The 50,668-nt window shown below is 34.0% G+C and overlaps 8 protein-coding genes and 1 non-coding gene across 12 annotated transcripts; 7 read left to right on the top strand and 2 right to left on the bottom strand.

Moving 5' to 3' along the window:
• Window positions 1-283: 283 nt before the first annotated feature.
• Window positions 284-9,126, bottom strand: LOC100242918 (proline-rich receptor-like protein kinase PERK1). Its single transcript, XM_002279161.4, has 8 exons — window positions 8,484-9,126; window positions 5,219-5,743; window positions 4,489-4,575; window positions 4,327-4,397; window positions 3,664-3,740; window positions 3,344-3,482; window positions 1,267-1,428; window positions 284-1,008 (listed from the first exon to the last, which is right to left on the bottom strand). The coding sequence occupies exons 1-8, from the start codon at window positions 8,767-8,769 to the stop codon at window positions 700-702; spliced, it is 1,656 nt and encodes a 551-aa protein (XP_002279197.1). The 5' UTR covers window positions 8,770-9,126; the 3' UTR covers window positions 284-699.
• Window positions 9,127-18,435: 9,309 nt separating this feature from the next.
• Window positions 18,436-18,507, bottom strand: TRNAW-CCA (transfer RNA tryptophan (anticodon CCA)). Its single transcript has one exon. It is a non-coding gene; the product is annotated as a tRNA-Trp (tRNA).
• LOC100254866 (cytochrome c-type biogenesis CcmH-like mitochondrial protein) lies at window positions 18,500-22,364 on the top strand. The gene is made up of 4 exons (XM_002284354.4): window positions 18,500-18,698; window positions 18,900-19,059; window positions 21,592-21,723; window positions 21,821-22,364. Exons 2-4 carry the CDS (start codon window positions 18,916-18,918, stop codon window positions 22,022-22,024), a joined length of 480 nt encoding a protein of 159 aa, XP_002284390.1. The 5' UTR covers window positions 18,500-18,698; window positions 18,900-18,915; the 3' UTR covers window positions 22,025-22,364.
• A 101-nt stretch (window positions 22,365-22,465) lies between these two features.
• Window positions 22,466-25,448, top strand: LOC100253175 (protein PLANT CADMIUM RESISTANCE 8). Of its 2 annotated transcripts, none has more exons than XM_010656351.3 (4): window positions 22,466-23,085; window positions 24,284-24,355; window positions 24,597-24,809; window positions 25,140-25,448. In XM_010656351.3, exons 1-4 carry the CDS (start codon window positions 22,941-22,943, stop codon window positions 25,226-25,228), a joined length of 519 nt encoding a protein of 172 aa, XP_010654653.1. In that variant the 5' UTR covers window positions 22,466-22,940; the 3' UTR covers window positions 25,229-25,448. The 2 variants fall into 2 exon arrangements, with proteins under 2 accessions (XP_010654653.1, XP_002279160.3); XM_002279124.5 differs by lacking the exon at window positions 22,466-23,085 and adding an exon at window positions 23,109-23,548.
• Window positions 25,449-26,219: 771 nt separating this feature from the next.
• Window positions 26,220-35,912, top strand: LOC100258310 (probable CoA ligase CCL8). Of its 3 annotated transcripts, none has more exons than XM_059739496.1 (17): window positions 26,220-26,558; window positions 27,750-27,916; window positions 28,250-28,438; window positions 28,956-29,157; window positions 29,244-29,332; window positions 29,721-29,792; window positions 29,963-30,013; window positions 30,259-30,366; window positions 30,828-30,926; window positions 31,159-31,251; window positions 31,370-31,447; window positions 31,830-31,931; window positions 33,396-33,486; window positions 33,969-34,042; window positions 34,184-34,363; window positions 35,376-35,429; window positions 35,552-35,912. In XM_059739496.1, the coding sequence occupies exons 1-17, from the start codon at window positions 26,429-26,431 to the stop codon at window positions 35,597-35,599; spliced, it is 1,827 nt and encodes a 608-aa protein (XP_059595479.1). In that variant the 5' UTR covers window positions 26,220-26,428; the 3' UTR covers window positions 35,600-35,912. The 3 variants fall into 3 exon arrangements, with proteins under 3 accessions (XP_059595479.1, XP_059595480.1, XP_059595478.1); XM_059739497.1 differs by having other exon boundaries at window positions 26,221-26,558; window positions 27,747-27,916; window positions 28,956-29,136; XM_059739495.1 differs by having other exon boundaries at window positions 26,222-26,558; window positions 27,747-27,916.
• A 57-nt stretch (window positions 35,913-35,969) lies between these two features.
• Window positions 35,970-37,343, top strand: LOC109121406 (uncharacterized). Its single transcript, XM_002279082.4, has 3 exons — window positions 35,970-36,446; window positions 36,544-36,684; window positions 37,041-37,343. Exons 1-3 carry the CDS (start codon window positions 36,276-36,278, stop codon window positions 37,197-37,199), a joined length of 471 nt encoding a protein of 156 aa, XP_002279118.1. The 5' UTR covers window positions 35,970-36,275; the 3' UTR covers window positions 37,200-37,343.
• Window positions 37,344-37,458: 115 nt separating this feature from the next.
• On the top strand, window positions 37,459-38,992 carry LOC100259970 (acyl-coenzyme A thioesterase 13-like). The gene is made up of 3 exons (XM_002284333.4): window positions 37,459-37,735; window positions 37,826-37,966; window positions 38,698-38,992. Exons 1-3 carry the CDS (start codon window positions 37,574-37,576, stop codon window positions 38,854-38,856), a joined length of 462 nt encoding a protein of 153 aa, XP_002284369.1. The 5' UTR covers window positions 37,459-37,573; the 3' UTR covers window positions 38,857-38,992.
• Window positions 38,993-40,700: 1,708 nt separating this feature from the next.
• On the top strand, window positions 40,701-43,306 carry LOC100242883 (probable inactive nicotinamidase At3g16190). The gene is made up of 5 exons (XM_002284312.4): window positions 40,701-40,884; window positions 40,968-41,081; window positions 41,773-42,007; window positions 42,137-42,253; window positions 43,024-43,306. Exons 1-5 carry the CDS (start codon window positions 40,732-40,734, stop codon window positions 43,095-43,097), a joined length of 693 nt encoding a protein of 230 aa, XP_002284348.2. The 5' UTR covers window positions 40,701-40,731; the 3' UTR covers window positions 43,098-43,306.
• Window positions 43,307-46,407: 3,101 nt separating this feature from the next.
• Window positions 46,408-49,148, top strand: LOC100265171 (probable inactive nicotinamidase At3g16190). Its single transcript, XM_002284316.5, has 5 exons — window positions 46,408-46,656; window positions 46,730-46,843; window positions 48,295-48,529; window positions 48,653-48,769; window positions 48,937-49,148. The coding sequence occupies exons 1-5, from the start codon at window positions 46,609-46,611 to the stop codon at window positions 49,008-49,010; spliced, it is 588 nt and encodes a 195-aa protein (XP_002284352.1). The 5' UTR covers window positions 46,408-46,608; the 3' UTR covers window positions 49,011-49,148.
• The last annotated feature ends 1,520 nt before the right edge of the window (window positions 49,149-50,668 follow it).

Raw genomic sequence — 50,668 nt, 5'->3', positions numbered from 1 at the left:
CATCCCAAATTAGTAAAGTACATTACAATCTCAATCTCCTGTTGATGAATGGAGACTGAGGGTGCAACGATGTTACTCTTAAACTTTGGATAGGTCAACCGAGTAGTTTGAGATGAGATGATCAAAGCTCCATTCAAGAGAAATTTCTTGGAAAAATCTTTACAATGCCTTCTTTAAATATCTTGAGAAACTGGAACAACTTTATGAGAAATATGTATTCAGAAGGCTCTGAATAAATAAAACAAAATACCACTAATAAAAAAACCGACTGCATTTCTACTGATTCGTTCCATAACTACTGCATAATATATATAGAACAAACATCAATACATACAAGATACTAGCTCCACCCTCACCTAAACTTGGATTTTTTTTTTTCTTCTCTACTGAATTATATCTAATCTAGTATATATTATTACAACAAGACAATCTAGTATTCCATTTTATGACCACTGTTTAGAGGGGTGTAAGCTCGCATGAATGTTTTGAAGAAAGAATATGAAAAATCAGATAAACAAATCACTCATCTATCAAGCTGACTTCTCTGTACATGTGATCTACTGAGTTCAAGAAACATGATTTTTTTATGCTCACCAACACTCCTAGGGAGCACCCTTTTTTTTTGCTTTTCAGGTTCTACGTGGAAGGGATAAGATCTGAAAACTGGGGTTGGTTCTCTTCGAAAATGAGCATCAGTTGTTAAGAGCTTTCACCTGAGTTTTGAATGTTTTCCTTGTGTTTCTCCATCTCCACCTCTTTGCAAGTTTGTTGGCCCTCAAAACTCGAGTTAGATGTGTGAGGATCAGATGCGCTGATGGGCACAGTGCACTCTATACTACCTTGCTCATGGCTTTCCAATGCCATCTTCCTGAATTTCTTCAGATCCTCACTGCCATGGATAGTGTCATCATCTGAGCTACCATAGCGACAGTGAAAACTGCTGTGCCCAGGTATGATTCCTTCATTTAGATCATCCAGCGGTAGGTTTCCTTCCAAGGCTCGGACTACCTGCTTTATATACAGTGATTGTAAAAGGGTCAAATGCAAGCATGCAGATCAAGGTCTTTTGTGTTTTAGAGTCCATAATGAATTTCAACAATGGTGAGGTTGTATGATAAGAATAATTAGTGCATGAGGATCCTACAGTTCATAACATATAGAAGTTGGTCCATTCAACTATATAATCTGGGTTAAACTGACCCAATGGAGAGAGCTGGGAAGCAAAATAAGCCTTAAAGAGTCAAAACTTGATTTTAGAACTATTACCTGGCTCATTCGCGGGCGTAGACGTGCCAAATAACGCACACAAACAGCAGCACAAGCAACCATTCGAGCCATTTCATTGTAATTGTAGTCCTTCTGCAAGTTTGGATCAACAAGAGCACCGTACTTGCTTTCTTCCAGAGCTTGTGTGAGCAAAGGCCTTGCCTAGAATTTTATCACGATGACTATCATTTCTTCCAATGTCAATTCAACTTTACACAAGCATCTGCCCTCACTTGAGACAATTTTGGAAGAAAGAGAGGGAGTTTTGTGTTGGTTGTTGTATAAGGAGTTTTGTGTTGGTCATTGTATAACCAAGTAAAGTTCAGACAAGGCTTGGATCCCTGTCCTCTATTTTGTATTTTCATATGAAGAAGAAACTTTTTCATACTTCTATTGATAAACAAAGAATGTAACAATAAAATCATTGGAACAATTTGAACTGATTGGTTCTATTTGAGAAAATGCAAAACTTTAGTGCAATGCAATGATCAAGCTGTTTGATTTCTTTTACATAAATTATATTGTTTGAATGGCAGCACCATGAAGGCTCAAATTCAGGACCCCTGGTTCATTGCTAGATGGCACTACCATTGAGCTACACCCTAAAAGACATCAGTTTTTCAAAACTCATTGTGCTATACTAATATTTGACAGAAAATACTATTCTTCTTACCTCTTTTACCAACTTTTTTACCTCCTTGCTAGGTGGCAACTAATGATTGAATAAAAAATTATTATTTTTTTATGATTTTCACTTTTTTTCCTCTAATCATTATTTACCGCTTGAGCAAGGTGGTAACAATATGGTAAAGGAGGTGAAAAGAATAGTAATAATCTATTTTTTATATTTATTCCACCAGTGATAGAATCGTAATGGCAATATTGAAGAAATGCTTCAATGATACTTGACCACATGGACCATGACTAGAGCAAATTACCATAAAAGGAAATAAAGAAACTGTTTGGATACTGCTCTCGAAAACAATTTTCTATTCTTAATAAAACAACAAAAACACATGTGACAAATTTTTTATTGAAGATGGTTTTCTGAGAATTTGTTCTGAAAGTAAGTTGTTTTCTAAAACAAGTTTGAAGTGTTTTCAAGAATTTTTCTGTACAGTGTTATTAGAAAATTTTGAAATTATAAAGGATATTTTTGAAACTTTTGCATTGTACATGAGTGCACATTACCTTCATAGAGGATAAGTCAAGAAAACTACTTTTTATACTTGAATTTCCAAACAAAATTTTGATCTCAAAAACAAATGAGAACTGCTCTAAAAAACAGTTTTTTGAAAACTATTTTAAAAAACATAACAAACAGGCCAATAAAACCTTATGCATAGTAATTGGTACCGGCTTGACTAAATTAGTTTTCTTTCTTCTCTTTTTTTTTCATTTTCTGTTTTCAGTCATCTATAATCTGTTGAGTCATAGGCACTCATGCCTTTTCTAACAGCTTAACCACAAGTAAAATGAGGTAAATATCAGCTTTGGACAATAGACAGACACAATAATCATGACATTGACTGGATCTACTTATGGACAGCATGAAATTTTATTAAATTGTTTATAGATAATTGCACATAGTAATTACATATATTTTGTATATGTTACGGCAACTTTTATACATAGAATTACATTTATTATATATGATTACATGTGATTGAACTAAGTTAGCTTTCCCAAATTGGTAATCCAGGATTCATGAAATGGAATTTCTGACAAGAAACTTCATCCTAGCATGGTTCTAAGTCGGTTAACGAGTCAGGAAAACAATTTTTCATCCCTGGTTCTAATCCATAATTCATGAGTAAATATTAACCAAAAATCAGTTTCAAGCAACTTAAATACCCACAATTTCCTTAGCACAAAACACCAGAATAAGAAAGACTAATGATACAAATTCCACTTAAGCCATAAGCAATTGTCAGTTATTGTAAGATATGGCTGTTTCTCTTCTTCCAAACTGTTGGAAAGATTGCTAAATGACATGTAACATGAACTATTTACCAACAATTGCATGTATGATTGACTGTTAGAAACAATTTCACTGGCAAAGAAGGCTAAAACTCACCCAGTCAACGATGCTCTCATTCTCAGTTTTATCAATAGGCCGGCGTCCAGTGATCAACTCCAGAAGCACAACCCCAAAGGAAAAGACATCTGACTTATCAGTGAGTTTCCCACTTGATGCATACTCAGGAGCCAAGTAACTGCAGCAGATAATGTGCGTATGAATAAAAGAAATTTACTGATTCAAAAAATTCACAAAAAAAGAAAAAAAAAACAACAACAAAAAATTGAAAGCAAATACATCCAGAACCATATGCTTTTCGAAACACAATCCATAGCAGCAATTGAGCTGTTTGCAGAACAACAAGAAATAGATCTTACCCAAAAGTTCCCATTACCCGGGTGGAGACATGAGTATCAGTATCAGAAGCAAACTTAGCAAGTCCAAAATCTGCAACCTGAACGGAGGATTCAAGAACAAACATATCATGACACAAGGTTACAGGAGATTTGAATATGAAAAGAAAGTAGTCCATGTAGCTTAAGATGGCATCTGGAATGTGTTTATTGCTTTCTAGTGAAACTTGAGTAGAGCCAATTCTTATGTACGTGAATCACTTTGGACATTTAAAGAAATTGAAATTACTTTCATGCATGGTATCATTTTTTGGTTGTATAGCATATTCTTTTTAGAATGACTCCATCTTGATTTAATGAGTACATAAGAACAATGTGTTTGTACCTTCAAATGCTATGTAAAACTAAATGAAATGATTCATCTAAAGACCCCACAGGTATTTGAAAATGATGCATATGCACAAATTTAAAACATACCCTTAAAGGTAAGGATGATATATTCTTTCATTTTGATAAACCTAAGCAAAAACTAAGATTGCATTTGTAAACTACCGACTTATTTATGAAATGGATTTCTATATTCAATTTTTTTGGAATACAGATTGTGAATAGGAACTGTTAATAAATATGATGTATTTGAAAACCAACCCAGAATCATACTAAATGAATCTATTTTCTGAATCCCACCTTGGCCTCAAAATTATGATCAAGAAGAATATTAGCTGCCTTGATATCACGATGTATGATCTTGGGATGACCTGCAGATGGTATTATTTTGAAAAGAAGTTATTCTCCAACACCTATATCTCAAGCCAACTTATGGTTTAGAAGGACAGGAAGAAAACGCACAGTCCTCATGTAAGTATGCCAATCCTTTTGCAGAGCCTAGGGCAATCTTAATTCTAGTTGCCCAGTTCATAGTTGGTCTCCCCGTACCTGCAATATTAACATTCTCAGGTAAGATCACAGTTCAAAAAAGAGCACATATGAGTAACAACTTAGGATGTGAAGCACGCAGGAATCACATTCCAACATGCATATGGCACCTACAGAGTTGAAACATAGAAGTGAAAACATGACGCAGATATACAAAAGATGGAAGGTGAGCATCTTGGCAGCAGCGTTTGTTCCAGTAAAACAGTAACCCAGTATAGAAGCATCCAAGTGCATTATTCAGCTGCACTTGGATTAATTGGGGGAAAGTAAATGATGCAGTTACAATCATGATGTCATTGATGATAAGGCTATTCCAATCAAAATAAATGGTTTATATAAGATGAATTTAGGCCTGTACTACGGGGAAAATTTCCAGAATATATGGAAAAAAGAAAAGAAAAGAAACTTGTGGTTATTTTCATTTTGGAGCATAAAACAACTGAATTCAAGGACGTATCTATTTTCTTGTGCTCCAAACACGAGAGTACTGAGAACTTATTCACTTCATATTAGGCTTTCCATTGTTCTAAGTGTCGCAAGAGTCAAAATCCATTCTTTCCTTTTTTTTTTTTTTAACCTACAATGTTTCAGAACAAGGAGATGACTGTTAAAGCAATCAAGTTTAATCAATGCAAGGGCCCACCATGCAAATGGTGTTGCAAGGTGCCATTGGGAACAAACTCATAAACAAGCATTCTCTGAGCCCCAGTGGTGCAGTATCCAACCAGTGAAACAAGATGCTTGTGGTGGACGCGGCTAATGATCTCAACCTCTGCCTGAAATTCTCGTTCACCCTGCCCACTTCCAGCTTTTAAATGCTTAATAGCAACCTCTCTCCCATTTGGAAGCACTCCTTTATGGACATACCCAAAGCCACCTTGACCAAGGAGGTTGATATTGGAGAAGCCATCTGTTGCAATTGCTAATTCTTCATATGTGAATGCGCTCTTTGAGAAACCCAAGGAGATGCCTGGGGATGGTGGTGCGAGTGGCTTCTCAGTCCCCAAAATGCCCATTGGTGGTGGCGAAGCAGGAATATGCACTGGTGACAATTGGGGTTTTGACCCAATGCTCAGTAGAGGAGCATGCTTTGGTAGCATTGGATCTGTATTATTTGTTGGCTGATGTGCATTCTGTTGCCAGTGCTGAAGTGGGGCAGAAGGGTCATCTGTAGAACACAAACAGCAGGAAATTGAACTTGCAAGTTGGGTCTATGATTATGATAAATGGAAATTTTACAGGAGAAGAAAGATAAATAATGGAAGGAACCAATGCTAAGAAAACAATTCAAATCATCCTAGAAGATTGCACTGATGATTTTGTGTGTTCGAAAGATATTAATCAGATAGGGATACATATGAAAATCAGAAAATGCAAGTGTGCTTATGCATATATTCCTTCATGAAATAATTTTAACTTGAACATGAAAGTAAATACTAAAATAGTAACTATAGAAGAAGATATGTGTGTTTGTGTGAGTGTGTGTGTGTGTGAGAGAGAGAGAGAGAGAGAAAGAGAGAGAACTCCTTTATGATAGGTGCAGGAAACTTCTAATTATAGAAGACTGACTACAACTCACACACTTCTCTACTGTGCTTTCCAGAGTAGAACTAGTTGCATTTCTTTATCTTATGAAAACAAGAATATATATATGTGTGTGTGTGTGTGTGCGCGCGCAAAAATGAGACTCTTAACTACTACATATACAAAAATCAGTTTTAGATTAAGTTTGATCTAGGTTAATATCAAACAACAGAATCTAGTTGGGATGCATCCAAAAAGCAACCCAAATCTAATAAAGATAAACAACTTGACACAATCTTAATTAATTTATGACAATTAATTCAAAATAGCCAAATCTAATCAAGGTTAGACCTTCAAGTATGCAATGCTTATATATATTTGGAAAAGGTAAGGAAAAATTAGAAAATGCCAGAATAATTTTACATCCTGTCATAAGCACACCCTCTAGCATCATTTATTACATTCCTCTAAGAATAGAAGGATTCATTAGGTAACAAGAATATATCCTTGGCATTTTGTGCATTTTTGACAAAGCAAAGTTAACTCCCCTTATAAACAAAGGCAAAATAAATGCCAAGCAACAATCTTACGAGAGAGATAATCTCATAAAGGTGCCATGAACAGCTCTACAGTCTTTTTTTTTTTTTTTTTTGATAGGCGGCTCCACAGCCAATTTGTTGTCCATTTAAACACTTGTAACAACATGAGAATGTAAACATACAGTAAATGAGCTATCTTCTAGCTTGAATTGGAGCCTAGTCTAATAGCTTCAAGTTCTTGAATCATAACTGAGTCAACTATGTTAGGCCCCGTAATAACAACTTTGTGTTTGGTCCATCTTTCTTGTGGTAACCTCAAGTTTAAATGAGAGAAAATATCTTATACCTTTCATCATTGATTAATGGATTTGTTTGATAGTGCCCCTGGATTCTCTTCCTTATAAGGGTTTTCCACATAATTCATGAGGAGTTGTGTTTGATCATTTTGTTTTGCTTATTTTAATTGGCATCTTTTATGGTTTTTTGTTGGGAAACCATTACAAGATAAGAAAGACATTGCTTTCCAACATGCAAGAGAATGCCTGTAGTACTCCCAGATTGCTTTCCAAATGCTGAAAAAAAGTGGACACATCAAAGTTCACAAACCACTCATGTCATGATCAAACAAGCTATTGAACCCACAGATTGAAATAACGTCTGAAAGATAAGGAAGGATATTACCACAGAAATGGATAACTAAGGAAATCTCTGAATAAGGAGAAGTAAGTGACAATTGAAATGGCTTGTCCACATTATAAAAGATGAATGATTTTGTGATACGAACTAAGAAGCAATTTGGCACAAGCTGAAGGATATACAAAGGGAATAGAAAATGCTGGAGAGGGCATGGATGGAAGAAATAGTTGTATATTTTGGAAGAATTTCTCATCCTTCTCATAGCTATTAGTACATATCAATGAATTCATTGTTTCTGATTGAGAAAAAAACAGAATTAGGACAAAGAGAAATAACACACCATCCTGTAACTTTGTGTATGACCTTTGACATGCGCATGGGGAAAGAGATTTTTTCATGGGTTAAAGGAATTGATAATTGAACATGACTATTTATAAAGATGATAATAAGTCAGGTTAGGGTGAAAAACAAAATATATATATAAACTCAGGGCACTATAATTATTCCACCTCAATGGGATACAAATGGGTTTGCGTCTTGCTGCACTAAGATAGTGCGGAAACATTCCCATCACTGCTTACATCATCAGAAAATGGCATTTCTAAGATCATACTAGGTGCCAAATCTGACGTTCAACACAAAAAAAAATAAAGAAATAAAACTAAAACTAATGATGCAGTTGTTATTCGGTGATATCACATAGTATTGGATTCCCCATTCTCTTTCACATATTGTGTCAAAGCATGTTTATGCATAACATGGGAAGTTTCTAAAACGCCTATATTTTGAACAATTATGGAGAAAAACAATTTTGAATTCTACCAAAATAAAACAACACAAATGACCGACTTAACGTCCATGAGGAAGTCCAATTCACACCTATCTTCTAAGAAAACATAAAATTGAGCCACTGCACCAAACAATCATACCCAGAAACCACCATGGCTATTAGGATATGAATTTGAATTTCCCGACTCAATTTCCAGCACTGAACACCAAATACGTAGACCTCACAGAAGATCCATTAAACCCTAAAAGAAGAACGGAGCTTTTATGGCCATCACTTCTCAACGACTGAACATTGTGAAGCAATTTTTTTTAAAAAAAAATTCTTTGCTTCTCAGAGTCGAAATCAAATCAATTCTGTGCGTAAAAGGTAAGGAAATTACTTCAAAAACGCCTGCGATGATTGTAATAAAAAGATCTCACCTTTGGATCCAGAGACATTGGTCAACCCATACTGTTCCCTCCTCTTCTTCTGCCTACAGAAAATTACCAGAACTCCCACACCAATCAGCACAAACAGTCCACCGATCACAATTCCAACAATCAGCGTAATCAGTGTCGCCGTCGTCAATCCACTCGGCGGACGTGGACCCCCCGGAGGCGGAGGAGAAGCGACAGGAGCTTGAATGGTTCCGTTTGTAGTCGGAGGCGGAGGTGGTGGACTGGTCCTGTTGGTGGTCGCCGATGAAGCCGGAGCAGGTGACGACATCTGCGGAAACAATCGATTTCTAGCCTCTTATCCGGAGAGCTTACTCTACAACACTTTCGGCCAGCTCCGGCATTGCCAAGATCTTGCTCCGGCTGTTGTTTTTGAACTAGACTAAAGCAAAGAGGCCAAAACCCCCAATCTCAAGCTCAGAAAAACAGCAACGACGTCGTTTGGAATGGATAGAGCGACGTCGTTTCGTTTCCTTCTCATTGGCTGGAGAGAATTTGGAGACGGAGGCGGGCGAATCCCAGACGTGTCAGAATCAAGAGCATGTGAAAACAAGAAAACAAAAGTGTTTTGCGGTTTCAAAGTACGTAGTAACGTATAGGCATTTGGTGTATGCTGGTAACCTAAAAAATTTTAATATTGTAGATATCAAAATTCTTTTATAAAGTATTTTTTTATATTTATTAATTATTAGAAATAGTAAATGAATATATTTTGAAAAAGATAGGTCTTGAAACTATATAATAAAACCTATGTCGATGAGGTATAACATTATAGTATAAAGCTACGAGATCAAACTAACTTGATGAAAAACAACTAAAATACATATATGGTGCTATTATCGTATCATGTTTATCGATGAGTGTAAATATAAGGTATTTTATGGATTCTTGTAAACATATTTTGTCTATAAAATTTATTTATTTTTAAATAAAATGTACTTTTAAAGAATTATTAGACATGTATCCTTAAGATTTTTTAAAAACTAAACTTTAAGAATGAAGATGAAATTTAAATTAATGGTGATTAAGTAAATTTACACCAAATTTCAATAGATTTAATGAGTGTTTGATAAACTAACTTAATAACTTAATTTAAACCATTAAGTATATTTGGTAAAATAGTATAATAATATCATTTAAAGTAAAAAACAATTTTAAGTAATAAGTTTGTATCTTTATTTTATCATATTATCCGTATTTGTCATAATTACTTTCACGTGATCATTTTACGATATTCATTGTTACTTAACTTGTAATAATTAAGTAATAAATTTTAAGTTAATAATTTAAATTAATGTTAACTTAAGTTATTAAGTAATAAGTATTAAGTTTTATCAAATAGTCATTTAGGTAATGTTTATTTATTTTTACTTGATTTTAATTAGAACTTAAGTTTGAATAGTGTTTTATAGCATTAAATATTAAATTATTTATTTTTTAAATATTATATTTCTATCAAGTATTAAAAATGAATAAAAAAATTAATTGATTCGATTATGATAGTCCACTTTTAATATTAAGAAAAAAAATCAAATATTTTAATTTAAAAAAGACAAAACTATGGAAAAAATTAAAAAAGACAAACGCGCCTTAGAGTCAAATAAATCTAAATCTTTTACGTTGAGATTGTTGTGACGGCAAGAGCAAAAAAACAAAAACCCTACTTCTTGATTTCCATGGCACATGACTAGCCCATCACCCATGTATGAAACCCTTAAACTCTGGAAATGAAACTTCCTCTATCAGTAGTGGCCCCGTGTCCGCCAGCGAATCCAATAGAAGAGAGGTTTATAGACCGCCCTCAGAGAACCTTCATGGCCATGAACAGGTTGTCCCCATTTCACCATATGATACACGTACACCACACAAGATAGAGGTCAACGACGTCATCCAGGGTATTTGTTTTGGTAGCAAACCCACATCGATTACGAATACGATCGTGACATTAACCTTTCATGACTACCGATAAGTTCATGGCTGGTGGGGAGTGATCCTAATAAATTTTTTTTTTTTTTTTAAGCTTGTTTTGGTTAATAATTCAAATTAATTAGAAAAAAAACGAAAATAAAAAATAACAATATTTTAATATTTTTAAATTGTACGATGTCTGATGCTTAAAACAAGTCAAACAAATACATGTATTCAAGGAAACAGTATTCCCCAATTCAATGGCCCTGACAGCTTGCGTGAGAATTCCACTTACAGAGTAGAAATTTGGGGAGGAGATTTGGATTATTGAACCAACCATGAAGAAGTTCACATTGAAGAGGGATACCAGAGTCAAAACTACTAATAGAAAGCATCCTATGTGTGTTTCTTTTTTCAAGCACTGAAGTCAACAATCCAACAACTGGTGTTCCCACTGCACATAATGACAAACTCCCCCCTACTTTTTACGTCAAGGCCAAATCTGTCCCACTTTCAAGGATGACGCATATACGAAGGTATGCAAATCATACTCATCACGTATGATAATGAAGCGTTTTTAATATTTTTAATATTTGAAAATTTTTATATTTTAAGTATTAAAAATATTAGAAGCACTTTTTATAATTACTTTTAAACACACTCTAAAATAATATCAATTTAAAATACATTTTCGAGTGATTTAAGAAAATAATTTTAGCTTAAAAAGTATCTTTTTTTTAAATTAGACATTTGACAAAATTTAGGAATAGTATTTGATGATAATTATAGGAAGTGTTTTTAGTATTTTTAATACTTGAATGATGAAAAATTTCAAGTGTTTCATTATTTAAATATTAAAAATGTTATAAACACTTTTTAGAATTACTATCAAACACGCTCGAAATATTTTAAATTTTTTTTTAAATTATGAATAGCGTTTTAAAAAAAAAAAAAACTTGATAGGTGATTCTTATAAAAAACACTTTATGAGAAAATACTTTCACTAAAAGTGCGTCCGGTAGTGATTTCGAAAGTGTTTTTAGAAACCTTTTTAGTAGTTATTTTAAAAAGTGTTTCTAATATTTTTAATACTTAAATTTTTTTATCGTTAAAGTTTTAAAAATGATAGAAATATTTTTTAAAATCACTTCTAAACACACTTGAAAATTTTTATTTTTTAAGTATTAAAAAATATTGAAAAAACATTTTTCAACATCACTAATAAACGCATTTTATAAATACTTTGAGTGAAAACATTCTTAAATGCACACTTATCGATGACGTACACAAGTCGCAATGAAAAAAATTATTGTATATTTTTTATATTGTAACAAGGGTAATCTTGTAATTTTCAAAGAAATAACTTAACTACTAAAGTTGAATATCTGGTATTGACTTTGATGTATCATGTATGCACAAATTTCATGAAATTCTTCGATGCAAGCAAAATAATAAAAAAAAATATAAAATAAAAATTTATATTAAAATTATTCATTGTGTGAATCACAGGTAATAAAAAAAATTGTTGTATATTTTTTAAATTGTAACAAGGGTATTTTTATAATTTTTAAAGAAATAATAAAAAATTAAAAATATTTCAAGTATTAAAAATATTAAAAACACTTCTTAAAATCACTACCAAATACACTTTTAAAATACTTTGAATAAAAACATTCTTAAATGCACTATGGACCCCGCATTTTGGCTCAATGCGTTTCCCACTCGATGGCGAGCTCGATTTTATTTAGAAAAAATGATTTTTATTGATTATTTGAAAATGACTTGGAGTCGCCACTTATTTTTGTTTTATTTTTTAAAGGGTAAACAAAATAAGAAAGAAAAACCCTAAGCGTGACTCCTTATTTTGGAAAAGGTGATCTACGAAAACCGGATCGGGTTCGGGGGTCAGGTTACTTATCGGGAAGGTACGGTAAAGACCGTAGCACCCCTCTAAGTCCCTAAGGTCGGGTCTCTACTAATAGAATGAAGCTAACATGACGATGATGAGGAAATCAATAAATACTCAAATCAATCATGCACATATGAATATCAAAACATGTATAAAGAATGAGCAAAACATGAATAGATGCGTACCTGGGCGGCAATCACGAATGCGCTATCATGAAACAGGGTTAGTGAACAATAAACATATATAATTAAGCGCATATCAAGGAATAGAGTAAATCAATCATGCATGACAAATAAATCAATCAATTAATCATGGAATCTCATATGTAGGGCCCCCACCAAGACCCAATTCATTTTTGCATGAATTAATTCCATAAATTCCATTATTCGGAATTACAGAATTTTATTCTTGCTTATTTTAAATCATTTTTTTTTTAAAATGTGAAAATTGCTCGCCCGAAAAGAAGTGGGCGGCAGATTTTATTAGAAGAAGGATTTTTAGGACCTAAGAAAAATGCTAAGGATGGAGAAATGGGAGAGTTGGGATTATTTGAAAACCAAGAATTGAATAGTTATTTTACAAAATGGGATTTAGGAAATTTATTTTTAAAAATAAAAAGAGGATGGAGAGGTGGCACGTGGCATAAGGGTAGCCATGCAAACCATGCAAGGGGGAAGTCTCAAGCTTGGGGCATATTGAACATTGGTTGCATGCCACTTCTGAAACCCAATGGAGCACAAATGATGGAGACTGCAAGGTGATGAGTGTACTGAAACTGGAGGTTGAGTGGGAGTCGATCAAAAGTACCCCCAGGTGGTCATGCAAATGAAGAACCTTATGAACCAAGCATCCATTCATCTTAGGAGATACAATACCCAGGTCATGAACAGATGGATTGCCTTTCTTGGACAGTTAATCAGATTAGGCCCACGCGGTGTCAGGCCCTATTAGGGCATGTATTAGCCACAATGATCTTTCAGGAATCATGAATGATTTGGACAATCTCAGTTTCTTCATTGTTCTCATGTTATTTGGGCATTAATAGGTGGAGGCATACTTGAGTACCTTGCAATTCTGAACAAGAACATCAATGGCAGCTAGGTAGAAGGTCACTTGTCAACGTTTTATTTAACCGCTGAACGATTCAGACACCAGATTCATTCACTGCAACTTTTCCTTGAGAATTTGAATCTCATTATCAAAGGAACGGGAAGCTCTAGTGATGTCGTCAATGGGCATCAAAGCGAGTAGGTCATCTTCGAAGCCACAATCTTCAACCAAGGTAGAAACCTTTGAAACCCACCGTTATGCACTTGAAGAGTCTGCATCCCTTCACTCACGACTGGTGGAGAGTGTTAACAAAATCTGTCATCAGAAATCAGTGAATGACTAGCTGAATCAGGATCATCCACCATCCAGAACTGCGTGTCAACTAAAATCCTCTGGTCATTTGCATTTTCCACGGCGGCAGGGACGTGATTACAAGTGATGATGATACTGATGCTGGAGAGCGCATGCTACACAAAAACTGGGATGCGATTTGTATCGCTATAGGCACAGATGGAAATTGGACTGTTGTAGTGCAACTTGACCAACACGGAATGGATATTCTGCAGCCTTTAGGTGTTCAGAACTTGGTAAGATCATGGATCAAAGGGACGGGCTGCCTATGAATGGAAATACGAAGGGAAAGCCCGGGAGTAAGCGCCTCAGAGATATAGAAAGAGGTTCCTTGCTCGGCACGAGCAATAAACAAAGTAAGAACATCAACTGCATCCAGTACATCCACTGCAAGGTCATCAGCAGACTCGAGAAGTATGAAAAATCCTTGGCCAATCTGGGTAAAGCTGATGACATCAGCATATAGAGCTAAAAACACAACTGAAGCCATTTCCTTCTCCTTATCACGTCTGTTCATGGCCATGGAAACAAGTCTCTTAATGAAACAGGGATGATATTCATTTGATCCAAGTTCCCTGAGGTCAGATGCAGCCAATTCCACGTCACCAGTGTTGATATATTTCTTCTATGATGGAAAACACTGCTTTCTTATGAAATCGTGGACCCAATAAGCTGATACAGTTCCTCGCCGCTATCATAGTTAGGATCATTTCGAGCAATATGTGACTCACCATCAGTGCCAAGCAGTTTTCCCCATGTTCCCTTACCACCAGCACCACCCTTCTTAACCCTAACAGACTTCCTGGAGTGTGAATGACGCACATGCCTCACAGTGATTCCAGCTGTTGGCGCCTTGCCACTGACAGGAACTTTTATATGATGCTTAGAAAGCAAAGACGTCGGAGACCTTGGCGATGAGGACAAACCTTGTTATTAGAACACTCCATGATGCATCAGATACCGCCCTCTCCATCTGTTTAAACTGTTTCTCTATTTCATCCCATTTTCCCAAGTCCTGAATATACCCCAATCCAAATGCACAATCGCTTAAAAATCAGCCACCAAATAGCCAAATCCTTCAATCTATGGACGTAGAGACTGGTGAATGCGAGACTAATTGTGGATAGTGGATATGGTCTGTACGCGGTGCAAAGGAAATGGGTGTGTCATGCGGGAAGTGTGATAGCTGATGCAGGGTGACAGGTGTGATGGTGAGCATGGAACGGGTTTGAATGTGGTCATGCATGGTCATGTGACGTACAAAGGTGGGAAAAGATGGATTTAGAGGTATTAAAAAAAATGGGTGTGGTGTAGAGAGAGAAAGGTGAGGACGGGTATGTGAGGGTGATGATAGAGGATAATGGGATGAAAGTAGCTATATGTGGGATTCCATGTACTTAGGAAGGAGATGAAATGAACCGAAAATGAGTTATATGGGGTGATGGAGATATGGATTTGTGGGTGTTAGAAGAAATGATTAAGGGTGCAGTAGACAGGGGTGGGTATGGTGATGATACGCATGGGTCCAGTGTAACGTGAATTTTTATCACATTCATGATAAATCTGAGTTGGCTTGTGTTGGACTTGACACACATCTTGTGAGCAATATGATTTGCTCCATTTTTCATCAGTACTTTCCATCAAGCCCCCTATTTGTACCTCTGAAACTGCAGACCAAGATAATGCCAAACTTTCCAATTTCTTCAAATGAAGCTTCTGCTTGGCAGGCGAAGATGAGACTTCAACCTCCTTCTCAAAATTCATGGCGAAAACACAAACCCTGATGATTCAAGTGTTCTTTGAAGCCACAACACCTGACACACGTGAAGCTGGGAATCACTAAGAATGCATCATCATGTCTCTCAGAATTCTTCAAGTCATCACAGTGCAGGTGATGAATGTCTGAAATGTCAAGAAGTATGTGAACATTTGACATCTAGACCAAACCTCTCAATCATATCAAACCGCTTCATTCCATCATATCATCCATATCCATAACTTGTATGTCCATGCCCAACAACTCAATTAAGAGAGTCCATACTCATGCAGTCTTATTTTCTGAACCAGTTATTGTCTCATGGCTGGAGTTATGAGCAATGACATAATACAAACAGTCTAAATATCCCTTAAAGACGATTTTCACTTCATCGATCACAGAAAACACAAGATCTACAGAAAAGGCATGAAGAACATGCTCCCCAGCACCAGCTTCACCTCAACTCCTTCAAACGGCGGGAACAAATGACATAGAAACCACAGTTGCTCACCCTGGCTCAAATCCTTTTACTCACCACCTGTTGAAGACCGTTAACACCTTCTCAATACCTTGAGCTTGTTGGCTTTCAGCTTGTTCCACAGGAAACATGACAGTATCCCGAAGATTTTGATGTTGAGACCCCTCAAAAACACCCCAATTCAGACAGCCAAACTCAAACAAGATGCCCAACACTCCAAAAGAAAGATAACAGAAACAGGGGAAAAAGAATGAAGAAAAAGAAGACAGAGCATGCATGAGAGAGAATGATGCCTTGAAATCCAAACTCCATTTTAATGAAGATTAAGAAGCTTTCAAAAGAAACTGGTGGGAGGATCTTAACACACAAATAAGTAGCGTAACCATCTACAATACGTACAGAAGAAAACAGGGGCACAGCAAGTAACAATGAAAAGCGAGTTTAACATATTAGATGATCAGAGCAAATATCCAGATATCAGCAAGATGCATAGCAAGACAGTAAAAATGGAGAACTTAGAGTATGAGAATGTTAAACCTGCGCGACTCCTTTCAAGCATAAGCTGCTTGGTTTATAACCAGCTACAGCCTCTCTCCTCTGTTCCTAGCTTCTTCTGTGAACGCTCTATTCTTTCTCTGCAACAGCAACCCCTGATCCCCACTTCAAACGTCTGCCCTCTCCCAAACCCCAGAACATTCTCAGAAATCTCTCACTACCTCTCTCTAGTTTTCCGGTCCTCTCAGCAACTCTATGCCCCTCTGTTCTTCTCAGTTGCTCATTTTTCCTTCTTTCTTCTTTTCCTCCTCCGTCTCTTCTCTCTCTCTCTAACTCTCTCCCCCAAGAGCCCCTGCTACTACTCACAATCCTCTATTTTCTCTCCAGAAACTTCCTCAAAAAGCCACCTTACCTCTCTCTCTGTTTTTCCTCTAGTGTTTTTCCCTTCCCCTGTTTTCCTCACCTTTCTCATCTCGGATTTTCCCTTCTTTTAAAGCAGCCAAGCCTCTAAAAATATCTCTCCAACGACAGCCTCCCCCCCGACCACCACTACCCTGCAGCAGCTTCTGAAAAGCACCCTACCTCTGGCCAGCCGACCCCCCCTGCAAAAATCCCCTCTAACAGAAAATATACGCTCCTCCTAACGGCCAGAATATCTCCATGCCACGTGTCAAACTCTCACTCGCTCCTCAATTCCACCATCTGCTTCTATGACCACCAACCACAAGGCGACACGTGGCCCTATGGGACTGCGACACTTGGCAAAAATGGTTGTAGAAAATGACACCCAAATGGGGGTCTACAGCACTCTTAGTGATAACTTACACAAGTCGCAATGAAAAAAATTGTTGTATATTTTTTATATTGTAACAAGGGTACTCTTGTAATTTTTAAAGAATAGAATAAATTGTAATATTCTTAACTACTAAAGTTGAATTTCTGTTATTGACTTGTATGCACAAATTTCATGAAATTCTGCCATGCAAGCGAAATAATAGAAAAATATATGGAATAAAAATTTATATTAAAATTAATCATTGTGTGAATCATAAGCAATAAAAAAAAATTGTTGTATATTTTTAAAATTGTAACAAGGGTATTGTTGTAATTTTTAAAGAAATAATAAAAATATTAAAAATATTTATCAAAATCGCTATCAAATACACTCTAAAAATACTTTGAGTAAAAACATTTTTAAACACACTCATAACTATGACTTACATAAGTGACAATGACAATGAAAATAATTGTTGTATATTTTTTATATTGTAACAAGGGTACTGTTATAATTTTCAAAGAAATAATGAGTTGTAATATTCTTAACTACTAAAGTTGAATATTTGTTATTGACTTTGATGTATGCACAAATTTCATGAAATTCTGTGATGCAAGCAAAATAATAGAAAAATATATATAAAGAATTTATATTAAAATTAATCATTGTGTGAATCACAAGCAATAAAAAAAATTGTTGTATATTTTTAAAATTTTAACAAGGGTATTCTTGTAATTTTTAAAGAAATAATAAGTTGTAATATTCTTAACTACAAAAGTTGAATGTCGGGTATTGACTTGGATATGTGCACAAATCTCATGAAATTCTGCAACGAAGAAAAATATGTGAAATAAAAATTTATATTAAAATTAATAATTGTGGGATACAATATTTATAGTAATATTTTTTTTTATAAAAGAATATTTTCCTTTGTTTCTTCCAAATTGTTCATAATTTGAAAGATGATAAAAATGTGTTTTTGATTTTGAAGAACAATGAACATTACAAGTGGTTTGTTCTCAGATGACTTTATTGAAAAACAAAAAATATATGTAGTTCTTATATGATTTTTAATTAATTGTAAGAAGATTTTGTAAAATTTTATTTTTGTTCGTTGTACTAAGTTTAAAAAAAGAATAATAAAATCAAATATAGTTTTAATAAAAATTATTGAAAATACTTATAAAAAACCAAAAAATGTAGTGGAATGGGAATTGAACCCGACGTGAATCGAACACGCAACCTTCTGATCTGGAGTCAGACGCGCTACCATTGCGCCACGGATCCACTTGTCTGTTTCTTGTTCGGGATTCTATTTATAGTAATTAGTTTTTCAGATAAACCCTTTTGTCCTTTCCTTTCTTGAACAAGACAAAATTACCTCCTCTGTTGCTCCGCTGAAGATCAGAGGGAGGGAGAGAGAGAGAGAGGGACGTTGGATCACCCCACGAACCCTAACTCACTTGGCGCCAAATCTGGTACAATACAATTAACTCCTTGTCTTCCTTACTGTTTTCATTTCACTTTAAGGTTTCGATTGGAGTTGTTCTATATTTTTGGTGGATACTTTGTTTTGTTGTTTGGTGCGCAATTGTTTGATGAAATGCCTCACTGAGATGGATGTGTTACTGTAATTGTACAGAGGGTCTTTTGTTTCTTAATTTTATTTGATGTATTAGGTGGAGTGTTTTCGCAATGGAGAGTGAAGAGGATGCACGGAAAAGAGCTCAGGTGGTGGAAGAGCGGGCCAGAAACATCAGTCACAATGTTCGGTGCACGGAGTGCGGGAGTCAGTCCATTGAAGATTCGCAAGCCGATGTTGCTATTCTCCTCAGAAAGGTATTTCTTTTGCTTTTTTTGTGCAAATGATTAATGGGTTTTTTATGGGCCTAATGCTGTGGAGTTGGGGTCTAAAAGACTTTTGACTTCGGAGTTGGGGTCTAAGTGAGTTTGATTTCGTGAGGTAAAGGAGCCCGAAACTTCTGATGGGTATTAAGGGTTCATTTATTTATCATGGAAAAGTTTGAAAATCAAGTTACAGACTGCATAAGTTTGACTGTCATAGAACATTCATATGGGCATATGCTGCAAAGTTTTGAGTTGCAGTTGGGTTTATTACGTTTAGGGTGCATTTAGAGGAGGCAATTTGTGCTGATGGGCTTGCTTACCAAAGCCATTCCTTTCAATCCGAAAAAGTGTGCTGTCTGTAGCAATTATTTGGAACCAAAGGAGAAAAAAATATTGAAAATGAAATGAACTTCTTAAACATAAAAAAGCTTACATTTAAGTGCCTTCTTTGATATCAAACTTGTAATCAAGTAGCTTTTATGCCCTGGTGTATTCAGTGGTAATGTTAACATTTGTGTTTACAATGCATAAGTTTTAATTTGATTTCTGCTGCTTTCACCATTTTTTGGAGCCAAGTAAATGCTGAATCAACAGGAATATCAAGCTAATATGATATTTATTAGGCAATCCCAATGATTTGTATTAATTCTTTTATCAGGGGTCAATAAATTGATTTACAAGTAAAGTAAACCATAGCCAACAACAATTTGGATTTTCTTGTGCATACTTTTTAGGTGCTGCAAAATTAGTATAGGAAATTATTATTATTATTTTTTTGATAAGTAAGATGATGTATTAAAGTGCAAAAAACACACAAGGATACAGAGGAAGTATACAAAGAGTGAAGTAAGCAAAACAAAAGGAAGGGGACACCAAAAACCACTTCTTCCCTCAACAAGAATCCAACCAATCTACAATATCAATCAAAGACAAAGTACTTCCATCTATGTAAACCCAACTCTTCCTATAGACCTGTCCTCTCCTTATCTGCAAAAGGACCCTAAACCCCTGGGAAAACCCAGACAAAATCATCTTCAATGTTTTTAAATTTGCAAGAAACAGAGAATTCATCCACCTCCAGCCCTAACAATTCTACCACTCTATTGTACCGGAACACTAGAACCCCTCCAGCCGTACTCCTAGCATTTGCATAACCCCATTCTAAGAACCTGCCCACACCTATACTCTGAACAATCTCCATCATCATGGACAGAATTGGTTTCTTGCACACAGACCATGTTCTCTTTCTGCATCCTTATTATGGACTTGAGTAATTTTTTTTTTCCTTGTCATTAACCCCTATAACATTCCAAGACAATATTTTTGGGACCATTGGCAAACCAAAACAAGCTCCCACTCAACCTTGTCTCTACGTACTCTCCTCAACGCTCCTCTTCCATAATTTATGGAGGTCTCTGACCTTTTGAGCTCTCTATCAAACTTTGAAAAGGTCACCAATTTCTTCCCTTTTCTAAACTCTCGGTGTTTCACCTCCCTTCTGCATCTCATTTTAATCAGAAGTGCCAAGTCTCCTCGTTGAAACCCACAGTAGGCATTCCCAAAAACTTGCTGAAAGCAGCTGAAGAACTGTTGGTCCAATCATCCTGCAGGACCATCCCTTCACAAATATCACCCTATGAGTCCCCCGTCCCCTTATCTCTCCCATCCTCTGACATCACAGCACCAAAAATATCAAGCCTAGCCAAATCCACTGCTCTTCCATCTGCTAGAACCATTCTGAGAGGGTTGCACTCTGGAGAACCAGAAAAACTGCCTCCCTCTTTGCAAGATCTTTTTTTTTTTTTTTTTGAGGATCCATGAGCTAATTCTGAGACCATTTTAATTGCTGGAGGTAGTAGCTAAAAATTTAACTTGAGCAATAATTTTTGTCCCCTTTGAGTAAACTAGATACACCAGTTGGTAGAATGTGCTGAAGGAAATGCCTCTTGCTTAACCCTGCTCAGCATATAATGGTTAATTGACAAACGAGGATATGGATTGTGTTGGAAAGAGAAAGCTTCCAAAAATAATTAGGTGACTTGTCTCTGAAACGAAGCTTGCAACTGGGAAGAAAGAGTTTTTGATTTTTGGTGAGTTTGTTACAGAAATTAAGTTTGTGACTTTCCATTTTGGAGCTAGGGGGCTTGTTAGCTTTCTGGATCATTTCCTGTCTGAAGCTGGGTTTGCACCAGATATGCCCATAAACAAAGCTGAAAGAAATATGATTGTGCCGACTGCAGCCTATAAGGCTTTTCTGTCTGGCTACTTTGGTTGCTTAAAAGGAGTTTTAAAATTCACATCTACGCTAAGTGGTAAGAATTAATTTATTATGGGCTAGAAACTTCATTGAGTAGTATTTTTTTATGTCTTTGCTTACTATTATATGTCCATGGACAAGATTTATCTGATTCTGTCATTCTCTAGCTACATTGCTACATTTGGTTTCTTTGTTCTTTCCATCAACAATTGAGCAGGTGAGATTTTCAAGCTTGCTTTACTGATAATGATCACACCATGTTGCAGTTAATTCGTGATGAAGTTCGGTCTGGTAAAAATGACAAAGAGATCTATAAAAAGCTTCAGGAGGATTTTGGGGAGTCGGTGCTTTATACTCCAAAGTTTGATATGCAAACTGCAGCATTGTGGCTATCACCGGTCAGTTTAAGCGCCCATATACATGCATATATATATATATATATATATTCATTAATTTTTTTTTTCCTAATTTTGAAATATTGGTTTTTGAGAACAGATCATATTTGGTGGTGTCGCTGTAGGAATATGGGCTTACAATAGGCACAGGCAAAAGACTGATGTTCACATCATGGCTTTGAACCTTGTCAGAGGTGTTCCATTGACCCCAAAAGAGAGAGAAACCATACTAGATCTCGTTACACCTCCTCCTCCGGAAGGAGCTACTCCTTTCTCCTGGTGGAGGAAATGGCGGGGCCAATAATGAATTTCCTTCCAACTGCTCTTTCCTGCCTTCTGGGTTTGGATTTCTAGTGGGAAAACCCGAGCGACGAGAGGAGAATCAACTTGCTGAAGGGCTTCATTTCAGTGGCATGCAGTTAATGTTTGATGATAAAAGAAGTTGAATCGTAAAGCAATTTTGCACTAGCCCATTGGTCAACTTTATGACTTTGTATATCATAGATAGGGATGCCTTTTTTATTTGAAAAATATGTTTCATAACATGTTTGGAGGTTACTGCCTTATAATAAGCTAATGTCTCATTCAACTTGCATAAGTTGAACTGCCTTCCTCATGACATTTTGCCATTCGAGTTTTCTTTTTATCCATTCTTGTAGCCTAAAAAATAATATTTACTAGATAATTTCAAAAGAAGGAAACTATCTTCTTTGCCTGGTATGCGTGGCAAGCCTAGGTTCATTATGCCAGGGGCCCATCTTGTTCGTATCCTCATCTGATCTCATCTAAGCAAATAACTGTGGCTTTGCATGTCATGGCACAATCACAATGCTGAATTCAGATACTCTTAAGACCAATATCTTTGGCAAACCAACATTAGGGTCTTCATGTCTACGATTCTGTGGGCTATTTTCAAGTCATATTTTTGCTCACGATTCTTCCTCCCATCATATCCTAGTCATATGTTGAAAACGTCACCAAAGCAGTGGGCTAAATATGGACACATTGAAAACATGGTATTGGTTTTAGGAAAGCTTATGTTAGTTTCATTGGTTTAATATTTGAAATTGTATTAGTAGGGCATTTCTATGAAAGTTTCATGCCTTAGATTCTTCAACATGAAGGAGATATGCTATGGAGATAGGAGCATAGTATTATAAATCCACTTGATTCATCTGTCTGCAAAGCTGCAAAGGTGAAGCACAACTACTGATCATCAAATGGGTGTGAACAAAACTGCTGATGATGTAGAAACTCTTGGCATACCTGTTGGTTCAGCTCCTCCAGATTCTACAGCAGAAACTCAAGCAATAGGAAAACCCTGGAGCACTGGATTATACGACTGCCATGAAAACCAGACAAATGGTATTATTATTTTATTATTTTATTATTTTATTATTTTTTATTTTATTCTTCTTGACCTTGTCTCCATAGCTTGGTATATTGTAGAAAGCTGTTAATTAGGACAAAACTGTCTAGCTTTTTGTAGTACCTTGTATACAGATGATGATGTTTACAACCTTTGACCCATCACATAGTTGATAAGAACTATGTTTTCCTGAAAATAAATCTGTAGTCTGGACTCAAAGATCAAGTTGAATTACTGCTTAGATAGCTGAAATGGGTAGGATTGAAGCCAGTGAGCTTAGTGGAGGGCAGCCAATGGCTCAACCTGTTGGCATGTCCCCAGTAATTCAGCAGCCACAGCTTCCAAGCATTCAAGGTGGTTTTTATCAAGACCATGCCACTAGCGGGATGGTTGAGAATTTTGTGAACGGACGTCCCTGGACCACAGGCTTGTTCGACTGCCATGAACATAAAACAAATGGTAACTACTGCATGATTTGTGAGGCTTGATTTCTGCTTTTAACTATCAAGAAAGGGTTTTCTCCAAAGTCTTATCCTCTCACTACTGCAAAACTTGTGTTCTTTAGAACTGGTGAGGAACTGAGGTGGAGAAATCCATGGAAACATTCTATTGTAGATGAATACGTCTCAAAAATTTTATGATCATGATTTTGTCATTTAATTGCCAAAAGTAGATATATTTCATAGTTTCCCAGTCAAAACCCCATAACCTAGTTCCAACTTAGTTATGCCTTATGCCAATCATATGGTATGGTTCCATGAATCCTGTCCTGAAACTTTTTCATGTAAATCTGGATTTTTCCTCTAGATCTTCATTGACCTAATGCATCCCTCTCTCTTTTAACTTCATTTAAAGCAAGGCAATGAGAGAGTACTGATAGAGTTTGTCATGACTGCCACAAAGCTTGATAATAATGATACTTGATGCACAATTTGATTGGTTCAAGGCCTAACTAGCTGAAAGTTGGGGATTGAATGAAGCTCTCTATCTGTAAGAAAAGAACTAAAGAAGACAGTGAAGAGTGATGGATAACCTCTGTAACTTGTGTGCTATTGAGGCCATCAGTGTCCCACTAATCCAAAGTTAAATTACTGGAAAACCAACCACATCTTGTATGGTAGTATAACACAAAAAATGTGGCAGAACCTAACTGATTTGCTACTGATATTTCTTTAAATTGTCATGTCTTTGCAGCTGTTATGACAACATTTTTCCCCTGTGTTACGTTCGGGCAGATAGCAGAGGTAGTGGATGAAGGAGAAATGAGTAAGCCCTCCTCACCATACCTGCTTCCACTTCATGCTCTTCCCCCATTGTAGTAGTTGTTATAATCATCTTACCATGGTTGTCTGCAGAAGGCAGGGAAGGTTGTAGCATATCCATAATGGTGTCTGCAACTACAATTTTTTTTGTTCTCTGTTATTTTACTTTGTATGGTCTAAGCTCCCATGGATATCATCAAATACGAGAACCTTGCTAACAACTGTCAATAATTGTGTGATTGCAGCTTGTCCTTTGGGGAGCTTTATTTACCTGTTGATGATGCCTGCTTTGTGCTCTCACTGGATTATGGGCTCCAAGTATAGAGCAAAGCTGAGAAGGAAATACGACCTGGTAGAAGCTCCGCATCAAGATATTGTCTCTCACATCTTTTGCCCATGTTGCTCCCTCTGTCAGGAATTCAGAGAGCTAAAAATCAGAGGACTTGATCCTGCTCTTGGTAAGTTCCTTTCATCCTATTCCTCTCTACATTCACTACAATGCTCAATAACCTTCCTTGATAATTTGTATTTGAAGTAATCCCTGGAAGAAACAGATATCACATATGATTGCAGGGTACATATGCTAAGGACTTAGGGGTAAAAAGGGTTGTTCAATTCTACCTGATGCCATAATGCTTCTTTTTTTAACACATTTGCCTGTAACCCTCTGAACAAAGCGTTCCAACATAGTCTAATAAATATCCTTTAGGCCTTATTAGAGATGACTCCGTACTGAAGTTTCTGTACATGAATAAGTTAAAAGACATTTGTGAATGTTTTACTTGCAGGATGGAAAGGAATCCTTGCTCAACGACAGAGAGGACAGAATCAAGACCAAGAATTAAAGGTTCCTCCAAATCAAGCCATGTTCAAGTAAAAAATGATGGTTCAAGTTTCCTAAAGTGCACTGGGTTTCTATTTTCTATTTCAAATTCTGAAGTTTTGAGTGTCTGTTTCTTCAAGAGGAAAAGGGTCTTGTAAATAAACAAGGCTTATATCTCCAAATGTTACAAATAATGTGTATTGATTCCTTGTATCTCATCTTTATGACTTTGGATTAGGGATAATGGTTTGTTGATTCCTTACATCTCACTTTTATGATTTTTGGCCTCTCTCTCTCTCTCTCTCTCTCTCTCTGGATGCCCATGAAGATGAAAACCCTGAAATTAGTAGTAGCATACCGACCACGTACAGTGGGGTTTTTGGGTTGCTCTTCTTTAAAAGTGGTTCAAAAATTAACGCCCAACTACCTTTTGTACACAACAACCTACCTTCATCAATTCAGGCCGAGGTTTAAATGCTATCTTTAATGACCGTTCCTTTTGTGTATATATTGTTCGCTCTTTGAACTCTAATAAAATTTCACAATTTAACAATAAGTTGATGCAATTAACAGAATTTCATTATCGAGGAACTTCTTCCTTTAAATCAAATTACATGACCTTAGTTGTGATATTATTATATTAATTAAAAACAATAAAATAAAAACATGGATATAAACAACTAAAATAAAAATACAAAAAATAATATTTATATATAAAAGGTAATAATCCGATCTAAAATATATGAAATAAGACATAAGTCGAAATAAATGAAATCGGATCTATGAAAATGATATTTATATACAAGGAATAATTTACTTATTTTCAACACATAACCTCTTTTATCATAGAGAAGATTGTCAAATTGCATGTACAGAATATTGCAAATTATAATCTTGAAGGTGCTATTGAAAGGAAAAATACTTTTTCATTTTTCATATATAAATTTATAAAGATATTGGAATTTGCATGATGACAACGATAGGCTCCAAGTCATTTGTTGTCAACCTCTAATCTGGTTTGCCTTTGTAGGAGAGTACAAATTTGGCTTTGCATTGTGCTCAGTAAAGACAAAGGAGCAAGAGGAAGGAGCAAGGAAATCCACCTCCCGAACCTAACTGTCATGGCTCATCAATGACTGAATTCAAGAGGGAAGTCAAGAGGAAGAGCAGAAGAGAAGCTCAACCACATGCACTGATTCTAAGCCGCAGACCCCATTAATTCTTACATATTTTGGCAATACCACCTACCCCAGGATGCCACCATTTAATAAGGTTTTCAACCACTTCATCCCTATCTACCTACGTCACCCTTGCCTTCATTCCCCTTCACTCCCTTTGCGTTTCTCTGCGCTCCGTTTTCTCTCTGTGGACGCTGGTCTTCTGGGTATGTTCCCTTTTCTTTTTTCTTTTTCTGTTTGGGTGCTGGGAAAGCTTGGGAAAAGGAAGGGAAATGGTGGGTTTTGTGTATTGGGTTGAGTTGATTGGCGGGTTCTGCTTTTTCTGGTTCTGGATGAATTGGAAATTTGTGGTTCATGAGTTTTTGTTTGTTTTCTTTTCCTGCATTTTCTGGGGTGTTGAATTCCATTCAGGTTTTGGATTGAAATTGTGTTTTTGTAATGTTGAATTTAGGGTTAGTTTTGTTCATTTGCATTGTGAGCGGGAATTACCATTTTATCAATGGCCTTTTTTTTTTTTTGGATTTCTGAACGCAGGATATTTATTGGAATGGAGTGCCTATTGATTGCTTGTGTTGATGATTTTAATTGTTTTGTCTTCAATTTGTTATTTGTACCGATTTATTCATGTCTTTGTCTGCTGTTTTGATATGGAATTGCAGACAACAGTGGTGAATTCTCTGGCCTCACTCGCTTTTTTCCGAACATGTTTTTGGTTTCTGAAACTTGTCTGCATTTGGGTTTCTGAACAATGAAGATGATATTTTCTCCAAATGAGGGAAATGGTATTCTTTTCAGATTGCTTGTTTGAAAAATAAAACGACAATGTCCTGCAAATTCGCTATAAAATATAGGCAATTATGTAGTTTATCTTATTGGTGAGACAATATTACATTTTGAAGAAGAAGAGAATAATGCGTAAGCAAAAGGGTGTAAACAAGAATCCATGATTATGAAAGATGAGATTTTTAACAAGTGTGAAGCAAGACACAGGAACTCCTACCAAATGGGTGTTAAATGGTTTCCCTTCTTGTTTTGGGGTTCTGATCAATCATTTGCAATGGACCATTACCAAATAGGGCACCTCTCATCACATGAAGGACAGAAAAAATGATTTGATTTCATGAAATTTGAGAACTGTTCCTATACCACCAGTTATGGCAACAGCTCCCATTTCTTTTATGGCCATTCCAGATCTTGGGTTTGTACTTCCAATACTTTGTTGAACAAAATGAAACCACTTTTTTTTTTTCTTTTTTTTGGTTTGGTAGTTTGGTTTGAAAAGCTAATTTCTAATGAATTTGAGAAATCATAGTGTTATGAGAAAATGATAGTAAATACCAAATATAGATATTTTAAAATTTGTATAATTCACGCCTCTTTATACCATTCTACAGCAGCACGTTATAGTACATTCATGGAGGTGATCAAAGCAGTTGCCAGGCAGGGGTCAGCAACAGCGGAAAGTGTTGCCATAAGAGCCAACCAGAAGAGTTACAGTTACAATCAACTCATTTCATCTGCAAGGAAGATATCTAGTCTGTTATGTAATGGTGACATAAAACCTGTGAGTTCAAAGCAACTTCTCATTAATTTCTTTGGATGAAACAATGTCTCCATTTCCTTAGGTTTCACATTATACAGAATCTTGGCACCTATTGGAGCAGTGTAGTACATTCTAATAGGTGCAGCTTAATATGCCACAATTTTTTGAGTGCACTCTATACCTAATCTGGTTCTTTTTAAGGCTATCCTTCAAAATAAAAGAATTATCCTTTATGATCATGGCATACATATTATATTGGCAATTTTTTCATTGTATTTGAATGCATTTTAATATGTAACTTTGGTTAACTGGAACCTATTCTGGTTCATGTTAACTTATTTCTTACTTATTCAGACTTATGGCGTGAGCAAACACAAACATTCAGGAAATGGACATCTTGGTGGTGCTCGAATAGGAATTGTGGCTAAACCTTCAGTTGAGTTTGTTGCTGGAATACTAGGAACTTGGTTTAGTGGAGGTGTTGCAGTTCCACTTGCACTTAGCTATCCAGAAGCTGAGCTCTTACATGTGATGAATGATTCGGTTCGCCCTGAATTTACTCTCTTTTATTTTCTTGTATATTTGAGTGTTTATGAAAGGATCCAGTTCATGTTTAGCACTTTGTCTCATATTGTTGTTGAGATTCATAAGTGACCATGCAATAGATCAGATAAAGTTTGTTTTATGAAGTAACAATTAAAATAATCTGTACTTGAGCTTCACACTTGAATCCCTCAATTTTATCATTTTATTCAAATTTGCATCTGTAAAGGTTTTGGTCATCTTTCAAACAATCTTATGCCATCTAGATTTTTTCTATGTATTTCTTGCATAAATGTATAACCAAGGTTGGCAGATGATGAGCTTATTTGGTTGATTGATTAGTGTTTTATTACCATGCCTTTTTCTGTAGATTTTGTAGTATCTGAACAGGGGAAAAGGAACATGAGTGAAAGTTTCTTTGTTTCAAGCCAGTCTACAATTTTTTCCCCTGTAATTGCCTTCTTTACTTTGGTTGTGGGTAATTAATACATACCTCTTGTGGCTATTTTATCAATAGGATGTGTCCATGATATTGAGTACTGAAGATTATCGTGAACTTATGGAAAATGTTGCTGCTAAGAGTTCGGCTCAATTTTCTCTTATTCCTCCTGTTCCCAGTATTCCCTCACCGACAAGTGCACGTGATCATCCACAAACTGGAGAAATAGTTGCAGATAAAAGTTTGCAGGGGGAAATTGGTAAGTGGAATAAATTAGAAGGTGTTTTACAAACCTTATGATAACACCCTTTAAGTTAATCAACTTCTTTTTTTCTTTTAATAATTTTTTATTTCCCAATGGTGCAGATGAGGATCCTGCTCTCATTATATACACTAGTGGTACAACAGGGAAACCTAAAGGAGTTGTTCACACACACAAAAGCATTAATTCACAGGTATGTATCTGAACACCATGTATGTCATGAGTTTTAGCACTGATTTTAAAAAGTAATTTCATTCTAACATAAGAACATTCTACCTTATCATGAACATGGTTGTCTATAATCAAATTGGAAGTTTTGTTTAATTTGACCACAAAGAAGAGAAGAATTAACAGGAGTCATTTTCTTTTATTAATTGTCCTTTTGAGTACAAAATTTGAACATAGATTTTTTATTAAACTTATAGTCTCAATGGCCTCTTCTCAGTATAAGTTTGCAAGGTGATGTTATAAATTGAAGTTACCACTTCAAAACTATGTAATTTGATTCCCTTTTGACTTCACTTTAGTTTTGTCTTTAACATTTTGATATGGAATTGACCTTAGTCTTGGCTTAATTTCAGGTCCAGATCTTGACAGAAGCTTGGGGATATACATCTGCTGATCAATTTCTGCATTGTCTACCTCTGCATCATATCCATAAAACCATATTTCGGATTTTAAAGATATCAATTTCTCATGTTAAGTACAGTTTGACCTTACCACTTGTGGAATATTTTCATGAATTCATGGCATTGTCTTGCCTTATGCTATTAAGAACTTTGACATGAAATTTCTACATGGATCCTTAACTTTGACTATACATGTTCATGGGCTATTCAATGCTTTGCTTGCACCTCTCTATGCTGGTTCCACGGTACTCCCTTTTTCTTCTTGTTATTTTTTTTTTAAGTATTTTGTATTACTATTTTTTATTGTATATATTAGTTGAGTATTGTTTTTAATGTTTTATTTTTGTTATAGACCTTCTAAGTTTTATTTTTTTAGCTGTAAAATGTTTTTCATTTTTTCATCTAGATTGCTCATTTACTCTACAAGGCTTGTTCACTAATCTAAGTTCAGTTTAATTATTTGGTTGTAATATATTTATTTTTATTGAAGGTTGAGTTTATGCCCAAGTTCAGTGTGAGAGGAATCTGGCAGAGATGGCGTGAATCACATCCTAAAGATGGAACTAAGGTTGATGATGCTATAACCGTGTTTACAGGAGTAAGTCAAGGCTTTATGTTAAGCATTATAAAATTATATTCTGCATGTTGCAAATATTGATATCTTGGGCATGATGCCTAATTTATGAGAACAGCTTCTGCATGCTCAATATTTGCTCATTTGATTTTATTTCAACTCATTGCTTGGTCTCTTAAATGGTTGGATTTTTTGTCATAAGATTGCTAAGTACTTTTTATAGCCCCTCATCTAAATGGGTCCATGCTTGGCACTTTGTGATTTTTTTCCGGGAATTTTATTACTCGTAGAGTTGAGAACAGCTTATTAAGTAGCTGGAATGTTCTTATGGGGTTAATGTGATATAACTTCTACTTTTAATCAACCAAACAATCAATTTCTCTAATATAGTCTAAATTTATTTAGTCATGGTCCTCATGGTTTCCAAGATTTTTTTGTGTTTTTCATGATGAAATTGTTACGCTGAGTTCTATTTTAATTCATAGGTTCCAACTATGTATACTCGATTAATACAAGGTTATGAAGCAATGGATCCAGAATTGCAAGCTGCTTCTGCCTCTGCTGCAAGCAAGTTACGGCTCATGGTAACCAGCCTGAAATTCCCTTTCCCTTTATGAGTCTGATTCAAAGTTTTGTGAGTATGTGGTCTGCTGATATGGTCTTAATTGGGAATATTTCACTTACTATTCTGTGCCCAATATTTTAAAATGTGGTTGTTTTGCAAAATTTTATCTATAATTCTTCCTCTGTTCCCTGTAGCAAAACCAGTTGATGACTGCTCAGATTGTGATTAAAAATTGTTTTCTTACTTTTTAGATGTGTGGCTCCTCTGCGCTTCCCTATCCTGTCATGCAACAATGGGAAACTATCACAGGACATCGTCTTTTGGAGCGATATGGAATGACTGAGGTAAGTGATTCATTAGTTGAATTCATTTTTGCCGGATATTTATTCATGGAGAAACGGTTAGTCTGATTTCTTTAGAGATATTCTTCTTCTGGTTATACTAATGGTTTGATGTTTGTAGTTTGTCATGGCAATTTCTAATCCCTTAAAAGGTGTACGGAAAGGAGGCACGGTCGGAAAACCATTCCCTGGTGTGCAGGTTAGCAGATTCTTCAATTGTAAAACCTAACACTGAAAGATGTTCATCCAACATTCCAAAGGGAATATTAACTAAAAGCATCAAAAAGAAACAATTGGTTGAAAAGTTTTTTTATAAATTGACAAAGAATATAATGTCTCCTGGTGTTTCTTTTCCTTTTTCTTTTTCTGTTTTGTTAAATTAGTAAATGTAACATCCTGTGTTTCTTTTTCTTTTTTCCTTTTTGTTAAATTAGTGAGATGGAAAGCATAGATGTCAATCTTTTCTACAGATGAGATGGACTCTTTGCTATTTTAGAAATGAATTAACATGTAATAAAGATTGCTGTTAAATGAATAAGTCCACTGAATGTTTCTGAGTAATATTTTCTTGTTGATTATAGGTAAAGATTCTTGCAGATGAGAGTGAAACCGAGACAACGGGGGTTGGTGAGCTTTGCATCAAAAGCCCTTCATTATTTAAAGAATATTGGAAACTTCCTGAGGTACTTTCTGGTTTGTTTATAATTTTATACTCAATGAATTTCTTTCTAGTTTAATCAGTAGCTGTTCTGAATCTTGAAACTTTTTCCCCTTAGAACATCTGGGAAAATAGCCATGTTTTAAACAAACATTGCCCTTTTTTTTTTTCTTGAATGAAGATATATTTACTTTAGTAGGTAAAATGCCCAGAAACTGTTACACCCTAAAAATACAGAGGCTATGAGTGATCAAACGTTTTGCAAAGGAAAATCTCCAGAAAAAGAAGGAATAGAGGGAACCCAGAAATTGAGAAACAAATGTATGTCCAGAATAATTCTCCTTGACCGGAAAACTTCAGATCACTTCCATAACCTAAATTCGTTTGGAGTGGGGAGTGCTTTCAAAAGAAGAGGAATGCAAGGAGCTGTGAAATACTAGGCAATAAGGGGCATGGGGTGGATGATTTGTTCATTTTGCCTGTCACCATGTACCATCTCATAATCAGCTATACTATGACATCTCACCCTAAACTGTTCGAGTGACTTGACTCCGGTGAACTGGGCTAACTTTAGGATAATTTGTCACATGTTTCCTGTGCATTTCAACTGGTGATGCCAGTACATGTTAATGTCTGGTTAAATTTTATAAAGTTTAACCATGGTCTCTCTCTCCTTTTTGTATGTATTTGTGTTTGTTTTGTGTATTGGCTATTCAACAAACTCAGAACAGAAGATGCGGCTAAGAAGACTGCAACATCTATGTTACCCCAACCCTTTAATTGAGTGGACTTCATCCACCATCTCTGACTTCAATCTTGATCATATGAGTGACACAAGCAGATAGGCAATAAGGAAATATTTATTTTCTTTCCTTTCCTACACTTGCACCAAATTAAACAGAGGACTACTGAATTTTTATCATATGAGTGACACATGCAGTTCTTTGCAAACATTTAAACTGCCCGGTTGACAGTGATTTGAATGGTTTTAATGGATTTGTAGCTGTTCATTGCTTTACACAGTTTAGGTGTGCATCAACTGTACAATGCAATTGGGTTGTGCTACTGATTCTACTATCCCTTTCAACTCAGCTTTCAAAACACTGTTTTTTTGCAGCAATGTGTCATTGTATGTATATAATCTGGGTTTTTCTTTTGAATTAGATGCAGGAAGGATACATAAATGGATGGGGCCACTTAGGATTTTTGGTTAGGCACATATGGTCTATGAAACTCATTGATTCTTTGAAGATTGGAAATAGATAGTGACGAAATTTGAAAAAAGTAAAAACCAAATTAATTTATTCTATTTTTCCCATGAATTTTAGTGTACTTATTCTAAAAACTGTACTCAGTTGGTTTTCTTGGTACCTCATTTGTTCTTTGAATTAACTTATTCAAAGTGGATAAAAATTGATTTGTGAAAATTTTGTGCATTTTCATTTCTGGGTTTCTTATTATAGTTTATACTTGCGATGAATATAATTAGGTAACTAAGGAATCATTTATTGATGGCGGGTTCTTCAAGACTGGTGATGCTGTTAAAGTGGATGACGATGGATACTACATCATCTTGGGACGTAAGTAGACCTAGATCCTATATGCATGAACCAACATGGTCCTATTATTTTTAAATGGGTTATTAACTCGTCACCAAATTTTGCCCTCTATATGTGGTTGACAATTTTAAAACAGATCTCATCATGATTAATAGTATACTTACAAAATCCATTTGTGCTGGTTACAGCACATCCTTGCTGCTCATATAATTCTCATCACGTTTCAGGAAATAATTGGCCAGAATTTCTGGCTAATCAGAATGTTGTGAGCTCTGTTAAACCAAATTAGACGAAGTCGGGGAAAACATCTGAAGTTGTTTTATGTAGTTAAATGTATAAAAGATAGGACATGTCGAAAAAGGAAGTAGTAAATTTACTAATTGCTGTGCTAATGAGCTTGCTGTTTCCTAGATTCATAGCATGGATTTAAATATAATCATATATATTTATTACATATAAATAAAAAAAGTGAAGCTTCTTAGACCTTTGATTTAATTTATCAGGTACAAGTGCTGATATTATGAAGGTTGGCGGTTACAAGTTATCTGCATTAGAAATTGAAGCAGCGTTGTTAGAGGCAAGTATTTGTCTTCCTCTATATTTTGTTCTGCTTAGAAATAATATCACAGCTATGAGTTTCTCCTCTTTGTATGCATATTATTAAAAAAATTTTGAAAAATAAAATGAGAGTCATGAAAACCTTCTCCTTTTTCTACAGCATCCAGCGGTCTCAGAGTGCTGTGTATTGGGCTTGCCAGACAAAGACTATGGGGAAGCTGTATGTGCCATAATTGTGCCTGAAGCAGATGAAAAGAAAAAACAAGAGGAAGAACTAAAGCCAGCTATAAGCTTGGAAGAACTTTGCACCTGGGCTAAAGAGAAGCTTGCACCATACAAGGTATTACAGCATGACCATCTTTATTTCATTTCCTTCTCTAAAATGAAAATTGCAATTGAGCTTTGCCATGCTCTCTCTTTAGTTTTGAGAGTGATATGCATATTGTTAATTCAAAAGATGTGACACTGAGTTACCCTTTCTAGAATCGCTACACTTTCAAGTTCAACAGGGAATGAAATTCTGAAAACGGAATCCATTTGAAGGGATTTCAAAACTCAGTTTTAGATTACTTGTATTTGGATTGTGCCCTCACCATACCCTGCCCTTAAATTTATGTTTTAAAGATCCTCATAAAATAACTAAAATAGATTGAGTAGTTAGAATCAGGTTTTGTTGATATTGAATCCATATATCCTAAGCTATGTTTGGTTCCTGGAAATACCAAGAAAAAAATAAAAATGTTAAAGAAAATGATTTTCTCGTATTTGGTTTCGCTATGGAAAATATAAAAGAAAATCAACTATAATTAAAATTAGTTAAAAATTTGTGTTTTTTAAATTATTTAATCTTTATATAGAAGAAGAAAAATAAGTGAAATAAATTTGAAGTTATATAAAAATAATTTATTGACTTTAAATCTATTTTTTAGTTTCCTTTTATTATTTATTTATTTATTTTTTTACATTTTTCCTCAAATTTTTAGGGAACCAAACATAATGCTGATGACTTTTAGACCAAACTTGTGAGCTTTTGTCAATTGTCACTGCTTAAGCTCCCAAAACAATCTGGATCGATTTTTTTTTTTTTTGAAGAGAATTTAGCATGAACTAACTTTTTAGTCACCAAATAAATTTTGGTTTTTATTTTCCTTTCTTCAAATTTTTTTGTTTGGTCCAGTTTTGGGCATCAGATCGGTTCTTACCACTGTTTTTTCCCTTTTAATCAGTAGGTACATTAGGTATTCAGCTTGAATGGGTTCCCGATGAATGAATTTATCCTTGTTATGTTCCCAACTGCTGGGTCAAAGACTTCAACTAATCATTATTGCTCTTTTACCTTTATTTCTTCCCAGCTTCCAACCCAATTGCTTCTATGGGACTTGCTGCCTCGAAATGCTATGGGAAAGGTGACTTGCTGTCATTTTTTTATTTTTCAAGCAGCATGTCGTTTTTTTCTATATTGTTGTGCTCTTTAGAAAGGGGAATGTAAACATTGTCTTATTAGGTTTCTTTTTAATGTCTAATCCAGGTGAACAAAAAAGAATTGAAGAGAAAGCTGGCTGCTGAAGGGCATTAGTTTCTTCTAATTGCAGCTCAACAGTGATGATGCAGCCTTGATCTTTGCAGTCCAATATCAAACTTGGAGGAGGGAACATCTGATTCTTAATTTTTCTTCTTCCTTTTTGTTTTCTATTCCGGCTAGGTAGTTGTAGAAAAGCAGATAATGAGTCATTAAGACTATTTAAGTCAAGTAAAGCCAGCAACCCATTGTTGAGCTGTCCATTTGAGGAAAGTCAAATGTTTAAGTTCTGTGGGTTTGATCCCAGAAAATAACTAAAATGTAATGGATTGTTCTGAATGAGATAATAGAAGATTTCAGGTTATGAACACTCTCTCTTTGCTTTATTGCAGTACTTAAGTTTCTAATATTTGGTATCTTTTTTACCACCCCCAAAATGAACTTTACTGGAGAACCCAGAATATTGAAAGAGCCTGTTTTTTCCCACCCTCCTTCTGCAGTGTATCCCCTTTGCAGCCTCCTTTCCCATAGTCCAGAGGGAGAGTTTTACTTGAAGACATGGGTTTTAGTCAAAGTGCCATAATAATGGAGGTCACTGTTTAAAACAACTATTAGGGTAATCATAGTCTTTATTCTTACAAAAGAAACATTGGTGTCCAACTTTGAATTTGCCACTGGAACCCCAACTATAACAAGAAGGCTAAGTCGCAGAGAGGGAGAGAAACAGAAAGAGATGGAAGGTGGCCCTCTACAGGAAACCCAGGAATGGCAGAAATGGCTTGAAGACCTATCGAAGGGTACTATAAGTCATGAGCTTGAGGTCATCACTCTTAAGGGCATGCAGGTTGTGCATGGCCAGAAGGGTCTGGTTTGCTGTAATCTAGTCATACCAGATTGTGTATCGGTGAGTTTTAGTTACCTCCACTTTGATCATCACTTTGTTATTGTTTTCTAATGGTTTTTACTGTCAAATGGTATGAACTCTGCTCTCCCATACACAGGATAAAGACGGAAACTGGCATGTCGGAGCAATCACAACCTTAATTGACACAGTTGGGGCTGCAGCCATATTCTCCTCTACAGGCCAGCTCAAAGCCTCTGTCGATTTCAACATTTCGTATTACTCAACAGCTAAGATTCAAGTTAACTTTCTTATCTTCAATTCAGTTATATTTCTTAGCCTTAAAACATTTTACCCTTTCATGGGAGTGCTCAATTACTCTACTAAGCTGGGGTTTTGAGTTGATATTATAACCAATTCTGGCCTTGGTTCCTGGAAACTCATTTTCCAGGAAAACCCATTTCCAGCATTGATAGGTAACTTCCCTGAACTTCTGGGAAAGTACTGGAAATCATTTTACCATCTGCAGAAGCTTCAAAAATACATGGGAATGCATTTTCTAGGCTCTTTATCTGTTACAATAACTGCTAGAAGTTTCTTAAGCAACAAATTTATAGATGATTCTTTCTCTTATTTGAGTGATGATATTAATGGCAGGAAGAAGTAGAGATTGAGGCAAAGGTCATAGGGCACAAGGGAAGGCTTTCATCAGTTGTGGTGGAGATCAGAAGGAAAAACAATGGAGAATTGATTGCTTTGGGAAAGCAGTGGATGAGTTCTATCAATATTGTACCTAGTCACCTTAGTAAGATATGATCTCCAACAAGCCAAAATCAGTACTCCTTTTCCCTTATTTTTCATTCAATTCAATTTGATAAGAGGCCAGTCATCTCTGCCCATTTTACTCTTGTAAGCAAACATTATAAAAATTTGGTTGAATTCAACCTTTCCAGCCGCCTAGCTTGGTTTGAATTATGTTGGGCTACTCCCATACTCAAACTTATGGGCTTTCGCATGTGGGTCCCACAAAGTCGTCATTGTGTATTAATTAATATATACAATGGAAGAGTTTGGTAGATAAAGCAAACATTAATATGGTCCAGAAATATAGATAAAGAACCATTGCTTTCCAGAAATATAGCTAAAACAAGAAGACTTTATGAGAGAAAGGGGGAGAGAAACAGGCAGAGATGGAAGATGACCCTCCAAGGGAAGCCCAGAAATGGATTGAAGATCTATCAAGGGGTGCCAGTAGTCATGGACTGGAGACCCTTAATCTTAAGGGCCTGCAGGCTATCTATGTCCAAAAGGGTCTGATTCACTGTGATTTGGTGGTACCAGACTGCGTATCGGTAAACTTTGGTTACTTCCAATTTGACAGGCTTCTCTTTTTCATATGATTGTCAGGTTATATGATATGAATTCTGTTCTTTGATGGATAGGATAAAGATGGAAATTGGCATGTTGGAGCGATCTCGACATTAATCGATGATGTTGGGGCTGCTGCAATTTTCTCGTTTGCAGGCCATGTCAAAGCTTCCGTTGACTTCAGCGTTTCATTTTACTCGACTGCTAAGATTCAAGTTCACTTTCTTGCCTTCCACTCGGTTCCAATTTTAGTACTATTTTTCCATTTTCTTATGAGGTTCTGTGGAGTTTTGAGTAGATAGTGAACAGTAGCCTTTTCATGGAACCTCATTTCCAGGGAGAACCATGTTAGGGTGCAACAATATTTTTCTTAAGCACGGGAAGGATCACCCAAACGATGGCTTTTAGAACAAGTCCACGTGATGTGATGTTGAATGACATAAAATGTTTTACCTACCTTTATTGAATGTCATTCGGTTTTTAGACGAGATGATCAAAATTCTATTCAATAATTAATATTAGAGCTAAGAGTCATGAGTTTGAGGCACGGTAACATCGTATTAGGGAGGGTGTTCGACGAGGGATAATTGGTATCAAAACCAAGGGTCATAGGTTAAAGTCACGATAACATCATGTCTTTTTAAGTCTAAAGATAAATTACCTAAATGATGACTCTTAAAACAGATCCGTATTATATGATATCAAATACCATAAAAAATTTAATGTAAATATCAATTGATTTTTTGATGTGATGGTCAAAACCAGATCTAACAAACCCATTTCCAAAACTCATCCATGGCTTCTTGGAATTGTTGGAAAACATTTTTACATTTTACAGAAGCTTCTTTCTAATGGGAAACACATTCCATATATAGTCTTCATTATAACTGCAAAATTACTAGTAAAGAAAGATTCATGATTGATTCTTTTTCATATTTGTGGGCAGGAAGAGGTAGAGATAGAGGCAAAGGTTGTAGGGCACAGGGGAAGGCTTTCATCAGTAGTGGTGGAGATTAGAAGGAAAAGCAATGGAGAATTGATTGCTTTGGGAAGGCAATGGATGAGCGCAGCCACTATTATACCTAGCCATCTTAGCAAGATCTGATATCAAATAAGCCACCATTACAACTTTTATCTTTTTCCCGCACATTTTAATTTGATCGAAAGAGAGTTTGTTCTGATTTTGCCTAAGAAAGGCTTGTGTAATTTATAAAATAACTTGAAGAATAGATTGTTGTTTATATTGTTTGCTCTTATTGATTTAGAAAATAGAGAAGAAAAAAAATATAAAGGAAATTAAAAAATAAATTAGTTTTTTTAAAAGAAAATAATCTAAAAAAATTTATAAATTTTTAAGAAAACTTATAGAGAAAAGTGTGTTTCTAAACACTTAACAAACAAATCTCATAAAATACGAACTCAACTTTACAAAATTCAAACTTCATACATCTATTTAAAAATAGTTAGAATTTTGTTCTTTTTTTTTTTGTTAAATATATTATTTTTGACCATTTAAGGGTTACTTTTGAACATCTTAAATACTATCTTTGATCGGTGAATGTATGCAACTTAATTTTAGAGGATTTCTATTTGATGATTATTTTTTAATGGGTGTAAAAATACATTTTTCCCAATCTTATATAGAAACTAAATATGAAAAAATTATTTTTCTTTGATTATGTTTTCTAAAAAATATGGAAGAAAATATGAGAAAAAGAAAATAAAAATAAAAGGTATTAAAAAAAGTAAAAATTTATAATTAATAAATTATTTCTATACACTACTTTAAGTTCATTTAACTTATTTTAACTCTTTTATATAAAAATTAAATAATCTAGCGACATATAAATTTTTATTTAATTTAAATGTTAAACGCAATTTTAGAGTTCATTTGAAACTGTTGTGAAAAGAGTTCAAAATGTTTTCTAATATTTGAAGATATTTTCTTACAAAAATTAAATATTTAACAAATTTTAAAAAATATGGATAATCGTTCAAAAGGTAATTATTTAAAAATCACTTTATGATTGTATGAATTATGATACATCACAAAAAACATAGTCAAAACATTCTTTTTGGTTTATAGTAAATAAAAGCAATTTAACTAGAATCACTTTCAAATGAGCCTTCGTTGGTTCTTCCTTTTTTTTTTTTTTTTTTCTTTTTTAATTAAGAGTGGGTTTACTAGTAATTTTAAGAAATGTTTTTAACTTTTTTAATATTGAAATTTTTTATCTTTTAATTATTAAAAATGTTTGAAATATTTCCTAAAATCACTATTAAACGCACTCTAAAAGTCTATTTAATAGTGATTATAAAAAACGTTTTTAATAATTTTAATATTTAAAAGATAAAAAAATTTAAATGTTAGAAAAACTAAAAATACTTCTTATAATCACTATCAAATGCACTCTTAGAGTGTATTTGACAATAAATTTATAAATTGTTTTTAGTTTTTTAATACTTAAAAAATAAAAAAATTTCAAGTGTTACAAAAATTAAAAACACTTCTTATAATCATTATTAAATGCACTCTAAGAGCCCATTTGACAATAATTTTAGGATGAGCTTCTAATATTTTTAATACTTGAAATTTTTTATCATTCAAGTATTAAAAATACTAAAACCGCTTTGTAAAATTACTCCCAAATACACTCTAAATACATTGTGAAAAAGCACTATCAAAACATTTTTCATTTATATCTAAACACTAAAAACACAACATATTAAACACGTTCTTACCATAATCACCACCCAAACAGACTCTTGGTTTGGCTTATACTCAAGCATTAGCTAATTCAAACTGCAGACTTTTAGCTCTTGCATCATATTAAGCTATCTATTTTCCCAAAGCCTTAATCAAGCTTTAAATCTGTACACTCGATTTGAAAGAAAGGTAAGCCCACAAACATCATAGGCCCACGGCCCAACAATGTGCCAGTTCAGCCCAAACAAAACCTCTTCGCCAATACTGTTTTACATGGAACACAGTTTTCCCAGGAAAAAAATTTCCTTCAAAACAAACAGAGTCTTAAGAATTCGGTTCCCGTATTCTTATTTGTCTTCATCACGGAATTGGGTTGCCATGGCAAATACAAGAAAGCACACTGCTCTTCTCGTCATTGACATGCAGGTCTCTCCCTTTCTCTCTCTTTCTCTCTCTACGTTAATAGAATATGTGTATATCTGATTGCTGTTATTTGTGGCCTTTTGCAGAAAGATTTCGTGGAAGAGGATGGGCTGACGAGAGTAGATGGAGGCAAAGCAATAGTTCCATCTGTTATCAAGGCAGTGGAGGTGGCCAGGGAGCTTGGCATCTTTGTAGTTTGGGTAACCTAATCATTCTTCTCTCCTAACCTCGCTTCACTTTCTGTGCTAAATTTTCTTATGCCCCTTTGTTTCCACAGAAAATTGATTTCAGTTTCTGAAAGAAATGGGTGTTCACTGAGAAGACATGATGTGAAATTACTGTTGAATTTTATTTTTGGTTATGTTAAAACAAACGAAGTCCCAACTTCACTGCTATCTATGAAGTTTAGATTTTGATGAATGAGAAGGAAAAATTTCCCTGGAAAATTGTCTTCTAGGTTATTTCCACTGAAGCAAACAGAGAATATAATGTTTTATTTTGCTCTTACATGGAATTTTGCTATGTTCCTTGGTTTGATTTTTCTTTTCAAAACAGGTAAAATTGAGCATTCTTTAGACAAAGGCTATCATTAGTTTGAAAATTTTGAGGGAAATTGCAATGGAAAGAAAATAGAGAGGAAAGTAGAAGTAAAGAAAAAAAGAGAGAAAAATAAAAAAGTAAATTTTAGAGTTAATAAACTCATTAATTTTAATTATAGTTGATTTTTTCTCAGACTTTCAGTAGAAAAAACAAATGCAAAAAAATTATTTTCCATAACATTTGTTTCTTAGTATTTTTTTGGAACCAAACATGGCATAAAGAAAAGAAAATTTGGCAATGGTGTTTTATATGTGGATTGATGATGATGGTCATGGAAAAAACTGGGTGTAGGTTGTTCGGGAGCATGATCCACTGGGAAGAGATGTTGAACTCTTCCGTAGACACTTCTATGGTCCTGGGAAAATAGGTCCAGTCAGTGAGGGGAGTGTGGGAGCGGAACTGGTTGATGGCCTTGTGATCAAGGAAGGGGATTATAAGCTGGTGAAGACGCGATTCAGTGCATTCTTTGCTACCCATCTTCATTCATTCCTTCAGAGTAACGGGATTAATAGTGTAGTTATAGTTGGTAAATGAACATTCCAGACTAATACCCCTTTTCTTTATAGCACAATGAACTTTGGACTTTGTTGTTTGGAACTTGAATTGGTAGCTAATTTACAACTTTGTGTCATTCTTAATTTATTTCTATGTCTAGGTGTTCAAACTCCAAATTGCATTAGACAGACGGTCTTTGATGCAGTAGCATTGGATTATCAATCTGTTACTGTAATTGTTGATGCCACCGCTGCTGCCACACCTGACATACATTTTGGTACATCCTTTTTCCTTCTCTTTCGATTGTTGTGTTTCATTAAACTTAATGTTTTTGTTTACTTCTTTACATAATTTGGTGCTCTACTGAAGCTTGCATTCTGAGCCATTTGTTGAATTATTCTCACATCAAGGTTGCACTATTAGCCGCATATCTCTCTTCTTTTCTTTCGAAAAAACTTTGGTTTGGAACAAATTTTTCGATTTGATTTCTAGAATTGAATCTGTTGGGACTAGTGGAAATGGTAATGGGGATTACAGATTACATATCAAGTTCAGTATCCGTTCTTGATGGGATTAGGAAGGCCGTAAGGTATAATCTTTTCTTCAATCAACCAAAGTGCCTCAACTATTCAGACCCTTTCATCAAAGTGTCAAGAAGGATTAGAAAATCATCAGTTTCTTGCATAAACTTTGCTGTTATGCAGATAGGCCCACTAAAAACTTACAGTGGGTGTTTGAGCTATGCTTGTGCAGCAATTGGTATAACATAAAGAAAAAAAATGTTTCTGTTGTGGTGTTTCAACTGCCCTTATAGCAGCATAGAGGCCAAACAGTGTCAGAAGAACGGTCTCGGCTGACACATATCGCATTGAAATGTGGCATATGTCCAACTTGTTCCAAGCCTGTGACCCGAATGCAAAGGCTTGTGTGTCTCCTTGCACATCACCTATATTTTATTCTCATTGCCTCTAAAGATTCCAGATTTCAAACCAATGTGTCCATTTGAAGCTGCTGACTAACCTGTAATGCTAAATTTTCCTGAACCAGCCAATGTACGCGATATGAAAAATGTGGGAGTTGCAACCCCAACGTTACAGGAATGGCGTGAGTCCAATGCTTGATCTGAATTTGGCAGCCAAATCAGGTTCCTAATTTATCGTCTCGTGTATGTACAAGTGTAGGGTGATGATGCATAAGCTGCTTTGCTTCTTTCTGCTTGAATCTATGTACTGCATATTACTTCATGTCTATGCCATTTATAATACTAAAAGCTGCTTCCATATTATGATTATTTTAGCACAATATGGTGAAATAAAAATCAATTGAAATATTTGCAGCTTCCATAATTTAGTTGATACAATTAGGTAATTACAGCATGCACTGCAGGAAGACCAATGGGGCCAAACTGGACTGAATTTGAATGAATTGAATTGAATCTGTCTGCTGAAATTGCTGGGTCAGGCTAATTTCCAAAAGAGGGGTTTGGGGGGGGGGGTTGGTGTTGGGGAGAATCAGGGAAGTGGGTGCTAAAAGGATCAAACTCCTTTGTGGCTGGCCCAAATATAAATTTCCTTTCGCGTAAAACCTTTACTAAATATAAAGGAAAAACTCTTAACTTAAGTCTACAAAAATTGTGTAGTCTTAATGAAAATATGAGAGAGAGAGAGAGAGAGAGTACATTAGGTAGCAAAGTTTGATATGATTCTTCAATATGACTAAAATCTAATATGTTTTTTGTAGGTTTAGGTAAAGTATAATCGAGTTTGGATCAAATTTGTATAATCTGATTAATAAATATGTGGTTTTTGAGTCGGTTTATAAGACACCAATTCAACTTGAATTGACACATTTAATAATCACGTTAATTAATTCAATTATAACTTTTTAAATCATTTTAAATTTGTTTTTAAATAAATATGTTTGTTGAATTATAAACATGTTTGATTATATTAATCATATAGATTTATATAAATTTATACAAGATTTAAGTCAACTTAATTATCAAATAAAAGGATTTAATTATTGAATGAGTTAAATGAATTATCCAATATGTTATTTGTTTAATTATTAGGTAATATTTGGGTTTATATTTTTTACAAGATTATTATTTGTGTTGGATTTAGGCTGACATATGTAGTAGAATTCACAAACTTCGAACATGATCCATCGAATACAAATTGTATCCTTAGGCGTTAATTTCATAACTTTCAAGAATTGGAGAATGAGTTTCCTATCATGGTGTCTTAAAAAGGAATGTGATTCCTAGGAAAGAAATGACAAAAATTTGATCATTATGCCTCTATAAAAATAATTATTTAAAATTAGAATATTTAAAATTAAAATTAAATAATTTTACCCTTGAAAATGTAAAACTAATAAAAATATTTAAATACTTGAAAAATATTACGTATTCTTTAAATTTCAAATCATATTTTTAAAAACTATTATTACAATGCCCTAAATATTAACACAAAACAATAAATCTTTTCAGTTTTTACAAATAATTTCAAATTTTAAATTAATGATTCTTTTTTTAAATTTAAATGTTACAAAAATAAATTTATTCATTTTTAATTCCATTTAAATATTTAATAATAATTGTGAAAATGGTGAGCATAGGATAAATTTTATATATTTTCAATTCCATTTATCAGTTTGACCGATCCAGTCGGCCAACCAATCCATTTAAAATTAAAATAATTTTAAAAAGTGGATCAAACCTCGATTGATGATTTGACACGTCGGATTGATTATTAATATTTTGAAATCCGGATCGGTTAGGCTAATCCGAGGAATTGGCTTTTTCGATTCTATTAGTATTTTTTAAATCGTTTTAGCATTGAACTCGACCGGTTGTACCGGCCAATTGTCCGACTCTCTGATTTGGCAGCGGTTGGGAGGATTTGGACAAATTTTTTTTGGCCGAATTTTCTCAGGACGTCGGTGGCATCTTTGGCCGGCTTTTGTCTTGTTGTCGATATCGTCTTGGTACAAGGCACGTTATTTGCCTCTTTAAAATTTTCATTGTTTCGGAGTCCTCGTGTATAAACAAAGTAGGTGGCCAGTGGCCAGTAGGCCGCATTGCTAATTTATTAAACATATACTTTTAGGCTATGTTTGGTTCCCGAAAAATTTGAAGGAAAATACGAGAGAAAAAAATACAAAGGAAAAGTAAAAGGAAAGAAAAAGTGAAGAAAAATAAAAAAATAGATTAAAAGTTGATAAATTATTTTTTTTATTACTTCAAACTCATTTTATTTATTTTAACTCATCAATATAAAGATTAAATAATTTAAAAATATATAAGTTTTTAATTAGTTTTAATTATATATGATTTTCTTTGATATTTTTCATAGGACAACTAAACATGAGAAAATCATTTTCCTTAACATTTTTTTTCTTTCTTTTGTACTTTCCGAGAACCAAACATAGTCTTAAAATTTAAATAGATCGCTTCATCATTTAACCAATTATAAAAATGTAATAATTATTAATATAAATTTATACACCAACTATTTTTGGTTGGGAAAATATAAGGAAAAGAAAATAAAAAAAAAAATAAAAAGAAAAAAATAAAAATAAAAAATAGATTCAAAATTAATAAATTATTTTTATATGTTTTTTTTAAATTCATTTCAATTAATTTTCTTAATTATATAAAAATTAAATAATTTTAAAATATATAAAATTTTTATTAATTTTAATTATATTTAATTTTTTAAAAATATAATAAAATAAAAAATTATTTTCCTTTTGAGGACCAAACATAACCTTAAAAATGCACAATCGCAATCTGGGTGTGCAATAAATTCAAATTTGTACAACTTTTTAAATTATGTTTCTCAAAGGTGCCCAACTTTTGGTCAGCTTTATACTACTAGATTGAAAATATAAAATTAAAATTTTAAAAACCTTATTTTTTTTGGGTTGTTCTATAGTTGCATAATTCCCCCTGCTTAATTTCCCGGTGGTAGTGATGAAGTTGGGTGAATTAAAGGTAACACCTTCTGGGTTAGTGAAATTTTTGACCCCTTGACACCTTCATCCAAATATATAATATAAAAATATAAATAAACATAAAATATTATTAATAAAATAATAAAATACGAAAATATATAATTAAAGTGTGAATTAAATATTAAAAAATTATTTCATATTTGAGTGATTATTATACTTTATTTATTAATAAAATTATAAATATTGGCATATTAAATCTTATCTCTATAATTATTTAATTTACTAATGTTAAAGAAAAAAGAAATAAATATTTTAATTTTTTAATGATTTTCATATTTTGTTATATTATTATAATTACTTTTTAATTTTAATAATGTATAAAAGAAAAAAAATCATTATAAAATAAGAATTTTTTAAAAATAATTCATTTTTATATACTTCAAAGTTAATATAAAATGTATAAAATCCTAATAATAATTATTTTTTCTAAATCAGCGCGTCCAAACACACTTTTCAATATTTATTTATAATGTACCGAGTTCAGACTTCTCGATCACTGAAATAGCTTTCATCCCTTCACCAAGAAAAAGTTTTCCCTCAAAACAAACAAGGCGTGTGAATTCGGTTCCTTCATTGCCACAGCAAGAAACCCTCGTTTGCCGCGAATTGTTGGCCATGGCAGATACGCGAAAGCACACTGCTCTTCTCGTCGTTGACATGCAGGTCTCTCTATCTTTCTCTTTTTATTTCTTTCTCTGTCTCTCTTTCTCGTCATTGGGATCGTGGCCTTTTGCAGAAAGATTTCCTGGATGAGGATAGGCCGATTAGCTTAGAGGGAGGCAAAGCAATAATTCCATCTGCTATCAAGGCAGTTGAGGTGGCTAGGGAGCTGGGCATCCTTGTAGTTTGGGTAACTCAGTCACCCTTCTCTCCTAGCCTTACTTCACTTTCTGTTTTAAATTTGCTTATGCTTATGCCCGCTTTGTTTTCACGGAAAATATTTTCCGAGAAAAAAATTTATCTGGAAAATATATATCAGTTCCTGAAAGAAATCCGTCTGTTGAATTTTCTTTTTGATTAAAAGCTGATTTTTGTTTATGCCAAAACGAGGTCCCAACTTCACTGTCAGGTGTAAAGTATAGATTCTGATAAATGAGAAGGAATTTTTTTTCCTGGAAAATTGTCTCTACGTCATTTCCAGGAAGTATTTCCACTTAACCAAACGGAGAATATATGGTTATGTTTGATAACTGCTTTAGAAAAACAATTCCAAAATAGTATTTGAAAACGGTTATCCATCTAAATTGTATAACCACGGATGTTTGGTAAGTTGACATGTTATTCTAGATTTTATGTTTTTAAATATTTTTTAGAAATAATTTTCATATATTGTGCTTTATTTTTATAATTACTTTCGAACGCATGTCGCAAAAATGAATGAAAACAATTAAAGAATGTTTTTTAATATTTTATAATTTTAAGAAAATGAAACTTTTTCTATTTTTTAAATATTTTTATTTTAAAAAAATAAAAATATATTTTTAAAAATAGTTTTCAAACATAACATATTGACGGTGGTAATGCTATAGTACCGAAATTTTCGGTACCATAATCACAATTTTAGACCAATGGTAATAGGCCATATGTGAAGGTTAGATGATATGCAAAATTGATCACATGTGCTGTGCAAAATTGATCACATGTGAAGGTTAGCAATTTTTTAGTGTTTTTGACTTCCCATTTTTTCGGTATGAATTCCCTTTTTAAATAATATGGAAGTCATATGAAATGGATATAAATTTTTAAAAATATTAAAAAGTACAAATTTGATAGGGTGTGAGGATTTTTTGTATGTATATATGTATGTATGTATTTTTTTAAAAAAATTTATCTTTTTAAAGCAAGACTTATTTAGTAATTATTTTCGAAAACAATTCTGAAATATAATTTTTGAAAACATGTTTTATATTTTGAGAGCAAATTTTTAAAACTATTTTTTAAGGTTTTATAGAACAAATAATTATTTGAAACCTAAAATATTTTTAATCTATATTCTATAGTTTTAAAAATAAAATTTATATTTAGTGTTTTATTTTTAATCATTTTTCATATTTATATAATTATTTTTTTAAATAATCCTAAAAAATAAATGAAAATAATTGATAATAATTAAAAAGAAGTATCTAAAGACATGTTTCTCTTTTTTTAATGACATAACACTATTTTCTGTTTTTTTTTTTTTTTTGAAATATGTTTTCTTATTTTGGAATATAGTTACTACGGTTTACCCGGAAAAAAAAAATTGACAATAATGTGTATTTGTGGATTGATGATGATGATGATGGAAAATTTTGGGTGTAGGTTGTTCGGGAGCATGATCCACAGGGAAGAGATGTCGAAGTCTTCCGCAGAAACTTCTACGGTCCTGGGAAATTAAGCCCAGCCACTAAGGGAAGTGAGGGGGCCGAACTGATCGATGGCCTGGCGATCAAGGAGGGGGATTATAAGCTGGTGAAGACGCGTTTCAGTGCCTTCTTTGCTACCCATCTTCATTCATTACTTCAGAGTAACGGCATTAACAGTGTAGTAGTTGTTGGTAAATGAGCATTGCCGACTAATAGCCTTTCTTCAGTCATGAACTTTGGACTTGGTTGTTTGGATCTTGAATTGATAGCTAATTTACAATTTTATTTTGTTCTTAATTTATTTCTATGGCTAGGTGTGCAAACTCCAAACTGCATTAGGCAGACGGCCTTCGATGCTGTGTCATTGGATTATCAGTCTGTTACTGTAATTGTCGATGCCACCGCTGCTGCCACACCTGACATTCATCTTGGTATGTCCTTTATCCCACTTACCGTAATATGTTGCACTAGTATAAATAATAATGTGGCAATTGGCATATCTCCATCTTCTTGCACTTCACCTTACATATTCTTTCCTAGTTGCCTCTAAAGCTTCGAGCTGCATACTAACATGAACTGCTAAATTTTCATGAACCAGCCAACATACTTGACATGAAAAATGTGGGAGTTGCAACCCCAACATTACAAAAATGGTGCCAGTCCAATGCTTGATCTGAATTTGGCAACTAAATCAGGATATTACTGGTCTATCGTCATTGTGTATGTGTGGGGGTGATGTACAAGCTGCTTTGCTCTGCGTATTTGTCTTAATACTATGACGTAGAAACTCCTTTGCTTCCTTTTACTCGATATTTAGAGTCTATTTAATAATGATTTTAGAAAACGTTTTTAATATTTTTAATACTTAAAAATTTTCATCATTTAAGTATTAAAAATATTAGAAACCTTTTCTAAAATCACTCTCAACTACACTCTTAGAATATGTTTTTTTATAATGTTTTTATTTAAAGTATTTTTAATAAAAGAGTTTTTTTCACGAGCTCCCTAAGATCATTTATAAAGTGTTTATTCATAAAACACTACAATTGATTTTTAACACTGTAAATGATTTTTCAAAATTTTAAAAGGTTTCATAAATTGTCATACAACTTACTTTTCTTCAAAAACCTTTTTTTTTTTTAATGATAAAAGCATTTTTTTTAATTTAGTGATTCTTGCTTTTTTGTCTGAAAAAAAAAATCAAAATATTTAATTTTTCAATCGAAGAAAAAACAAACATAGCTAGTATCTTAATATTTATACCATTTATAGTACTACAAGGTGCTTCCATGTTATGCCTTCTTTTAAGTACAACAAGGTCACATAAATACCATTGAAACATATTGCAGCATACACCGCTGGATCAAACAGCTTTAAAGCACAATGGGGCCAAACTGTCTTTGGAACCTGACTGAATTTGAATAAAATGATTCTGAATCTGATCTGGCCGTCGAGATTGCTGGGTCAGGCTAAAAGCCCTGAGTTCCTCCACTTGATGAATCGATATTTTGGCTGGTAATTATTTTTAAGAATAATTTTTTATTCTTCGGAACAAAATAAATCAAGAAAACACATTTAATAACTAAAAACTTAAAAACATGAAACAAAGTGTTTTTAAATAACATCTTTTAATTTTTTCTACTTATTTTTTTAAGGATTATTTTAAAAAATAATTATACAAACATATAGAATGATTAAAAATAAAACATTAAATATAAAAATTATTTTTAAAATATATTTAAAAATATTAAAAATAGGTTTAAAACATTTCAAGTTTCCAAAAAAACTTTTGTTTTACAAAATATAAGAAAACTGTTTTTGAAAACTGTTCTCAAAAACTATTTTTCAAAATTGTTTTCAAAAATAGTTATCAAACAGAGCCTTAGGCATTATTTGAAACTAATCTTGAAAACAATTTTTTGACTAAAAAAATATATTTGACAAACTTTTAATAGAAACTATTTTTTAAGAATTTGTTTTAAAAATGGATTATTTTTTTAGAATAAATTTGAGGTGTTTTCACTTTTCATTTGATTGTCATAGAATATTACAAAAATACGGAAAATATTTTGAAAACTTTTATATTGTACATAAATATATAGTACCTTTAAGAAAAATAAAATTAATTTTTATATTAATTTGTAAAAACAATCGAAACTGTTTTAAAAAAACTCATCTTAAAATTTGATTTATAGAGCTGTTTTTAAAAAATGTTTCCAAAAAGGATTTTGGATTTCCAAAATATGGGTTGTTGGGAGGAGAGCGGCCCACATGGGAAGCGGGTGCTAAAGAGATTAAACTCCTCTATGGCTGGCCCAAATAGAAATTCC

The sequence above is a fragment of the Vitis vinifera genome, chromosome 9, assembly GCF_030704535.1.
Source record: "Vitis vinifera cultivar Pinot Noir 40024 chromosome 9, ASM3070453v1".
NCBI classification, from domain to species: Eukaryota; Viridiplantae; Streptophyta; class Magnoliopsida; order Vitales; family Vitaceae; genus Vitis; species Vitis vinifera.
The sequence above is the reverse complement of the archived record's forward strand: the minus strand, read 5'-3'. Positions and strand labels throughout refer to the sequence as shown.

What these genes read in the sequence shown, in the direction of transcription:
- LOC100242918 (XM_002279161.4), bottom strand. Translation starts at nt 8,769, where the DNA reads ATGTCGTCACCTGCTCCGGCTTCATCGGCGACCACCAACAGGACCAGT. An exon ending in CAATGTCTCTGGATCCAAAG is followed by an intron (nt 5,744 to 8,483) that starts GTGAGATCTTTT and finishes TGTGTTCTACAG; the next exon opens with ATGACCCTTCTGCCCCACTT. An exon ending in CTTGCAACACCATTTGCATG is followed by an intron (nt 4,576 to 5,218) that starts GTGGGCCCTTGC and finishes TTAATATTGCAG; the next exon opens with GTACGGGGAGACCAACTATG.
- LOC100254866 (XM_002284354.4), top strand. Translation starts at nt 18,916, where the DNA reads ATGGAGAGTGAAGAGGATGCACGGAAAAGAGCTCAGGTGGTGGAAGAG. An exon ending in TTGCTATTCTCCTCAGAAAG is followed by an intron (nt 19,060 to 21,591) that starts GTATTTCTTTTG and finishes ACCATGTTGCAG; the next exon opens with TTAATTCGTGATGAAGTTCG. An exon ending in CAGCATTGTGGCTATCACCG is followed by an intron (nt 21,724 to 21,820) that starts GTCAGTTTAAGC and finishes TTTTGAGAACAG; the next exon opens with ATCATATTTGGTGGTGTCGC.
- LOC100253175 (XM_002279124.5), top strand. Translation starts at nt 23,341, where the DNA reads ATGGGTAGGATTGAAGCCAGTGAGCTTAGTGGAGGGCAGCCAATGGCT. An exon ending in CCATGAACATAAAACAAATG is followed by an intron (nt 23,549 to 24,283) that starts GTAACTACTGCA and finishes ATGTCTTTGCAG; the next exon opens with CTGTTATGACAACATTTTTC. An exon ending in AGTGGATGAAGGAGAAATGA is followed by an intron (nt 24,356 to 24,596) that starts GTAAGCCCTCCT and finishes GTGTGATTGCAG; the next exon opens with CTTGTCCTTTGGGGAGCTTT.
- LOC100258310 (XM_059739495.1), top strand. Translation starts at nt 26,429, where the DNA reads ATGCCACCATTTAATAAGGTTTTCAACCACTTCATCCCTATCTACCTA. An exon ending in CTATAACCGTGTTTACAGGA is followed by an intron (nt 30,367 to 30,827) that starts GTAAGTCAAGGC and finishes TTTAATTCATAG; the next exon opens with GTTCCAACTATGTATACTCG. An exon ending in TTGAAGCAGCGTTGTTAGAG is followed by an intron (nt 34,043 to 34,183) that starts GCAAGTATTTGT and finishes CTTTTTCTACAG; the next exon opens with CATCCAGCGGTCTCAGAGTG.
- LOC109121406 (XM_002279082.4), top strand. Translation starts at nt 36,276, where the DNA reads ATGGAAGGTGGCCCTCTACAGGAAACCCAGGAATGGCAGAAATGGCTT. An exon ending in TCATACCAGATTGTGTATCG is followed by an intron (nt 36,447 to 36,543) that starts GTGAGTTTTAGT and finishes TCCCATACACAG; the next exon opens with GATAAAGACGGAAACTGGCA. An exon ending in ACTCAACAGCTAAGATTCAA is followed by an intron (nt 36,685 to 37,040) that starts GTTAACTTTCTT and finishes TATTAATGGCAG; the next exon opens with GAAGAAGTAGAGATTGAGGC.
- LOC100259970 (XM_002284333.4), top strand. Translation starts at nt 37,574, where the DNA reads ATGGAAGATGACCCTCCAAGGGAAGCCCAGAAATGGATTGAAGATCTA. An exon ending in TGGTACCAGACTGCGTATCG is followed by an intron (nt 37,736 to 37,825) that starts GTAAACTTTGGT and finishes TTTGATGGATAG; the next exon opens with GATAAAGATGGAAATTGGCA. An exon ending in ACTCGACTGCTAAGATTCAA is followed by an intron (nt 37,967 to 38,697) that starts GTTCACTTTCTT and finishes ATTTGTGGGCAG; the next exon opens with GAAGAGGTAGAGATAGAGGC.
- LOC100242883 (XM_002284312.4), top strand. Translation starts at nt 40,732, where the DNA reads ATGGAACACAGTTTTCCCAGGAAAAAAATTTCCTTCAAAACAAACAGA. An exon ending in TTCTCGTCATTGACATGCAG is followed by an intron (nt 40,885 to 40,967) that starts GTCTCTCCCTTT and finishes GGCCTTTTGCAG; the next exon opens with AAAGATTTCGTGGAAGAGGA. An exon ending in TAATAGTGTAGTTATAGTTG is followed by an intron (nt 42,008 to 42,136) that starts GTAAATGAACAT and finishes TTCTATGTCTAG; the next exon opens with GTGTTCAAACTCCAAATTGC.
- LOC100265171 (XM_002284316.5), top strand. Translation starts at nt 46,609, where the DNA reads ATGGCAGATACGCGAAAGCACACTGCTCTTCTCGTCGTTGACATGCAG. An exon ending in TAACAGTGTAGTAGTTGTTG is followed by an intron (nt 48,530 to 48,652) that starts GTAAATGAGCAT and finishes TTCTATGGCTAG; the next exon opens with GTGTGCAAACTCCAAACTGC. An exon ending in CACACCTGACATTCATCTTG is followed by an intron (nt 48,770 to 48,936) that starts GTATGTCCTTTA and finishes TTCATGAACCAG; the next exon opens with CCAACATACTTGACATGAAA.